The sequence below is a fragment of the Calliphora vicina genome, chromosome 1 (assembly GCF_958450345.1).
Source record: "Calliphora vicina chromosome 1, idCalVici1.1, whole genome shotgun sequence".
Classification (NCBI taxonomy): domain Eukaryota; kingdom Metazoa; phylum Arthropoda; class Insecta; order Diptera; family Calliphoridae; genus Calliphora; species Calliphora vicina.
The window spans coordinates 107269745-107341833 of NC_088780.1; the positions used below are offsets into that span (position 1 = coordinate 107269745).

Sequence of the window (72089 nt, forward strand, 5' to 3'; positions counted from 1 at the left end):
AGAGTTCTTTCTGCCTAAATTGGATGATATGAAGTATTTAGTGATTCTTAATAAAAAGGCCAAAAAAACACATCATTGGAGGTTTCTCTAAATTTAATCGTAACTTTATCATCTTTGAAATAATTGACCACAATTTCCTAATTGTAATTCTTCAAATGAGTAACCATTACGTTCACTATTACTCATAAATCAATATACTTACAGTGGTGGCCACCAATTTAAGACAAATACTTGAATTTTTTTCATCAACTGAATTTTAAGTGCGATAGAGCCAAAATAAAAGGACCTCTAAGGGTATGAAATTTATTATTAATGTGTCTAGTTTCTGAAAAATGTTTGGAAAAATCGGTAAAACATATATGGACAAAAATATGTGGAAATACGTTGACCCACCTCAGCGAACATCCGCTGTTAATAACATGATATGACCGAAACTAATGGAACTAAAAATACGAAATTTGGTCCGAATATTTTATAATAATAAAATTATAATGATTAAATGTGAGAAAATATGATTATTTAAAAAAAAAAATTTTTGGTCAAGTTGTAGAAAAATTTTATGTGTTCATGGTGAATATGTATGAATTGATACAGTCGAATAAAACACACTTATGTGTTAAAATAGTCCTCATGAATACATATTTGTGGAAATATTTGAAAAAATAATTGACAATTACATGGAATTTAGCAAACAATTTTTGTCTTAAATTCCTGACCACCACTGTATATCACGGCACAGTCAATATGGGTTGGTATTTCACAGCATCATCTTGATATGAAACAACCAACTGCTCCTAAAGTTTTCTCAAAGCTTCCTGCACTTTGGATGCACCCCCACCAATCTGTTAAGTTGAATCTGATTCATTCATGCAGCATAAGGTAGTTTTGTTAATTTGTTATGCTCATCTCTGCTCGATTGCCAGAGCTGATGGTTACCTTAAATCAAGCGACTATCCCCATCAAATAAGGTCCTGATGTCGGAAAAGTAACCTGTTAAACAACTTGTTACTGATGGAATGTAGATATTATAGAGATATAATCCGGATTAACCAATCTGTTCGCAATACCATGAATATCAAAATATTGGTCTATAATGCAATTTTTTGTGGATGACTATGCTTCCACCATTGCTACTTATGCAATTGTTTGTCATGGAATAACTTTCATGGAATAAATTTTATATTTTCGATACTTTCATAACAAAGATCAAAGTGAATATCAAAATGATGGATAGGTACTCCAAGATTGATACAAATTGTTATTGTTGTCGGATTAATAGGTAAAATATATTGTCATTGATAAAAAGCTAAGGCGTCAAACTAATACAAAATTCCGAACATACCACAGCATCTGTGTAGCTCATTTGAAGAAATACACTTTTAGTTTTTTTGTGACACTGTGGAGGATTTAAAAATAAAATCCTGATTTTATTTAAAGCTGTTTGTTAAAGGATACAGACCAACTTTGCAAACAGTGAAACTTTTCTGAATTTAGTTTTCCAATATTCATTGTGGTAGTGATTGTAAAAACCTCCTAAATGTGTACATTAGGGTATGGACGATCCAAAAGTAAAAAATCGTATTGCAGAAACGCAATCTAAGGAAAATTCTAAGAAAGTTCCCTCAAGAAACCATAGGTCTAAAATCAAATCCTATCTTGCGCATTTCGTATTTTAACCAATAGAAAAACAATTAAAAAAAATAAATACTGAAATATCATTGAATAAAAGACCAAATGCGCAAGATAGGATTCGATTTTAGAGCTATGGTTTCTTGGGAAAAAATTCTTAGAATTTTCCGTAGGATGCGTTTCTGCTGTACGATTTTTCGTGAAAAAATCGACCCGTCCTAATGTACATACATATGTATAATTTTATATGTAGATGTTTTAAATTTAAAAATAAACATAAAATAACAAATGTTTAACCATTTGTTTTTGTGGTAGAAAATAAATCCTCTTTTCTCTCTCCCTCTGTATATCATTCACTGTCGTACTTTTCCCAATGCATTGTGGATTTATTTTATTATAATTTAAAGATAATACAACATTTAAAACTTCCTTATTTGTTTAACATCCTGTTTTCTTGGATTTTTTCATTCATATTTTTGTACATATATTTAAATCTTTGGCAATAGAAAGAAAGCAAAAAAAAAAACACCAGTATGACAAAAACATGCTTTATTTTGTTTTCTCTCATTTGTTTTTAGTGTTTTTTACGAGTTTTTAGGAGGGACGTAAATAAGGGGGTTTAGATCTTTTTATTGCACTTTAAATCTAAAAACTTTTTAGACTGTGTGTCAATAGTGTTATGTAAATATTAATAAAAATCCAAACAAGTACCATCAGCATAGAACTTTATAGTCAAAGTCATCGTATCTCCATCTCTACTGCATCAAAACACAAAACACATCGCCTGGTATCGTATCTCTCTATAGAATCTTTGATTGCATTTTATTTATACTTCAGCCATTCATCCATCTGTACACACATTCATACTTTTAGCTTTAGTTTTTTTTATACATTTGAACATTCTTTATATAGTGGTTGGTGGTGCTGACTTTAGTGTTTTGTTTTATTGACATTGCGACCGTCGACGGTAGTTAATGTCATTGGTCTTTTAAGGAAATAAAAATGTATGATGATAGTTTATCGGTTTAGTTTTTCTTTTTTTTTATACAGTAAGAAAGTTACAAGTTCTGTGTAGGTTTTATGTGTTTATGTAGCATTTCTTTGTTCCCATGGAAACTTTTAATTAGTATTTGGCAGATTCGTCTTGGTAGGTTTGTGTTACAGACGTGTAATGACAGGTAAACAAATTTATTAATATGTGTGACTTTTTGTGGAAAATCTTTTTATTTAAATTTAAGTTAAAGTTAAACATTGAAAATGTTTTGCTATCCTAAGCAAAACTGTTTTTTCTGTGTGTCTATCTTACATTTGGTCTTTGTATTTTTTGGTTTTTTTTTGGAAAAACAATTTTGTATTCAAAATTATTAGTTTATTTTCAAACATGTGGAAAAGATTATTGAACTTGCCAAATCTGTGTAAGACTGAAGCTATTAATCCAATTATAAAACATTTAATTGTTTTCCGGTAATATCAAATTATTCAAATGGATCAAAATTGTATCCCAATAATTTTTTTTGGCAAAATATTTCGTAGAATATTTTAATTCTTAAATGTCCATTTTGAAAGGATTTTTGTTTTCGATTTTCCCGAAAAAAGAGTCAAATTGACCCCTAAAGAGATAAGCTACAGGATTAAGATCTTCCACAAAAATGATCGCCATAAAGTTCCACAATATAACTCTGACAATAAGAATTTTCTCAGACATTAACTTAAAGTTTATTTTACAAAAATTATCTGCTCAACATGCCCTTTCAGAATTATAGGGTCGTTACTCTGTTCCTATCAAAAAGTCTCAATTTGTTGGACAGTGTTATTTTAAGGAATAAAACATTTGGTGTGAAAATATCAAACAGTGACAGACATTTGAAAAGTATGGAAGATTTGTTTTCAGTATCAACATTTTATACAAGTATTTTGTATTATTGAAAACCTTAGAATTATTAGATTCAAGCTACAATAATTGTAGAAGGTAGAATCACTAGGGAGAATTTTCAATATTTACTCCTATAACGTCAAACAATTGATTTTGATTTTGTTGTGTAATGATTAGATTAATATTTCAGAGAATGTCATGTATCTGAATTATTTTCTGAGTTCTCCTTTGTTCTCATTCACATACCTGGATAGAACGGGGTCAGAAAGTCAGGCGACCCATTTTTGTCATCAACCAAACTATATTCGAATGACGTTCATTTCCGACAGATCCGTGTGGTGGTGGAATTTTTTAATGCTGGTCAATATCCAGCTGAAAACTTTCGTTATGACCCAAAATACCACCAACAAATTTTTTAGCTTATTCTAAGAAGGGCAACCCCTTCTGTAAATATTTACTTTTGCAATTTAATTTAAAAGATTCGAAATGTGTCGTTCTAATAAAACTTGGTTTTTATTTTAACCAAGTGCTATTGGGGCTAATTTTTGGGCTGTTATTATAAATACTAGACTTCATGTCATATTTTTCTTAAGTTTCATCAAAATCGGTCCAAAAATATATAGCATTTCGCTATATTTCCATGAAAAATTCCAAATATGGAAAAAATTTACCTTTGACCTTCACGATTTGGGATAACGTTTTCCGATTTTAGTAAAACTTTCAGACTATATTTAAAATTATCTGTACTATAATATCCTTAACAGATTTTACTTAAAATTAATAACAGTAAGGAAATTAGGTTCATTCGCCAAAATATGACCAAAAAATTAGTTTTTCTCGAAAATCGCAAAATTCAAATCGCAGGTACGGAAAAACTATGGGAGGTTTTATCATACTTTTTTCATATTTTTATTCCCTATTATGTTCTCAATAAATCCCAATGTGATGATCAAAAAATTCTGAAATTTGTTTAACAAAATTTTTAAAATTTTAAATTGGAGTTTTGAAACTGCCGTTAAAAAAATAAAATTTTATTGGTTATACCTGCGAATAGGTTAACGGTATCCTACGAAGACAAAAACTCATAAACAATTAAATATGGATTTATTCTAAGTAAAAATAAGTTTTCATTTTAAAATTTCTCAAAATATGTTAATTTTTTTCCTACATTTCATTTCTAGTGGCCTAGGACACGTTAATGGATTCAATTCTTTTATATTAAATTGCAAAAGTAATTATTTAATGGCAAAATTTTTATAAAAACTTAAAAAAAATGCATTTTTTCCCCTTGTAAATGTACCTCAAAACTAAATCGCTAAGTCGGCACGGGTTGCCCTTCTTAGAACAAGCTAAACATTTTTTTGGTGGTATTTTAGGTCATTACGAAAGTTTTCAGCGGGTATGCGTCAAAACAAAAACGATATCGAAAAATAAGGGACACCCTAGTGCCCATATCCGTAGGATTCTATAAAAGCATCTAATAATAAGTTACGAACACAGCTGATACATTAAAAAAAAATTATTTAAATTGAATAAATTGTGTTTTAAACAAATAATTTTGTAAATAAATGCAAGAAAACACATACATAAAATAATAAAATTAGGTGAGTAGCAGTGAGATTGAATCATGTGCCACAACATAACATATTTTGACATTGCCAGTCATTTGACAATTACAAAATATTGTCTTTGTTGTATTTTTTGCCGGAACCCTGTCACCTGATTAATACGCCTTGGTCTTTACCAAGGCTTATTAACAAGGTGAGTGCATAAAATCAGCTGTTTCTTAATTCGCTGTGGTTTTATGTACACTATATGTCAAACTTTGTTTATGTTTACATTTGTTATTGTAAATAACATAGTAATATTTTAATTCGCCTTGATTTTGACATTTACCGTACATTTTAACAAATACAAATTGCCTGTTGTTTTTGCATTGTTGTATTTGTTGCCGGGACGCACTCACCTTGTTAATACGCCTTGGTCTTTACTAAAGTAATTTTACAATTTTCAAAATAATTTCTTTGAACATTTGAAATTTTGACATAAAAAACATATGAAAAATAATAAAATTTTAGTGATTTATAGAAACCAAATTTGTCACAAATTCGGCTGTTTACAAATATTTCGTTTAGAAATTCTTAAATTTTATTAAAACAAGCTTTAAATACTTAAATGACAATTTCTAATTAATTATTTTTTTTGTTTATTTTCAGTTACAAGCTTTATCGAAAGTGTCCAGGTACGTATGATTTATATTTTTAATTAAACAATTTAAAATTACACAATACTCATACGCTCTCATTGTGTCAAACATCACGTAAAAAGCAAATCCAAGTAAATTTAATTTAAATTTATGTTGAAAACTTTCAATAAATTTCAACAGTTTTTGCATTATCTAGAATACTTAACATTCTTAAATGCAAAATACAAAATACAAACAAATAGATAAATTAAGATTACTTCTCTGTAATTTATTAACAAGCTACGCACAAAAGAATCACAGGCTGACTCGCACGCAAGCAGGCATTCATCTCTTACACTCACTCACTCACTTATAGTAATATTTTTTATCTATTAAGTTGAAATATCTTTTTGTTGTATTTGTTTGATATTTAACAAACGACATACAAACAATATACGCAGTAAAAGATTGAAATGAAAAAAAAGGAATACCAACCAACATTCCATGATGACATTCGCATTCTCCAATTGTACTTGAGATATAAATCGTTGAATCAAAGACGATGAATGAAAGAAAAATGAAATCACATACAATAGTCTCCAAGAGCACATTTCAAAGGCAAATAAAGCAATTTTAAATTGGATTCTATTTCTTTTTTTTTTCTGTCTTTGCTCCAAAACGAGCACAAAGGCTCGAGTATTGCTGCCATAATGGAAGCAAATGTAGATTTTATATTTTATTTAAAATACAGACGCAAAATATTGTGCTGTGTTGGAGGTTGTTGATTTTGTTGCTTAAAGACTGCAAAAGTTGGGAACTTTTTATAATTCCAGCTCGTCATCCATGAAATTGATCAAACTATTAATTATAAGTGTCGCTTGAAATGTTGTAACCAAATGGTGAAAAGAAATGGACAATTTTCCATTTCATTTCAAATCAATATATCTTGTGATCTATCTAGAATATGTCTAGACAACAATTTTAAACAAGTCTGTTTGCGCCAGAGATTTATAGGAGTGTTTTGTTAATTGGAATTTGAATGCGGACTTGTTTTTAGGGTAAATTTATTTTTAAAATATTCATCATGGTTATGAAGATTATATATGAATTTAGTGATTTCCATTTATATATTTATTGGTTGAAATTAAATTCCAACATCCCCACCTAACTTGCATAAGTTTGCCTGTAATGCCCTTACATATTACCGACTATTTTTAAATGCGTTCTTAAAGTAGCTATGATTTTGAAAATAATCTTTTTTTATGCAAAATACAAAAAGCATTTTTCAATCACTCAACAAAAATATTCAAAATTCGTTTTTGAACTTTGGAATAAATCTTTTTTGAACTTTGGAATAAATTTTTGTGAAAAATTGTCATTGTGGAGAACAGTTTCTTGATGTGAAAAGCTTTATTTTTAAGAAAAAATTCTCACAAAAAAAAAATTATTTTATACCCACTGTTCACTTCCAGGAACCTTTGTATGGAAGTGAAATATCAAAAATGATACTCAATTTCGTCGAAATTGTTTTTTCTTAAATTCCTCCTGATTATAGCCGTCGGCTTTTGATGGTAGAAAAAAAAGGATCAGTCAGGAACTTTTCGAATTATACAAGTTTTTTATTCATAGCACGTCGTGCTGCCTCTTCAGATTTTTTACAAAAAAAAAAGTTAACTTGAAAAACGGAAATTCAAAAACCATATTTTGTAGGGATTGAACTTCAAGGGTAATATTTTTCCCTACAAAATCTAATGTAATTCTATTACAATGTAATACAGTAAAAGTAGCTTAAACTAAGAGTTAAATATATATATAAACAAAAAAATTAATTTTGTATAAAAAAAATATTCATTATTTAGATTATGAACGCTGGTTAAGGATTACGTCTTAACATGGCCCCGGCCTTGCCACGTTGCAATTTAGAGAGCTTTGTGAAACATTTCCAATGCGCGAACGGCAGCTTTCAGTTGCATGAGAGTGTCTTTAGTTGATTTAGATTGAGCTCGTCTCCCTTTAGATTTTAGCTGGCTATGATGGGGGCTCTTTCGGAACTTGTTTTCTAGCTTGCGTTTATGAGTTCCATGGCAGTTTCTTCTCTCTGTCTCTATACGAGGATGTTTATGTAAGTGTATGAGAGTATGATGATTTCCTTTGCAACGTTTGCAGGAGCTGTTGGAGTCACAAAATGCCGCATTATGGGAGAGCGCCAAGCAATTGTAGCAGTAACCGTTTTCTTTAACTACCTCTCTTCTTTTCCTTACTGACATATTAAGAAAGCGATCACAAAACCGGATAGAATGATGTTTTCTACATAATCGACATGTATGGAGATTAGGGCGACTGAAATTTAAATGTTAAACCATATTATTATTTTTTTTTTTTTTTTTAACATCGATGAAAATAGAAGAGAATTATTAAGTTTTAGTTGTGTGGATATGAAGCAGTTTGTAAGTATTGAATGTGTGTGCATATGTACATGTGTGGGTTTGGAATATGTATATACAAAATTTTTTTTTGGTTATAATTGTGGATTTATTCTTTGGGCAGTAGTACAATTTTTGAAATAGGTCTCGTAATAGATCCACATTGGGTTTTTAAAGTCACAACTCTTACGTGGTTATCACTTCCCATGTGGACTTGAGTCACTCGGCCAAGTCGCCATTCTGCTGGAGGTAGAGTCTCATCTACAATTACTACTAAATCATTTAATTGTATCTCTCTTTGAGGATATTTCCATTTTACTCGTTTCTGCAACTCTCTTAAGTATTCTGCTTTCCATTTCCTGCTAAACCGATGATGTAGGATTTTTACATTTTCCCATCTATTAAGCAAAGGCAGATCCAGTTTGTCAGGCTCCGGGATTTCCATTATTGGCATTCCTCGTAAGAAGTGGCCTGGTGTAAGAGGCAGAATTTGAGATGGATCATCACTTATTGGTGATATTGGGCGTGAATTTAATACGGCTTCTATTCGACATAAAAGCGTTGTAAATTCTTCGAAAGTAAAAATCGTATTTTGCGCTGTTTTTTTAAAATGCCGTTTAAAACTTTTTACGGCTGCCTCCCATATACCTCCAAAGTTGGGACCACTTGGGGGTATAAAGTGCCATTCCATACCATGACTTTGATACATTTTAATAACACTCTTTGAGGTCATTTCCATGAATTGTTTGTAGTCTTTAAGGAGTTGTTTGTTTGCACCTACAAAATTTCTACCATTGTCAGAATACACGCCTTTTGGGAATCCTCTTCGGCTAACAAATCGTGTAAAGGCTGCCATAAAACTTTCGGTAGAAAGGTCTGAACAGGTTTCTAAATGTATCGCTCTAGTAGCAAAACATACGAAAACGCATACATAGCCCTTATATGTGCGACATTTTCTAAGAGGGGCACTTTTTAAATGAAAAGGACCAGCAAAATCGATCCCAGTGTGTGTAAAGGGTGGGGCAAATGTAACTCGTTCTGAAGGAAGGTCTCCCATTAACTGATTTTGAACCCTTTTCTTATAGACTGTACAAATTTTACATCTAGATATACAGGATTTAATCTTATTTTTTACTTTGGGTATAAAATATAATCTTCGCAAATTAAAAAGCATCAGTTGATTTTCGCCATGTAAAAGTAAAATGTGGATGAATTGTACCGATAAGTCACATAATTTGGACTTGGGAGAAATTATTTTTGGGTGCCGTTCATCGTAAGTAAGGTCCTCTGAATTCTTAAGTCTACCTTTTACGCGCATTATTTTCGATGCATCTAAAAAGGGGGTTACTGACAGAAGTGGGCTTTTTTTTGTTAATTTCATGGAGGATTTTAAACTAGCATATTCTGTGGGATAATACTGAATTTGAGAGATTTTTATAAGACGATCTTTTATCCATTTTAACTCCATAGTAGTTATCTCCCCTTGTGTCACTTCAATTGTATTCCGATATTTTGATAGTCCACGATGAATGAAACGAAAGGCATATGCAATAACTCGTAGAGCTCGGGGAAGTGAAGAGAAATCTTTTAATATATCGTCTTGTATGTTTGTACACAAGCATTTAAGATTATTATTTATGGGGGATAAACTTGTTATCACTTGATTGAAAGGGCATTGTGTGTATTCATGTGATAGGTAACACTCAGTTGTTCTTGCCTCGGGAGCAATTGCTTTTGATATTTGAATAACAGGCCATTTACATTCTTCCTGGATTAACCATCTAGGACCTTCCCACCACAAGGAATTGTTTTTGAGCTCTTTGGGGGTACAACCTCGTGTACCTAAATCAGCAGGGTTTTCAGCTGATGGGACATGGCGCCATGTAGCATTGTTTACGTTTTGTCGAATTTCTGAGACTCTATTGGCCACATAAGTTTTCCAAACGTGAGGTGGTTTGTCTAACCAGGAAAGAACTATTAAGGAGTCTGACCACAATATTATCTCATCAGACTTTAAATTCATGTTATTGAGAACATTTTTTACAAGTTTGGAGAGTAAAACTGCTCCGCTAAGTTCCAGTCTTGGTAGACTAGTTTTTTGTAGGGGGGCCACTTTCGTTTTTGCTACTAAAAGTTTCGAAGATACTTGGTTATTTGATTCAATATTACGCAGAAAAATTGCAGCGCAGTAAGCCTTTTCAGAAGCGTCGCAGAATCCGTGAAGCTGGGTTTTATTCATAGGGGAATAATTGAGCCATCTTGGTATTTGAATCTCCTTCAAGTCGGGCAAATTTTCATTGAATTGAATCCATTTTTGTAGCGATAAAGGTTTAACCTTAGAGTCCCAATTATCTCCTTCGAGCCATAAATGCTGCAGTAACATTTTGGCTTGAATTATAATCGGAGCTAACCATCCAGCCGGATCAAATAAGGTGGCAACTTTCGATAAGATTTGGCGTTTAGTAGCACTAGTGGGTGTCTGAGTGGGAGTAATTGCGTAACTAAACGAGTCACTTATTGCGTTCCACTTAATGCCTAGCGTTTTGGTTGAACTTGCATCATAAAATTTTAAAAAATTAGTATCTACTCTGTCTTTCTCAGGAATGTCTTTCAGTAAATTGGAATGGTTTGCAGTCCATTTTCGTAATGATATACCTGCTGATTGAAGAACATTTATAAGCTGAGACTGTGCCTCCTTTGCTTCAGCCATATTATGACCACCTGAGAGCACATCATCAACATAGGTTTCCTTTTCCAAAATTGCAGAAGCTAAAGGATACGAAAGGGTACAATTTTTTGCTAATGTGTGAATAGTTTTAATTGCAAGGAAAGGAGCACAATTTAGTCCGAACGTAATAGTTTTCAGGGCAAAGTCTTCAATTATTTCTTGATCGGAAATTCGGAAAAGAATTTTTTGAAACTTACGGTCATCGGGGTGTATCCAAATTTGTCGGTACATTTTCTCCATATCGCTGTTAAATACGAACCGATATAAACGCCAATTAAGTATGACCATTGTCAAGTCCGATTGCAATGTTGGACCAGTATATAAGACATCATTAAGTGAGAGCCCAGAGTTGGTTTTCTTAGATGCGTTGAAAACAACTCTTACTTTGGTGGACTTGGCTTCGGGTTTAACTACTGCATGATGGGGCAAATAAAATGAGTAGTAGCACCCATTCCGTGGGATTTCTAAGTTTGAAGCTTTTTCCATATGATCTAAGTTCAAGTATTCGGTTAATACTGCAGTATATTGAGTTTTTAAGTCTTCGTTTTTCTGTAATGATTTCTCCATTCGTATGTATTGTGCTTTCGAAATGAATCGAGATGGACCAAGAGTAAGTTTGGAAGGAAAATCTTTTCTAAAGGGTAATCTGACCATGAATCTTCCCGTTGGCAGTCTTCTAGTGGTTCGTTCAAAAAAATCGTTACAATATTTATCATCATCGGAAAGTGGTTTATCTTCCCTTACTTCCTCGACTTCCCAAAATTTTCTTATTAATTCATTTGTGCTTTCTTCATTTTCATAAGAAATCCATGTAGAATAAGCGTTAACGGAATTTACTGGACCACTTAATATCCACCCAAATACAGTATTGAATGCTGTAAGAGAGCCAATATTTTTGATTATACTTCCAGCAATAATTAGTTTATTGATAATCTCGCCGCCTAGTACTACATCAATTTGGGAAGGGATGAAACAATTGGGGTCTGCCAAATTTAAATCGTTGAGACCATCGAGGTATTCATGTTCAATAGGATACGAAGGTAACAACTTAGTAAGCCTTTTTAGAACAGCGGCTTCTATATCTATTTCAATTTTGTGAGACTTTTCTACAACCTTGAAAACACATAACTTATCTGAACTACTTGTTACATTACCGCCCATTCCCGAAATGTTAGTACGGAAATTTGTACAGGTCAAATTCAATTTACCTTGTAACCTTTCAGTAATAAAAGAACCTGAGGAACAAAAATCTAACATAGCTCTAACTATAAATTCTTGTCCTTCATGTTCGATTGTGATTAATGCTGTGGGAAATATTGTATGTGGCTTATTGGCTGTAAAATAAGTTTGTACTTGAGCACTTTCATCATCCGAATTATGTGATATTGCTTCATTGTCATTATATTGAGTCTGTGTTAAATGTACTTGTGATCTTCTATTTGTCGCGGAGGAGGTGGGGTTATCATTTTGATATTGACCATCGGAATGGAGAAGAGTGTTGTGATTGCGTCTACAAACTAAGCACAAATAAGTACTTGTACATTGGGATGTTTTGTGAAGTGGTGATAAACAATTTTCACAGATTTGATTTTTTGTCACAAAATCTATTCTTTCTTGGACCCTCAACTCTTTAAACTGTGGACAAGATCGTAAAATATGAGACTTCTTACATATTTTGCATTGTTTTGTTTCTGTATGAACACTTTTCTCGGTAAAGTAAGTTTGTGATCGAAGTTGATGTGAATTGTTATGAAATTTGTTTTTATTTTGTGATTGGGTGTTGAACTTTATTTGATTATCTTGCGAATGTGTACGAATTTTCGGATTCCTAATACTGTCCATTCTTTCCAAAACTTCGTATCTTGAAGTGAGGAAACTATTCATTGTATCCCATTTAGGAAAGGGGTTTTTGGCGATCTCTCGCTGCCAAAGAGCTTGCGTATCCTCTGGAAGTTTCCAGGTACAAACATGAATCAGAATTGTGTCCCAGTTATCTATGCTTATTCCCTGCGAAGTAAGTATCGTAAGACAATCATTAACTGTAGTCTGAATTCGTTGAATTTCCTCACCTGAGTCTGTGTTTGCTATTTTGATACCAAGAAGAAGTTGTAGTTGTTTGTCTACTAATAACCACTTGTTTTCATACCTTAACTTGAGTGCATCCCAAGCTAAATTAAAATTTTCATCGGTAAGCATATATCTTTTAACAATTGTACCAGCTTGACCACGAGTTTTATTGCGTAAGTGATAAAGTTTTTGAACATTAGTCAATTTTGGATGGTTTATGTATACCGCTGTAAACATATCTTTGAAAACGGGCCAGTCTTCATAACTACCGTAAAATTCTTCTGTATCACATGGTGGTACTTTAATGCATGATACATTTGGAGGTGGTTGCCTATGCTCTATATTAGACGTAGGTTGCTGGATGGGTTCAATTTTTCTTTTTTCCAACTCTATTTGGTCTAGTATTTTTGATTTCCATTTATAATAACACTCAGCACAACTTTCAAATTTTCCTTTGGCCGACTCTTGAAATTCCTTAGTTACGGCCACATCATCTGAAACCATTACTTCATGATATGCTGACACTAAATCCTCCCACCTCTGAGTGAGGTCTAGAAGCTTCACTTCTAATAAATTAAGCGTTTGATCATCAGAGCATTTTTCAAAAATAGTGCAAAATGACACTAAATGATCAGAAGCGAAAATGAATTTAACCGTCATACTCATGATGAAAAATAAGAATAAAAAGAAAGTTCTATCTTTTAAAAGTTAAGTTAGAATGTTATGAATTTCAAGAAAATTGTCTAGCTTTCCTATAAACGACAATATAAGCAACTAATTACCAATATTTTATGAAATGATGCGACTAATTATTTACAACTCAGCCTTTTAATTATTTGAAATTATATTATATTGTAGATACAGACCAAAATACGGAATTTGAAATACTTTGTAATGACAATGTTTAATGTATTACATCTATTCATATATCGTTACTCCAAATTATTATTAATCTTTCAAATTTAACTTGTTATTGGATATATATAATAAATAATGACCAGAATATTTAAAAAAATGTGATGGTGCATGAGGAGTTGAAAATGTGAATGGGTATAAATTGACAATCAGATATATGAATGTGTTTTATAAATTTATAGGATGTATTTTCTTTACCTTTGATAATTTTGCTGCAACTTAACTAAGTCTGCTGGAATTTTTTGTTCAAATAGACTTTAACGAATGTAATGATGTTTCATAAACAAATCCAAATTTCCACAATATTCTTGGGTTAAAGGGGTTGATTGCGTCATTAAAATTCACTATCTTCGATGTTTCTTCTTCCCCCAAAGCTTCGTAACTTTTAATTTAAATTTAAAATTATTGGGCCATTAACTTTTCCAAAAATTTATTTTTTCTTTAGTATTATTTTCATATAAAAATCAGCACGTTTATTATTTGTTATTTTATGTCACTTTGTTTTTTCGTTTTATATCTCTCTTTTACTTCTTTCGTTACATGCCCAACTAAAGATGACACGATCTGACGATAACTTTATTTAGTACTAAAGAGCTTAAGAAATGTGCAAAAAATTAAATATTCAAAGAGCATAAAAAAACGCATTCATGAGAGAACGACACGAAGTTTTAATTTTGTGTATACCCAAATTTCTTCCGTTAAACTGGAAAAATAAATATTCTTATGTTGGAATTTACAAGCATTTAACCAATTATAAATCTGAACTTGGATTTTATGTAATATTTTCCACTTATTTTTTTCAATGCACAATTTTCTCCACTAAACTTTGAGGTGATATTTTTTAATGCACATACACACACACTGCTTATGTCAACCTTTTATTATACTTTTGTTTGTACTTACTTTCTTCTTCCACTCATCTCTATAAAGGGCTGTTTTAAATAATATTGCAGAGATGCAAATTTGCGTACAAAACGGGGATAATACTTAGCTTTCAATAATTAAATTATTTAATTAATTCTGAAAAATTATTTTAAGATGTGACCAGTATAAACTCCAAAGCGCTGGTTTAGAGGGTATCGAAGGACCAATGTTCACTTCCAGGAACCTTTGTATGGAAGTGAAATATCAAAAATGATACTCAATTTCGTCGAAATTGTTTTTTCTTAAATTCCTCCTGATTATAGCCGTCGGCTTTTGATGGTAGAAAAAAAAGGATCAGTCAGGAACTTTTCGAATTATACAAGTTTTTTATTCATAGCACGTCGTGCTGCCTCTTCAGATTTTTTACAAAAAAAAAAGTTAACTTGAAAAACGGAAATTCAAAAACCATATTTTGTAGGGATTGAACTTCAAGGGTAATATTTTTCCCTACAAAATCTAATGTAATTCTATTACAATGTAATACAGTAAAAGTAGCTTAAACTAAGAGTTAAATATATATATAAACAAAAAAATTAATTTTGTATAAAAAAAATATTCATTATTTAGATTATGAACGCTGGTTAAGGATTACGTCTTAACACCCACCAACAAAAAGATGGGAGGTACGTTAAAACGCGATTTTTTTAGTTTCCAGGCTCTTAACTGAAAGGGCAATATTGCACCTGTCAACAGGCGTGTGTCAATTGACTCCTGTCAAAATTTGAACAAGCTGCGTCATTTAGTTTGTGTTTGACAGCCATTGATAGCATAACAAAAATGTGAATTTCGTGTGCTCATTAAGCATGGAAAAGCACGAATTTTGTTGTAGCCGTACAAGCACCAGATATGGTGTTGGCCGATCGGATATTGAAAATGCGAGAGATTTTGGATATCATAGGCATCTTGCATGGCTCAATGGTTTCAATTTTGAATGATCACTTGGGTATGAGAAAGTTTTCCACAAGATGGCTGCCGCGTTTGCTCACAATCGAGTGCTCGAAAAGATTTAATCATGTGCAGTTTCTGCCCTATTCTCCGCATTTATCACCGAGTGACTATTTCTTGTTTCGAAACCTGAATAAATGTCTTGGCGGAAATAGATTTGACTCTAACGATGAAATCATCTCACAAAAAATATCTATTTTTGGAAGGGATAAAATATTGGAGAAAGGTTGGACAAAAACTTTGTTCGGACCACTATAAATATTTGGATCCCGATAACATTTAAATGCATAACTAAATTAAAGTGAAATTTACCGCTGACATTCACTACAAATAGGAAATATAAAACTTACGAAATCGAGAAAAACATTAAATTTTTGTACGTATGGTGCCCTTGTTATACTGGTGGGTATATAAGATTCTGCACAGTCGAAAATAAAAATCTTGTTATTTAAGATATTTTTATGAAACAAATCTACTATTTCTCTGATACTGCTGTTCGTATCTCTAATTGAATTTTAATGGTTGTTTAAACCTTTTATGTATGAATGTATTTTTTGTGTGCGGTTCAAGTGATGCTTTTCATATTTTTTTTGTTAAACATTTTAAGTGACAGTGATTTTTTGGGTACATATTGGGATACATAGTCGCTGTTGCTGTTGCAATTTCACCATAAAGTTTGCAAATACCATTGACCATTGAAATGCCACATGAAACAACAATAACAGCAACACCACCACCAACAGCAGCAACATCATCAGCAACAACTCATCAACTATTACAGCAGTCAAAACAAATGTGCTGAAATTTCAAGTGCCACATAGCACAAGAACCGCCAGCAAAAAAGAACCATTTTCAAAGGCAACAATAATAATTGTTGAGACACAAACAACTACAATAATACAAAGGGAAATGGAAAAAGAAAAAAAAAAAACAACAAAAAAATATTTGCAATGCCATCCATGACTAATGTTGCAAACATTTGTTTTGCTGAATGGTTTATTTGAGGTTGAACAACAACCATTTGAATGGAGGAAAAAAGAAAACGAAATAGCAGCGCCAAAAAGCAAGAGCCACTTGAAAATTAAAAACAAATCAAAAACACACTTCATAAATCAATTGATTTTGTAAAAGGGCAAGAGAAAAAAAAACAGACAATTTATAAACATTAAAGAAACTGAAGAAAAACATTTAACTTCATTATAATATAGGATGAGAAAAAAATTATTTCTTTTGATTGCAATCGTAATCCTATTTATTTATTAGAAAACCAATCGTTGCAAAACTATGAAAGTTTTTTTTACAAAAAATTATTTTAATCATTTAATAGTAGTTGCTTTTGTCATCGAAAGTTTTAAAATATTTGTCTTCGATTATCTGAAAAAAATCGAATCTATAAACAGTTATGATGTCAAATAAAAACATCGAAACTTCCATTAGTCTTATCTTTCTTTTTCGAGTGTAAATACAAATTAAGAAAAAATACCAATAATTACCCACTTTGTAATCACTTTCAATCAAAGTCAAAAATGCTCTATTTCATGTTTCCAGATACATCAAACAGTACTTCACTAAGATGCACATGAATTTACTTAGGTATCGATAAGTTTCATAATTTCAAATATTAAGTATTAGAGTCCCATTAGAAGAGAAAGTGCCATACTTGTGATATATGTAGATGATTCAAATCTTCATCCACATTTTAAAAAGTACCAAACTGTTTACCTGGATTTATCCTAATCTACACCTTCAAACTCCAGTTCCAAATAACAACATTTTATTTAATTTATATATGACTGCAGGAAACAATGTTTACAATTTAAAAAAAAAATTGGCTTGTTAGAGTCGAATAAAAGCTATGTTCAATAACTAAAAGTTGTTACTAGTTAGTAACAATTGTTACTGGAAAATCGGTCATTAACTCAAAAACTTGCAAGTAGAGAAAAAATCAAGAGCGTATAAATTTTAGAGAGTGTTCTCTCGTTGCAAACTATTACAAGTTCTATTTTGAACTCCTAATAGTTAGCAGCTTATATTTTATATGTTTTGTGTTATTGTTTATTTATTTAAAATTTTATTTTTCTGGTGAAAAAATGTCAAAACAAAAGAATTTTCAATAAAATTGAAGAAAATGTGAGTATTTATTAGGGTATTCGAATTATTCGATTTTTTTCTCTTGTTCGAATAAAACGAATAATTCGAATAAGAGATTTTAACTTGTTCGAATAATTCGATCACACATTTAAAGATAATCGAATTATTCGAATAATTTTAATTTTTTTTTAAAAAAAGTAAAGAATGAAGTTTTAATGTCGATTTTTTAATATTTTATTGTTAAAGATAAACAAAAAATAACTTTAAAGTTAACAATTCAAGTATTGATAATGTTAAAAAAACATTCGAAAACATAGTCCATCATTCAATTTTCATCAAAAATATTCTGATTATATTAACTCCTGAACATTCTACAAAACAATTGACTATCAAACCATATAGTTTCCGTTTTGGAGCTATGATCCTGAATTCAAATACAATATAAACGTATTAAGAACTTTTTATGTCGTTCATTAATTCGGGTTTTAAATTGAGTAACTAATTCTTTAGTAAATTAAATATTCACTATTTCTAAATTATTTATAAAAAATTGTATTATACATCAAGTTCTACCAACGTTGCCGAATCTTTGCTTAATAAAGTGGTCTTGGGGAATTACACAATAAAGGGAATCTGTCCAAAGTTTGATATCATTGTCAGTGAACGTGGCTAATTTGAAGTCAGGCAGTGCATGATTGACGCATTTACAAATACGCAAAAAGTTTATTACCATGTTAGACAAAGATGTTCAACGATATTCAAAATCATGTATAAGACGAACTCCATGCTTTTCTTGCAACGAAACGTTAGTATGCAATATTTGTGTTTATCATTCGATTTATTAAATATTTTGCAACACTTACGTACGCGGTTAATAACATCATTTATATACATACATATATTTTAAGATCATGGCCTTCATCTATTTCAATGTAATCATTATAACTGTCATCCTCAATATCACTTTTGACGACCGTTTCAAAATCACCTTCTCCATCACATTCAACTCCACTTTAATATAAGTTAAAATTTTGATTATTAATTGCGATTCTTTTAATATTTCGCCAGCTAAATAACAAATATTTTATTCCGTAACTTTTATTTTCATTAGTTCAAGTCCTAAGTTAAAAATTTTGAAAGATTTGTTTTTAGAATTGTAACTTTTTCAGTAATATTTATATATTTACAGAAGGAGCTATCGGATCACTCATCTACAGTGATCGAAAGTCCCTTTGTCTTTTGTTATTTGTCGAATTTCAGAAACAATACAATTTTTGTGAGTCATTATTACTTATTTAAATTTGAAATTATGATAAATTTTAAGCAATGTAATATATATATCAACATTTATTCGTTTTATTCGATTATTCTACATAAAATTGTTCGAATTATTCGTTATTCGAAAATGGCCATTTTTAAATTGTTCGAATAATTATTCGTAAGAAATTATTCGATTAATCGAACGATCATTAGTCGAATGAATACCCTAGTATTTATACATTTTAAAAGGAATAAAATAAGGAAATTGTGTGTATAAAACAATTATTACTGGAAAAGAGTTCATTTACTTTTGATTTTATTCTCTCGTTGCAAGTATTTACTGGGAAAGTAAATGAACAGATCTAAAATGTGTTTTCCCAATTTTTCCCTTTTTGATACTTTTTCTTCATAACAAAATATTTATATGTCTATCTTGAATTGTTTGAATTTGCAAAAAAGTACCAAACTTATATTTGTTATTTTTTAATGAGTAAATAATTTGATTTGAATTTTATTTCCTTGTTTATTGGTTTAAAAAATACATGTAGCAAAAAAGTACCAAAATTCAGTTTTTAAAAAGTACCAAACACCTGCCTTCTAATTATTTAAGTAGATAATTATGCATTTTAAATATTATGTGTTACCGAATTTACCCGGTTTTACCTTCAAATATCCAAACATCCCTTCTTGTTGGATCGACATAGGGATCGACATAGGGTCTCTACCTTTTGGCGTTTGGGCTGAGCGACGCCGAAAAAGTCAGTTTTGGGAATAAATTTAATATGTTCGCTGCTTTTTCACGAACACTAATGGCATAGTCAAGACGTTGCTGATAGTCTGTCGTCTTCAATTCTTGCACTTTATATGGGAACAAGTATACTGTCCTCAAAATTCTCTGCAGCGACCGCCGTGATAGCCCAAGTTGTGTCGAACATCTCCTTGTTGATGTTTTGTGACTATGCTGTACGCTCTCACGACTTCCGGCACCAGAAAGGGTTCGTACACACCCATGTTGATGAAAATTTCCAATTAAAAAATACAATTCAATGGTTTTTGTTTGTTGTTCGATTTGTATTGTTATTCATAAATAATTCCCCAAGTCTTCATCACAAAATGCTGAAAAAAAAACATTAAAAAAAGTTATGTAGAATTCAAACCGTATAGCTCATTATGCGCCAGCCTGCATATTCTCTCCACTAAGATTTTCACAACTGAGTTTGGTCTTTACTCCAAATCATTACACATACAGGTGATGTTTTTGACAACTGTGGTAGGCCTTTGACAGGAGAGATTCTGATTTATGTGTTTTTGATTTTAAAAATCATTCTATGATTTTTTTTTTTTTTTGAATATTGTTAAAAAACAGACTTTGTGTTAATGGGGGTTAGCAGCAGTTAGGTTAGGTTTTTTGTTAGGATTTTACGTCATTTTGACGATTTTTTTGAGTAAATTTAGTGATTTGACGTTTGACGATTTCTTTTGTAAATTCGCTAACATGCCGACAATTTTTCCACTTAAATTTTATTTTAGAAATTAAAATAAATATATAAAAAAGAGAGGAAGTTTTTCTTGAAATTTATGTAAAACTAAAGATTTCTCAATGTACAATTGAAATTTAAAATCAATTTGTTGTAGATACAAATAAGAATAAACTATTTTTCTGGTAGGTGTTGTCGAGTACAATAAAAAAATGTTTTTGCTTGAGGAATACATTAAGATTTCTCAAGGTAACTTAAATAGCATATATACCATTCGATAGGCCTCAGATTCTTCTTTCTAAATCCGCTGAGAATTCTTCTTTCTAAATCCGCTGATATTCAACTAAGCTACTGGCTTAAGCGATGCTTCGAATTAATTTAGTGTGAGCTTTAGCTTCTTTCAAAGGCTTTTATTTAAATAGAATTCTTAAATCGTTAAATTAATTCATAATGTAATCAACTTGTAAAAAAAATCATAAAATTTGTGTTAATTCAAATCTAATCAAAATCTAATTGAAGACAAATGTAATCATTCAAAACATATTTAAAGCTATTTTGTAATGGATTTGAATTAAGGAATATTTTAATGATTCTCATAGGAATGAATTCAATAAATTTGAACAAATGAATTAAGTCATAAATTAATTCATAATGAATTCATTACCGGAATGGTTAAGAGATACAGTTTAATTTGAAAAACAGTGTACTGAATAATATTAATGTACTTAAACAAATACTGTTAATTTATATTTGTTAAATTCGATGCTTTAGTGTTTTATTGATGCTTTTTATTGAAAGAAATAAAATTTTTATAAAAATTTAATTGAATGAATACAACATGATTTTAAGTCTTGAAGATTTTATGACGATTTTTTCATAATTTTGACGATTTTTCCCAAAAAAAGGCCTAACAGCACTGGTTAGCAGTAAAATAAAAATAAATAATATTTATTTACATGAAACTCATATCAGTTACGGATAACTGATTTAAACTTTTTCCAAAAACCTATAATGTGCTTTTGTTAAAGAAAAATCAAATTATAATCTTTACATTAATTAATCGAAAAGTAACTATCTTCAAAAAACTCCATTTGAATGTTAAAATTGTTCACCTTTAATCATCACACACTTCACCTTAAACGTTTTTCCCACATTACAGATTGAAACAAATTGCATTTTCTTTTGACTGTCTATCAGTCTATCTATTTTTTTCCATCGTTGTCAACAACGTCGTCTCAAAATACTGTTGACATTGCACATTTAGTCACCGTGTTGTATTTTTGGGATTTTAAAGAAGTTTATTCCATTCATGAGTGTCATTATTAACACGTCACATGTGTAATCAATTTGTGGCATTTCGTCTTGTTTGTTTGTTTGCAACAGTTACTTTTTAGTTCAAAAGATGTTTTCAGCATGTTGAAGTGACGCTCCTCGTATTTAAGCATTTGGTATATGTGTGTAAAAATGTATGTATGTTTGTATACAAGCATGTACATGAATTTAACGACATGTTTCCTTTTAAAATGTTTTGACATCATTTTAAAATTGCTCACGTTGTCAAAATTCAAATGTTTCCCTCATTGTGCTACTATTTTCAGTTTTTGTTCTGTGTTTTTTTCGCTCAGCATTTCTAAGTTTTGTTACACAAAGGAAAGGAAGCTTAAAGGAGTGAACTTTTTTAAGTAATTCAAATTTCAATTCAAAATTGTATTTCCAACTTTGTACAAAAATGTTCTAAGATCTTCTTCTGCCCTATTTTAAGGCACGGACACATTAAATTCCTTTAATGCTCTGACTCATCACCATTTAACAGTTTTTATGTGTCATTGTTGGCAAGTCTTTTTTCAAAAATCACCAATTTAACAGTCATCTCCCCTCCATCCACACTTGCAAAACAATGTCAGACAATACTCCCATTACATATCATAGAGTCACTAAATTCTATTTTCGAAAAATTTTCATACATCATTGTGAACAGACAACGAAATCTGAATCACTCACATACATACAGACAAACATATGCATGAATGTTTATGACAAAACGGTATAATTTTGCCCTTTTAGGGTCTCACTTTTGCTTGACCAAAATTTGTAAAGAACTACAGATCATTTGTGTATAAATTTGCACAAAGAAAAATCACTGCTTTTGTTAAACACGGAACAATATGGCAGAGAAAATAGCCGTTTTATAATTTTAAAATCCATGATTTTCTTTCCAAAAAGGAAACAAATTTAATCAAGAAAACGTGATATTTATTAAAGTTTTTGAATTATAAAGGGATATAAATTAAATTCAAAGGCATGCTTTTGGTCATGTGTAATTTTAATTTGAGTTTATATAGGAAAATATTAGAATATTTATGTATATAGGAAATAATTATAATTTTTTAATATTATGTGCAAAAACATAAAAAAATATTTGTTTGCTGAAACTTTCACAAACATTTTGAGTTTTAACTAATTTTAGCAATTACTTTCTACGAATTCTGGCACTATTTAGATTTATTTACGTTGAATTTCGTATAATATTTATGTAGAATATTGTTAGGGAGGCTCTATGTAACGCAACTAGTGTTCCTAATTTCCCGGACTTTTATCTTTCCCGGGAGGAAATTAAAAAATCGTTCCATTCCCGGGAATTTTTTAACACTAAATTAAACCAGAAAAATTTTTTCGAATAAATTTTACCAGGGTTTTAAAAGAAGTATAAAATAACTGTATTTGGTTGTTGGTCCAGCCATTATAAGGGTTTCTGATTTAATAGTGGCATTTGATCGGTATTGTCACAGTCGTAGTTTTAATCAGTATGAAATGAATAATAATTATTGTTTAATTAAAAAACTTAAGAATTTCGACCATGTTAAATCTACAAAACATGCGTAGTTAGAGAAATTGTTCAAGTCTGATTGTAAATAAACAAATTTGAACCACTATTATTGTTATTATTTTCTCTAAATATGAATAATGATCATTGAATATCCCTAAAAGATATAATGTTAGGCATCTTAATAATTCTATTAAGAGCATAAACTTGGAATTTGATTCATTCTTAATAACAAAATTTTTCTGCTGTGGCTTGAGTTGAGTTAAAAAAAACTCGGTTATTTCAATAGTAATACTTCTTTGCCAACTGACTATCTGTTAGAACCGAAAAAATCTATGGATATAATAGAATAATTCAGTTAGCAACAAATTTGGCCTTCGAAACGTATCTGAATATAGTAACTGAATATAGTAAAAACTTATGAAGGAATTCCCGAAAATACCCGACAAATATTTCCCGAAAATTAACAAAAAAATATTCCCGGGAATTCCCGCGTACGAACCCTAAACGCGACCCATAGCATATTTTATGCTGTCTTTCACTTCATCACAATAGATCCAGGATTCTTATGAAGCCAATTATCAAATTTATTGAGAAATCGAAAACATTGACAATTGCCATTTGACATTAAAGCGCTTTGCTCTACACGACCCCAATATCTGCACTGATTCCACATTACCCAAAATCTAAGTATCAATGTCCAAGACCACAATGTCTAATAAAACCGCTTCATCGAGCGTTAGCACCTTCTGCGATTTACCCCTAAACGGAGTAATAAATAATTCACAATGGAATAAAGCTCAACAAAAATTAACTAATTTAAAACCTTAAAAAGTAATATAACTCCCAATAATTGGCAGTATTATAATAATTAAAAGATTTGTCCTGCCCGGATAAATCTCCCCATTATTGACCGTCGGACATACTCTCGATTCCAGTTGAGTTTTTTTGGTTCAAAAAACATAACTTTTAAACCAAATGATATAATTTAAAAATGATAGATAACTGATCAGTCTATGTAATGAGTGTTTGAAAAGGGTTCTATGCCTTTTAGGTGAATTGACCTAATATGAGAGATTCTGATAAGTGGTAAGTTACTTTTGGTCTCTTCTAAGAACTATAAGACAAATTTGACAAAATAAAACTATTTGGCCCTGCAAACATTTTAAAATTACGTTTTATAAATATTTAGTTCCGGCTCATAATTGATATTTTGCACTCAAAGTGTTTCTGTTGTTCGGTTTGATGCCTTAAGGGGAATCAAAACTTTTAAACCAAATAGATAATTAAAAAAGGTATAAACGACATATGATAGATAATTGATCAGTCTATGAAATGAGTGTTTAAAAAGGGTTCTATGCCTTTTAGGTGGCTACTTATGGATTAGCAAAGTTGAAATTTGTGGAAAAATCAATTTTGTGGGAAGTAAAATAAAATATTTTTTAAAATTTTTGATTTTTTATGTTTGTTTTAAAATTATTCCAAAAAATATTTTAAAAAAAAAATTAATTTATTTTTAAATAAAAAATGTTATATCTAAAAGACTAATCATTTCTGAACTATAACTATTTTCTAACTCTTTTCGTAACTTTACATGCCACAGTGATGAAATAAGTGGGTCGGAAGATGCTGCTAAAATGTTGAAGAGGTCCTCATGTTGTCTCACCCTTGATGATTTGAAAGTGTACAGTAATCTATATTTTTTATAAAATTTGTTAAGGGACTCCTGTTCTTCTCCAGAAAGCTCTTCAATGTTCAAAGTCTGATATTCAATTATATCTTTGCCATGCTACAATATTTTATGAACTGTCGGGGTAAATTTTTCTGTGAATATAATTCTGCTAAAGTGATGCAGTTTTCAGTTTTTTTTTCCTTGCTGTTTAAAACATTCAAGATCGTTCCAAATCTCTAAATGATTTAATTGTTTATTCCAGTGATTCGTGTTACAGCCTCATCATTTTCAAAAAATCTCCTCGAAGTGATTCCATCGTTTGAGTTTCCGTATACGTACTTGGGTCAGTCTACTTTTAGTCCAATTTTTTTAAGAAACGCATTCTGTATTCGATTCTTTCTGCTCCTTTCCTTATCTTTGTTTGATGTATTTTCATCAAAGTGTATGTTCCCTCTCTTGAACTTCATACACCTTATTCTTGGGTGCAATGGTGTGATTCCATGGCATAAATTGCTCAAAAATGCATGAAGCACATTTTTGGAACCATGCCCTTTTTATTATTTTTACCTCTAGCATAAAATGGGACAAGGACGGGCATCTGTAAATTTTTACATTATGTAAAGGAATAATAAAAGAACTTATTTTGAAAATATGGCAAAAATATAGAAATTAAGAGTTTTTTAATTTCCATCAAAGTTGTGAAATATTGAAAAAATATCGATTTACCTGGACAAACACAAAGCAAATACTGCAATCTTTTCTTAATAAATGATCTATCTATAGAATGAAAAATAATGAAAATCCGTTACCTAGTTTTCGAGATACTGTATCTGAAAGCAGACCAAATTAATGGTCTGTTTTTTTGAACACTGAAAATCTTACAATTTTGAAGGGCTATATCTTCTAAACCAATCAAATCTGTTTGTAATAAGAGTAGCATATTTAAAATCGTTGGACAATTTTCTGTAAAATATATTTATTTTTTAAGTAAAAAGTCAACAATTTTTTTTTTAAATTTTTTTTTCGAAAGATTGAAGAAATAGATAACTAAACTATTTGTGACAAATGAGATGAGAAAAAACACCTGTTTGGCTAAAATGTCAAACTCCGATCCGGCCGATCTTGTTGAAAAATTGTGTCTAAATTACTATCCAATAGAAATAAACTTGATGCAAATTTCATACCGGTCGAAAGACATCCCCCATTTACTTTATGTATAAATTGAAAACGAAACGACAAATTTATGTGATTTACTTTTTATGACAAAATATAAATCACATTTTGGATGTTTTGATTATATGGCCAGTTGTTTGGAATTAAAGGGTAAATTTTTAACTAAACATCTTCAAACTAAGGACATATTTGTCTACAGTTTCATCAAAATCCGTTGAAAAATGCAAAATGTTTTTCTATATTTCCAGTGAAACCCCAATCTTAATAAAAATTATATAGGCCAAACTTTGCTTAAGAAATTTTTCATCCAATTTTGAGTTAGTCTATTGAAAATGCTCTTCCATAAATTCTGTTTTTAAATTTCCCTTCATATTAATATTAAGGTTCTTGTAAATAAAACGTATATACCTAAGTTTTCAAAATTTTAATAGTATGATTTATTGATTTCATTCTTGTGTGAAAGAAACTTTTACTTAATACCTACTTATTAGTAGAAAAGCTTTTATTTAATTTTTCCTAAATTAAGAAACGCAAAGAACTAAAATATCCTTTGTTTCTGATATCATTTCTGTATTTTCTATTAAAGAAAGTAAAAAAGTTTTCTATTTTCATTTCGTTGAATGAAACATCCTTTCACAATATTTTATCTTCTTTAACATTTTTACTTACATACATGCATATGGTATGTAAAATGTATGTATGAAAGTATATCACAACCCAGCAGTTCTAGGAGGCAGTACCGAACTAGTGATTTTACCCATCATTTAGGGTGGGAGCTAGTTACTTCAATAGCCACGTGACTAGTCATTTTAACACGGGCATGTCCTAGGCAGGTGGTCAATTGTCTCCTAATAGCTGGTCCAAAGTAGGCAACGCATTGGATTCACATACTGGTTACATAGCGTCAGTTACCTTGCTAGCTTAAAAAAAATTTTGAAGTGACTTCACCATAGGTTACTAAGAGACACTAAAGTGACTATTGACTTCATGCTATGTTACAGGGATATTTAATCAAAAATAAAAATAAACTGTATGAGAATTATATTAACACAATTTGTAAAAAAACAGTTTGTACGAATTACACACAAAACGTTTAAAGTGACTACACTCTAGATTACTTAGAGACACTTAAGTGACAATTGCTTTATATATAAAATGGAGTCAGCCAAGTGATAAGACATTTGTGACAATTACTGTCTTTAAGGGATACATTGACTACTTGCTTAACTGCTGGGAACATAAATAAGTGATGCACATGGTCCGTTCTGCATTTTATATTTCTACTTCTCTTGTTCTTTTGCCTCATCTTCCATCTAACGACAATAGTCTATTTATTTAATGCACTTTCAACAGACAGATTCTTCTTGCATGAAAAATAAGACAAATACGAGTACAATAGTGTATACGGTTAATGATTTTTGGTAACTGAATAGTCAAATGGAGTGAAATGATAGTTGGGAAAAAGTCGACAATATATTGAGCTAAACTTCATACTTTCTTCAAAACCTATAATTTTTTGAATATTTGACCTCATTTTTTTATATTTAAATACTAGCTGACCCGACAGACGTTGTCCTGTCCAAGTTATTCATATAGGGCATAGAATAAAATATACATAGAAGTGCTACTGAGAGACAAAGAACCTAAGTCTTGCAACAACAGAATACATATATTATTGGCCAAGTTATTAGCGAATTTAGATATTTTGAGTTTTTATATAAAAAATCGAATTTTGGTCAGAAATATGTGTGATCACAGATCGATACCCTGTTCTTGATTCAATGCTTATTGGCCGAGTTATTAGCGAATTTAGATATTTTGAGTTTTTATATAAAAAATCGATTTTTGGTCAGAAAAATGAGTTCTCACAGATCGAGTTGCTTTTCTTGATCAAGCGCTTATTGGCCAAGATATTAGCGAATTTAGATATTTTGAGTTTTTATATAAAAAAAATCGGGTTTGGTTATGAAATATGAGTGATCACAGATCGAGCTGCTTTTCTTGATTAAACGCTTATTGGCCAAGTTGTTAGCGAATTTAGATATTTTGAGTTTCTATATAAAAAATCGAATTTTGGTCAGAAATATGTGTGATCACAGATCGAGGTCCTTTTCTTGATTAGACGCTTATTGGCCAAGTTATTAGCGATTTAAGCTATTGTTAGTTTTTTTTATATAAGTAATCGAAATTTGGTCTGAAATATGAATGATCACAGACCTATGTATTTTGCACATGTATTTAATAAGTTGGCGCATTAGTGGACGTGGACAATTTTTATTTATGTAAAAACTTTTGCGGACTATGTATTGCGGACATTAAAAAAAAAATTAGTAAAATCGGTCCAGGCGTCCTGAGGTTTTATCATGGTCAATTTTTCTTTCAATAAAAACATAAATAGGATTACTATGATCAGTTAAACAAAAAATTAGCCAAATCGATGTAGCCGTTTTCCAATTTTAGATAAATCGAAAAAAGTGGGCGTGGTCAATTTTTCATTCCGTAAAAGCCTAAGCTGGGCTATGACATTTTAAAAAAAAAAATTGTCTAAATCGGTCCGGCCGTTCTCTACTGATGCAATTACCAACGAACGACATTTGATTTTTATTTATATAGATGTAATTATTTTGATTTGAGTTTCTAAATCAGTTTATAAATGTAATCTTAAGTTTTTACAAAAATCATGTTACAATATGAGAGATTCTGATAAGTGGTCAAGTTAGTTTTGGTCTCTGCTAAGAACTATAAGACAAATTTGACTAAAATTTGAATTACGTTTTATAAATATTTGGTTCCGGCTCATAATTGATATTTTGCACTCAAAGTGTTTCTGTTATTCGGTTTGATGGCTTATGGGGAAGAGAACTAACACAAAATTTGTCACGTGACTATGACACTGGTTCTAGTTATAATACTTTATATGAAAGGGGTCTGCAACTTGAATATAGCGATGTCGTATATGGGTACAAAGTGTCGCCCTGTAATATATCACGAAAATAACTCAGAAGCATCTGATCAATTGAGCTACTTTTGTTCCACGAAAGTGTCTTGGTGAGGTTTCTTAGTGATTCTAAGCATATGTTGGTTAGCTCTAACATTGTCATCATATAACCTTAAAAAATACAAATTGTTCAATGCATCAACTGCATCGAAGTCTAAGGAATTGTGCTACATCAACTGAATGGATCCATAATTCAATTGCGATTTTTCTCGAAAATCGCAAAATTTACATCGCAGGTACGGAAAAACTATAGGAGGTTTTGACATACTTTTTTCACATTTTTATTCCCTATTATATTGTATAATGATTTTCATTGAGAGGCTAAAAACCATTGTCTGGTATTTAGGCAATAGCTTTTGAAAGCGACTTTGATAGCTTAATTTGGTATGCAAAGTCGTAGTATGTCCAAGAATGCAACCATGTAATTTGCGAGTAAATGCAGATTGATAAGTGCTTTCTCTCTCAAGATGTTCAATTAAGAACCTACCAAAAGCGAGTGCACACCGTTCAGATATGGTGCGCACAGAGGCAGATTTGGTTGAGTCTGCAAGTCTAAAAAAAATCCTGTAATTCTTCATCGTCAATTTTGGAATAAACCGAAGTGTAGACCTCAGCTTACCAACTCATATATTAAAATAACAGTTCTTCAATTGTTTAAACCATTTATTCCCAATATCTTCATATACCAATATGCTAATATTAGGATATTTCGGTTGTCATCACGATCACATGCCAGCTTCAGCTGCATAAGATGATCGTACTACATATAATCTAATCAGAGGTTTCTTTCCGAAGTATATGGCAGATATAAATGAGCGAACAATGCTCTGGTCCATACATTAGGTTCATATAAATCTTTATTGTGTCCAATTTCATCACGATATTAATTATTATAAGACAAGTATTAATGTTCAAATCATTTTCTGGGCACTAACGACAAATGTTGACCGATTTTCAGCATACATTACAGTATAATTTCGGAGAACTTAGAACTAATTTGTACAACATTTTATCAGGATTTTCGCATAATCAACATATTTATGACTGCTCAAACAGTATTCCGGGGGGACATTTGTATAGAGGGTAGTTGAAATAATGGATCGCTATTACCCATTTGCAATTCCAAACAAACTATGTATAACAACAGAGTGTATTTATGGAGAAGTTCAGCCAGCAAGCTCCTTTCATTTGGGCACCATCATGACAGACGGACGGGTGGACATAGCTAGATCGTCTTAAAATCTTATCAGGACATATATTTTGATGTGTTACAAACGGAATAACAAAATCAGTACAACCCCATCTTTTTGATGGTGGTTATAACAATAATATTGCAAAAGTACCATACTTAAGCTACTGTAAACTTGTCTGTTGTCTTCAAATTTTTTTTGGGTTTATTTTTGGTACTTTTTGCTCCTTCTTAACTCATGCTCCAAAGAACGTTTCTTCCTTGTTCTGGTACTCTTCTGTTATTTTTTTTAGTAACTCTATTATTGTTTGCTGATGTTTCTGTTGTTGTTGTATTTATTGTTGTTAAAGTTGATGCTGGTGATGCTGCAGCCGCTGAATATATCTGTGCACATTGTTGTTAGTGTCTGTTGAATGCAACACTAGGTATTAAAAATTTAAAACATGTTGTTAAGTAGCATGTAGGACATGATGGCGCTTGTGAATGTCGTGATTTAAGATATTAAAACTGTTTTTTTTTGTTCTTGTTCTGGTTGCTGCTGCAGGTTTTGTTATTGTTTCTGTTGTTGTCTTGTCTTGAATAAATTCTGCAACAAAATAAAAAATTGTCTAAGAATAGTATAAAAAAAGTCGTGACTTTATTCTAAGTTTAAAGTTTTTTATTTTATAAATTGTAGTTTGTATATAATGCTGCTGTTTGAAGTTTTTTTGTTGCTGCTTAAATGATTGCTGTATTGAACTGCGGATTGCAAGTTCTAGGGGTGGGTGAACCGAAGCGAGCAGCATAAAATATATTAATTGATTTTTTCAATTAAAATAAGAATAAAAAATAGTTAAACTGGAACTAAATTTTAAACAGCTACAAAAAACCAGCAGTCTTAAGATTATTGAACTTTAACCATGTTCGTAAGATCAAAAATAGAAAGCAAAAAATTTGGTAACTTCCTTTAAAATGAGCTTCTTCAAACAAGTGCCTTCTTTCTGGTTGTATATAAATTACTATGGGACTGAAGTGGTTTTATACATAGATGTGATTAAAGTTTTAAGTAAAGTAATTTTCAATATACATGTCTAGTTTTTTTTTTCATTACCCCTCTTGGGAGCACAAAGCATCTTCAAGCATTGTTTTGCAGTTGTTTTTCGTATATTTCTCATGTAAGATTGGAGTATCGTGCGTCTTCATCTACGATGTTGCCATTAGAACCAGACTGTTGTTATTTTTGTATCAGTTTCGTTAAACGGTTGTTGTTCCTGCTAAGTAGGTGATTGGTCTGCTGTAGGTCCAAGGATACATGTAGGATGTTGCCATAAGATCCAGCCTATTGTTATTTTTGCCTTGTGTCAGTTTCGTTAATCGGTTGTTGTTCCAACTAAGTAGATGATTGGTCTGATTGGTTTTTCGTATATTTCTCATGTAAGATTGGAGTATCGTGCGTCTTCATCTACGATGTTGCCATTAGAACCAGACTGTTGTTATTTTTGTATCAGTTTCGTTAAACGGTTGTTGTTCCTGCTAAGTAGGTGATTGGTCTGCTGTAGGTCCAAGGATACATGTAGGATGTTGCCATAAGATCCAGCCTATTGTTATTTTTGCCTTGTGTCAGTTTCGTTAATCGGTTGTTGTTCCAACTAAGTAGATGATTGGTCTGATGTAGCTGGTCTAGGATAATGGTGCATCTGTCGTTGCCTAGAAACAACGCCCTCTGTGTCTTGTATTTTACCTCGTCAGAATTCTTAATATTGGGTGTGTGACTTTAAAATGTGGGATTTACAAAATATGGCGTATCTTTTGAACACGGTTTTTGTTAGTCAAACTCAACAAGAGCTTCTAAAATAATTGGGACCTCCTCAAGAAACAATTTAAGAACATTTGCGAACATCAGGATTTATTCAAAAGCAACGAAATTGAGTAACATACGAACTGAAGCCGAGAAACCTTGAAAGACAATTTTGCATATCTTAAATTCCTAAAAAGAAAATTATTTTTGCACCGAATCATTACTGCGATTATACTAATATTTTGGTTTCCCCTATACAACACAAAGGGAAACAATTATCGTTTACTTAAGGTATTCATAAAATTTTGTATTACTCCCACATTCTTGGCCATAGTGCAGTTTTACTAAAAACTGAAACAACTTATTCTTCTCCTTTCTTGCCAATTAAAGAAAAAGGTTAATATGCTTAACTTAAAAAAGCAACTTACCACAAGTATAACAAAAAATGTTTACAAATGCCTTTAGGATATAATTTTTTGTTCTGTTATCTCTGCAATTTGAGTATATTGAAATAATTTAGAATGTATTGTATTCAAGTACATATGTATAGGGAAATATACAACATTATAAATATACAGACATATATTAAGTTCACATTTATATATAATTTTGTTTGGTTCTTAATCTTACCGTCTTATTTACCATATAGTTATTGCACGAACTCAATAAAACACACAACTTAATTTTTTATTTTTTTTTTTTGGTTTTCATAAGTATAGATCTCAAACTGCTAACCAAATTTCTTGAACTTGATGCAATTTCACAATAAACATATCAGTTTTGGGTAATTGTAGGCTTCCTTTTCGTTTATTATAGTCAGGACATGATAATTGATTCTAACGAAAGAAACTACACCAACTCTCCCAAAAAGTATCTAAGTACAATCTAAACATAAATGAAAATTTTGCATTTTTTTAGCATTTTGGAGAAGTTTATTTTAAAGGCAAAATAGGATATAGTGACTTGTCGCTTGTGTGTATTAGACTGCTGTAAAATGTAGGAAAATAAAAAAAAACACACTATGGAACGTAACTCTCCCAAGAATGGTTGGTCTTATTATAAAAAATTATCTGTTTTGGATATTGTGCGAATATGGAATTTGCAACTGGTTTTACAAGGAATAAATTAGTTTCTTTCCAGCATTTAAACATGTGTCATTGCATTTGGGACAATGTTTGAAGGCATTTTGGATTCTACATGGTGTAAACCCACTGTTATAAATAAAGGCGCCGACATGGATCGATGTATGGATGTATCGGACGTCATTGGCGTTATTTAACTGTACTGGATATACTGGATCTGTATTACCCTCCACCACAATAGAACTAATATTTCTGCAACATCAATAAATTATGGGTTAAAAAACCATTTTGGTCTTCCTCTTCCATACTCGCAAGTATCTAAAAAAATCATTTAAATTCTCTCTACATATTTCGATATGTTACAAACGGAAACCCAAGAATAATGAAAGTGTAGCGGCCACAGTTCGAGCCAAATCTAAACTAAACTATGATGGACTTGTTAATCATCAAAATTGCCTCATTTGGGATTCATATCCCGCATGTGATTATCCAAAAACCTGGTCAAGCAATGACTGTTAATGGTGTTCGATGTTGCTACAATAATAGGTATATGGGGAATTTCATGCCAAGAGAACAAACTTTTAAAATCTACACAATTTTTCAACAAGATCGGTCAAGAACTCTCTGAATTAGAGGGGGTCAAAATTTGACATTTTGGCAAAACATGTGGTTTTTCTCATCCATGTAACTTATTACATATTGTTCTTAGAAAAATGTGTACCAAATAGTTTATTTCTTCCATCTTTCGAAAAAATAAATATTTAAAAAAAGACGTCGATTTTAAAAGTTGGTTCAATTGACATGAAATCCCTCATATATATAGAGTAATAACAGATTTCACAAAGTATATTAATCTGTGGGGATGTGGTATTCTCCACACGGCTGACTGCTTCACAGTTATTCTTGAACTATAGAATTTGGATTATATTTCGCTAACATATGAGAGTAATATTGTTTGCATTGTCTCAGATATTATTAGTTCTCCACTGACATTCGTCACTACCCTCATCCGTTTGTTTCTCCGACCGCTATCATATCTTAGTAACCGAATTTTACAATTGTGGCTACAATATTTCAGAAGGGGTAACAAAAGTTTGGTTGCTTCAACCGAAATTCTTCTTTATCAACTGACTTTCTGTTGATAGAACCGACAAATTCTATATGTGCAACCTAATCATTCGATTTTCAACAAATTACGAATCTTTTTTCTCTGTGTGGTTATACTGATTTAAGTGTGTAACAACTTACAATTGTCATAATTAATTCACTCTTTTGTGGAATTGTTTACACATCCTACAAGGTTTTGTGCCGCATCTGTAGATAAGATCTTCATTTCGGACTAGCTGCGTACTGTACTGTGTTGTCAGGTTGTATACATGATATTAGTTAATACGTGAAGGTATTATAATATTCCGATTAAATCTACGTTTAGGGATCCGAATTTGCTATCAACAATGATCGTTTGCTAAATTACCAATCAAACCATTTCCTCCTAATTGCCATGTGTTCTATCTGATTTTCGGTTCTATTATCCGGGTATTTCCATATCACCTTATTCACGGATAAGGTGAGTGCAAAAGTTTTTTTAATGAGATGTTAACATTTTCGTTGACTCTAATCCCTTACGAACCTCGTATCGCAGTTTCAGTGTGAGAATACTTTCAGAAATTTTACAATGAGAGTCATCTTTCACTTTTGGGGGAGATGAACCGAGTTGTGTGGTGTTTTTTAGTTATGCTGAACAGGGCACACTTAGAAAGGTGACTGTGATGAAACAGCTGATTATTTTTTTTATTCAGTTTGAATTGTCAATTCACTTGTGGTTGTTGTGGCAAAAAAGGCAACAAACCCAAAAGCAAAAACAACAACAGGCAACTTTGACAGTTCACCTACTTTTTTTTAAAAAAACAAATTACCTGTTGTTTTTGTATTGTTGTAGTGATGTAGTCACCTTTCTAAGTGTGCCCTGATGCTGAAAACAGAATAGTGGTAGTGTCAACTTGTCTTCATTGTTAATTCTCCAGAATCTGTATGTTTCACTTGTTGTGGTTTCAAAAATAGTTTAAATTTAAACTTAATGTCTGTCTTCCTTACTACCAGTTATGCGATTTTAATTCATTTATGAAGTAGAGTTATTACGTCATAGTCGCTCATCAGTACCTCCTTAGCGTATCAAGTGACACCAAGTTCTTGATAAACAGAGGGTGTGGTTGATACTTGGAAAATATTGGATATGATTACAAACGTTTAGTTTCGTATAAACTTCATTTTCCAGTTCAACCACCAACATTTAAATAAGTGTGGTAAAAATAAATTCCAATCATGATATTGCAGCTTAGCATAGAATTTATCATAAGTGAACAATTAAAATTCGTCACACAAATATTTTATAAATATTTATTACTTGTGTAATTATAAATGCTGATATTTAAAATAACAAAACTCTGCATAAATTTACTTGTGTGCGTACCAAAGATGGAAAAGTTGATACGATAAAATGGTACCAAAGTCAGCTTTTACACACAGCAACTTTACTTGAAGCAAATCTCTTCGATTACCTTTTAAACTTGCACGACTATTTACACACAGCAAGTCTGTGTTCAATTTTGTATGTCAAAACCTAATAGACGCCACACAGTGGTATGAGAATAAAAAAAGAGGGAAATAAATCTGTAACTTCTAAACCCTTACGCCAATTTGAATGAAATTTCACATGCGCAAAGAGGAAGTGTAGTCGAGTTTAAGTTTTGAATTTGAACTTCATGACCCCACCAGGAGCGGGACCAGGGGTTCCCAAATAGGACACCTCGGGTATGTTCAATTTTTAAAATGATCCTATTTCTTCGTTTGTGTTACGATTTAAAAAATCTCTTATAGATTAGGAGATATTCGCATTTGAAAATTTAATTTTAAAAATTTTTACTCAGTTTTTTGGTGACAGCATTTCCAAATATTCTCCGATTTTATCCATTTTTCTTTTATAGGATTAACAATAGATCTGTATATCAAATTTTTCTTTTATAGGATTAACAATAGATCTGTATATCAAATAAAGAAAGAAGTGTTTAAAAATCATGACTGAGTCCAAAGTTACATGCATTTGAATATAAAAAAATTAAAATGGCGATTTTTCGCAATTTTTTTGGGAAAAAAGTACTTTTATTCTTTTTAAATTATCTAAAAAATTTCTAAGAGGATGTATAATGAGTTTGTACTTTTTGAAAAGCTAACTTTACGCCAAATATTTTAAATGAAAAAAACATTTATAATTTTTGATACCGACGGGATCAGATCCATTCAAAAAATGCCTATTTTTTATGTAAAATTCAAATTTAGGGCAAAAATTCTCAAATCGCATACTCGATATCAAAATATAGTAACCTATTTTAGATGGCCCAATAAGTTCTTAATTATCTTGTAAAGGGTTCCGATAACCCCGCCCCTGTTATGGATATTATAGCCAAAAAACGAAAAAATCCCATTTTTGGGATTTTTCAAGAATTTTTTGGGAATGGTGGGATACTTGATAACAAATTTCAAAATTTGTTTTTATTTTTCCATTTTTTGAAAAGTAGGCAAAATCCTCTATCCATTGATATATAACATGTCTACCTTATGTTTTTTACGTGTCAAATAAATTAGGGAAAACTAAACAACTCTCTGAGAATTTACCTAACATAGAAATTCATAAATTATTATGCCTACAAATAACATTTTTAATTCTCTTTTGATTTTTTGAGTTTGTTGATAAGAGGGGTGGAGTAAAAGCAACTTCAAAAGCGAATTAAGAAAAAACGACGTCTTAAAAGTCATGGTGTAAATCGGCACTTACAGTGATTAACTAAAGTATTTTCTTGTGTATAACAGTATTTTCTATAGGAAATTTTGTGTCTAACACTATTTTCTTTAGAAAATCTTACATATAACTTTATTTTCTATAGACAACTTTGTATTTTCTAGTGATTCTATCAAAATGTATTAACAAGGTGGCAGCGTAACTACAAGAATTACAACAATACAAGAACAATAGCCATTTTTGTTTGTGTAAAACCGTGTAAACTGCCACAAAAAAAATTCACAAAAACGCAATTTTATAAATGAAATAGTTTTTTTAACACTTTTTATTTTATGCACATAAAGCGGTGACAAATACTCATTTTTTTAAATATAAAATAATCTTTTTAATCTTATAACAAATTTAAAAATGTTTGTAAACAAGCTTTTGACATTTCACAAGGCAAAACACGAGTAGAGCAAAAAATAGTCAGCTTACGCTGCAGCGCGCTGCCACCTGGTTAAATATGCCTTGGATTCTATGCAACAGGAAAAATTTAACATTTCTATAGTCTCACAGTGATTAGTTAAAGTATTGTCTTTAGTAACAGTATTTTCTGTAAAGAATTTTGTGTATAACTGTATTCTCTATAGAAAATCTTCGGTATAGCAGTTTTTCCCATAAATACTTAAGTCAAAAATTACGCTAATAAGAAAATAATTCAATTTTAGTACTCTGATGTTGAAAAAAGTTCACAATCTTCTGAAAATGGTCTTTCATCATTCCATAAATTTGCAATACAAATGCACAAGATTTGTGAATACCGCTTATATATTTCAATTTTCTTGTACTGCAGTAGTTTTGACTTACCTGCCTTTCACTTAAGAGAATTTTGCATATAAGTGAACAAAATTAGTGTTTTCATGTCAAGTGAACAAATTTTTGAAATCGATGTCTTCCGATCGGAATGAACCTTGGTTAGTTCTATTGGATAGTAATTTTCAACAAGATCGGTGGAGAACTCTCTGAGTTAGAGGTCTAAAATTGATATTTTGGTCAAGCAGGTGTTTTCTTCATCCATGTAACTTATTACCTATTGTTCTTAGCAAAATGTGTCCCAAATAGTTTATAAAGCTATTTCTTGAATCTTTAAAAAAAAAATAAAATACAAAAAATAAAAAATTTTGTCATTTTTTTCCGAAATCAAAAACTTTTTTAATTTTTTTTTTCAAAAGGGCCCCTTTTTCTCAAAAGAAAGCTTAGATATTTTCCTTGAAGACCTGTTTAGTCTGATGTCTTCCGATCGGAATGAACCTTGGTTAGTTCTATTGGATAGTAATTTCCAACAAGATCGGTGGAGAACTCTCTGAGTTAGAGGGGGTCTAAATTTGACATTTTGGCCAAGCAGGTGTTTCTCATCCATGTAACTTATTACCTATTGCTCTTAGCAAAATGTGTCCCAAATAGTTTATATAGCTTATCTTGAATCTTTTAAAAAAAAATTAAAAAAAAATAAAAAATGTTGTAATTTTTTTCCGACATCAAAAATTTTTTTAATTTTTTTTTAAATATGCCGTTTTTTATCAAAAGAAAGCTTAGATATTTTCCTTGAAGACCTGTTTAGTCGCTTAGTGAGATGCGAGTTGAATATCTATCAAAATAAATATTTTGTAACTCAAGTCATACAATTGTAGACGTTTTTTTCCAAAATGGACCCTTTTTTTATAATTTTTGTTTGTTCCAAAGAAAGCTTAGTTGTTTTCCTTTAAGACCTATTTGGTCGATTTCAAAAGTTATTTTACCGAACTCCATATAAATTCGTTAATTTAAGTGTATTGTGCATACCTGTACATTAGAGTGTCCCAAAAATTTTTTTTTTTGGAATTTCGGAACGCATACCCTCTAATTTTTTTATATATATAAAACTATAGTTAAATATGAAATTTTGTCTTTCTATTATGATTTTAACCCGTGCCGACTTGCGATTTAGTTTTGTGGTGCATTTACAAGGGGAAAAAATGCAATTTTTTTAGTTTTTGTAAAAATTTTGCCATTAAATAATTACTTTTGCAATTTAATTTAAAAGAATCGATATGTGTACGTATGTATGTGTTGTCGTTCTAATAAGATATAAAACACAAAAATTGGTTAAAAAATGTTAAAGTTATTAAAAAATCAGGCCATTAACGTGTCTCAGGCCACTAGAACAAGAAACGTAGGAACAAAATTAACATATTTTGAGAAATATTAAAATAAGAGCTTATTTCTACTTAAAATATATACATATTTACTTGTATATGAGTTTTTGTCTTCGTAGGATACCGTTAACCTATTCCCAGGTATGACCAAAAAAAATATTTTTTTTAACGGCAGTTTCAAAACTCCAATTTCAAATTTTTAAAAATTTTGTTAAACAAATTTCAGAATTTTTTGATCATCACTTGGGGATTTATTGTCAACATAATCTTATATATAAATAGGCCACACGTTTTTTTGTGGTACACTTTTAAGTATGTTATTGTCCACCAATATTGATGAAACCTATATGGTTTAAAAGATTATTTTCTCTAGATGTGCACAATATAATTTTTTTTTAAAAAATTCTTTCCATAAACGTGTTAAAAATCGTTTTAAATTTGCTTGAAAAACAACAACAACACATCTAAATACGCGTGTATTTGTACACAAACGTGAAACATATTCTTGCGTATACTCAAAGTAACTGTATAATTTTGTTATTAGTGGTCGAATTTTGACCACCAGGTGATCCTAGTAGGGAATAAAACTGTGAAAAAATTATGTCAATACCTAATATAGTTTTTCCGTACCTGCGATTTAAATTTTGCGATTTTCGAGAAAAACTAATTTTTTGGCCATATTTTGGCGAATGAGCCGAATTTCCTTACTGTTATGATTTTTAAGTAAAAGATATTCAGAATATTATAGTCCATGTAATTTTAAATATAGTCTGAAAGGTTTACTAAAATCGGAAAACGTCAACCCTTAAATCGAGAAGGTCAAAGGTCAAATTTTTCAATATTTGGATTTTCTCATGGAAAAATAGCGAAATGTTATATCTTTTTGGTCCGATTTTGATGAAACTCAAGAAAAGTTATAAAAGTTAGCACTTGGGGTTAAAAAGACACTCAACTTTTAAAATCACGAAAAACACATTAGATATGAATGGTGCTAACTTTAATGTTTTTCAGAGTTAAGTAAACTCAATCATTCAAATTATTTTTTAAATTTAATAAATCAAAAGTACACTAAAGGGTTAAAATCAATTTTATTATTCAAAAATCCTCAATAAAACATTAATTACGTTATTAAAGCAAAAATCAGGTATAAATACAATATTTTGCCGTTTGAAAAATGTGTTGTCAAAATTTTTTTTACTATTTTCTAATACACAACACAATATTTTAAAGTTTGTTTCCTATAAAAATAAAATTTTCATCAGCACTATTGAAATTGACTATTTTTTAATGGTTTTAGAAGTTTGGGGTAATTTTAACCCCAAGTGCTGTTAAGGGTTAATTTTAATTTTTGTGTTGTTATTATAAATACTAGACTTCATAAATACTAGACTTCATGCACTTACCAGCATCAATGAGCAGGTAAGTGCATTAAAGTTAAGTTTATATTTAACTTGCCTGTAAAAGTTGGTTGTGCAGGTAAGTCAAAATTACTGTATTACCGAATTTAATTTTCCATCTATGGTGCGTACATATTTGTGTAAAATGTTGTGAAAATTTGTTAATTTGTGGTTGAGATTTATGGATATGATGAATGATGAATATTTGTTATTGCGGTTTACAATTTCATTTCATTGATGGTTTGTAATAAAATAATAAAGAAAACCAAACAACAAATGCACACACAACATAGTTGAGGTAAATGAATTTGTTGTATTGCTGTTGTCGGTATTGATATTAGCAGTAGGTAGGATATTGTTGTCGCACAAAACCATTGATGTGGTTTTCATTGTTCGTACAATTTTTATGATTGTTGCTGTTAGTATTTTACACTATGGTCACACGACGAGTGACAAAATATATAACCGCATTTAGTTAATTTTTAAACATTTGACAAACACACATACTGTCTTTACATACACCTGATCAAGCGTTCACTTATTCACCATCCTCTCATGTTTACATTTGACAGTAAATGAGTGAACGAATAAAACGCCATGCCGTGACATTTAATATTACAATGTGTATATTAAATTACTTCCACAAATCCAATATACATATTGAATACAGATACCAGAATTTCTTGGTGACTGTCCCGAACTAGTGATTTTACTATCATAAATAATAACTTGTTATATATGTAGTTATGTTAGTAGTTATTTGAATTGAACCTTTTAGATTACAATGAGACTGTCTAAAAGCAGGTCCAAAATATAACAACACAATTTCTATAAATTCAGTTTGTACGAATTACTTACTTACAAAAAAATGAAGCATAACATAAACGTTTAAAGTGACTACACTCTAGATTACTTAGAGACACTTAAGTGACAATTGTCTTCAGGCTAGATTACCTGGAATGTATAAAATGACCAAAAGTACTTAAAATAGAGTCAGCCAAGTGGTCACACATTAGTGGCAATTACTGTCTATGAGGGATACATTGACTACTTGCTTAACTACAGGGATATTTACTACATACAGCAACATTAAATATTACAATACCAGCTCAATTACACAATAACGGAAGTAAATTAAGTGAAAATGAAACAACAGCGAAAACAAAAACAACATTATCAATTATCGCACCGGTTCCTCTAAAGAGACTCAACTCAAAATTTTTCAATTTTCACTTTTTGCAAGAAATCGACGTACAGTGGTCATATCTACCCACTGTAAAAATCTTATATAATTTTCTCTACTCTTTCGGCAAAAAATATAGTTGTATCCTTCTTCTACATTCATTGTAATGTATTAAAAAAAAAACAGTTTTTTGCCTCAACTGAAATTTTTTAAATTTTGAGTTGACTCTCTTTAGAGGAACCAGTACGATATGTAAACTATTGTACAACATAATAAATAATAAACACAATTTAGTTTTGTTGCTTTTGCTTTAGTTTGTTCTAATTTGTTTCTTATTAGCAGACATTGTTTTGCGTCAATGAATTCTTAACACTTTTTATTTTATTTCTTTTTTACTTTATGCGAAAGTTGTAAAGAAAATTTCACTTAGTAATATCTTAAAAGGATACGTCCTTAATAGTGTTGGACAATTTGTTAGCAGGAGTGTAATCAATGTATGGTAAGTAGGACATTGGCGTACAAATTCGGTTAAAATCTAAAGCATATTCCGCCAAAAAAGCGGTGTACAGTTAACTCAGAAGCAAACAAATGAAATGATTCCTTGTTCTATATTTAGATGATGCCTGGCAATTGTACAAAAATTCCTAGTGATCCATATTATTTCAAATTACCGAATTTATTACCACATCCGTCCCCATCAAATATGTTGGCATTAGGTGATTCAGTTATTCTCTGTGAATTCTATAGTACTCCCAGTCCTTTCATAATCTTCAAAACATTCCTCACACAGAGAAATAATTACGGGTATTTGATACTGTTGTACTGGTTCAAAACGATTGGTGAGAAGTCGGTGTCCTACACTACCTCGAAAGTAAATATCAGAATAAAATTTGCTTTTATTTAAATTATTCTCAAAATATGTTAATTTTGTTTCTATATTTCGTGTTTTAGTGGCCTGATAAACGTTACGTACACATTTCGATTCTTTTATATTAAATTGCAAAAGTAATTATTTAATGGCAACATTTTTACAAAAACTGAAAAATTTATTTTTTTCCCCTTGTAAATGTTCTCAAGAACTTTAACCCTCATGCGCCATGCCAATTTTTAACCGATCGAGCTCAAACTTTTGTCAATTTTTTTTATCCTAAACTCACACAAAACTGCTCTTCGTTTTTGAAAAATAAGGTCCACCTTAATATATAAAATTTAAAAAAATACTAAAAATTCAGATATGGTCAACAAGCTTTTCAAAAGCTACCCGTTTGATGTCAAAAATACTTACATATTATGTAGCTCCTTTAGAAAAGTCACATTCATGACTTTTAATCCAACTCATCATCAGCTAACGCTAGAAAACATTTGCCTGAAATGTGCAAAACTAGCAGTGTATACTAACAAAATACTATTACCTATTTACCTTACCACAACTGCTGCAAAAATGCCATTACACTAACAAAGACAGTAATGAGACATTTTACACCGTAGAACTAAACATCAGGGAAAAAAGCTAACAAGAGACATCAGAAAAGAAACAGTAAAAGTCACAAAGTATTACAAAACATAAACATCCGCATTTAATCACCATTAAAAACTGTAACATTAATTTTTGTTTCTCTTGTGTTGTCTTGTCTGACTTCCAGTCATTTCTTTATTTATTTTTATTTTTTGTTGTATTCTTTTCATCATTCCATCAACTTTATTTCTGTGATTTTAGTATGGCGAGTATTAAACAAGATATGACATGCACACCCTTCCAAGTTAATAATGGCGTTACAATAAAAACACATACAGTTACAGTTATTATTGTAGGTATAAAAACAAAAGTTTGTAGTGAGAGCAAAGTTTTTATAGTTGATTCTCAGACTCGAGTCATTTATTTATGATGTTTGTTTGTATTGACAGTTAGACATGATTGATTTAGTCATTCCGTATGTAACATACCGAAATATTGGTCGTAGACCCTCAAAGTATATACATACATATGTACGTATATTCTTGATCCTTATAAAATTCTAAGATTATTTAGTTATGTCCTTCCATCTGCCTGTTAGAGACATGAATATTTCCAAAATATCCTATGGTGATCACAAAATATTTGTTATTGAAAATGGGTAAAACTGGTCCAGCAGATATAGAGTTATGGACCAAAATGTGAGATAACCTGCAAAAAAGTTTAAATTTTTATTTATTTTTGCTATTTTCTTTTAATATTATGCAGATAATAACATGAAATTTGGGAACACATTATTATGTTATTATGATGTAAGGTCAAACTTTATTAAAAATGGTATATGATTTCTCACAGACCCCTTAAAATTGTTTCCCGCAATATGGTTCTATGGTACATAAATGCAAATATACTTTCGGACGATGATATACCGCACCAAACAGTATACTTAAGTGGGTGCAATTGTCGCTGACGAACTGCTCTTGTACTGAAAGAGATAACTTACATATGTGTGAATGTTTTTTGTAGATCCTCTTAAGGACTATTTACATTTTAAATTTCAGCTCAGTCGGATCATACTTGGATTTTTGGTGATTTTTTAAAAATGTGAGGCCCAATGTGGCGTGTATTTTTGCTAATTAAGCGAGAAGAGCTTTATTTACAACTTTGGTATCTCTGGAGACCCCCACTGAAATTTTCCGGCAAACGTTTTCGAAAAATATTTTAATCCTTAAATTTCTCTTTTGAAAGGACTTTTTTTGATTTTCTCGAAAAAAAGGAAAGAACTAACTATAGGCTTAAGAACTTCCACAAAAATGATCCCCATAAAATTTTACAATATAACTCTATCAATAAGAATTCTCTCAGACATTAACTTACAGCATTTTTTTCAGTTAGTATATGCTCCCTTCGATCAAATAATTAAAACTTTGACCCACTGTAAAAAAATTCAGACTAGATGGACTATAATTTTATTGTACAAAAATGATCTACTCAACATGCCCTTTCAGAATTATAAGGTCGCTATTCTGTTCCAATCAAAATGTCTCAATTCGCTGGACAGTTTAATTAAAAAAGTAATAAAGAATTCAAACCTGTATACAAAATTCTGATGATCAGTTAAAACTTTTGTAAATATGTACCGTCATTGAAAGATAAATTTAACACAAACAAGTATGAGAGCTATACTCGGCTGTGCCGAATCTTATATACCCTTCACCAAATTATAATTCAAAATACAAATTTTAAATATTTTTAGGTAAACAAAATTTATTTTTTTTCCAAAGTTGTTTTTTTGAATTTTTTGTAAAAAAATTTTTTTCGAATTGTTATTTTAAAATTTATTAAATTTGAATTTTTTTTTAAATTTAAAATTTTTTTCTCACGAAGGTGAATGGTACCCAAAGTGGCGATTAATTCATAGAAGCCGCAGTTTTAATAATTATATTTTTTTATTGATGAGTTATTATAAGCACATAAAAACACAGCATTTAAAAAAAAAGGAAAAAAAACTTTTTTAACCCTTTAATTATTGTTTTTTGGAAAAAAGACCTTAGCTCACAATTTATTCTGTAACTTTGGAATGGAAAGCGATAAATTATTGAATAAAATTGGAAATTAAAGCATACTTAATGTGCTATTAAAAAATTCAAAAAACAAATTTATTGTATGTATTTATATTAGTGTAAATTTAATTTAAAATCCAATTTTTGTTTTACACAAAATTTTATAAATGTACAAATTTTTTTAAAAAGGTCACAAAAGAGAATATTATAATTTTTTCGTAATGAATAATCATAAATACATAAAAACACAGCATTTAAAAAAAATATTAAAAAAAAAAAATTTTAACCCGTTAAGCGCATTATTGTTTTTTTTTTGGAAAAAAAAAGAAATTAGTTCACAATTTATACTGTAACTTTACAATTGAAAGCGATAAATTAATGAATTAAATTGGAAATAAAAGCATTCGTAATATGCTATTAAAAAATGCAAAACATAAATTTATTATATGTATTTACATTAGCATAAATTTAATTTAAAATCTAATTTTTGTTTTTCACAAAATTTTATAAATGTAAAATTTTTTTAAAAAAAAAAAGCCACAAAAGACAATATTATAAATTTTTGTAATGAACAATCATAAATACATAAAAACACAACTTTAAAAAGAATGTAAGAAAACAATTTTTTAACCTGTTTTGTATCAGAATATGTTTTTTAGCAAGAGGAGTTCTTTCACTATAACTTAAATAAGTAAAAAACCTCAATAAACCCGCACGATTTTTTCCTGTATATATAAGCTGAAAGTTCATATTTTAAGAGCATTTAATGGAATTTACCCGATCCAGGGCGAGATCGGGTAAATTTTTTAAACTCAATCTATATATCGAAAAAACCACAATAATGGAGAACTTTAAAAAAAATCTTAAAAAATATTTTCAAAACATTTATCTTAACAACAGTTATTTATTTATGTTCTCAAATACCTGAAGTTGATGGTTCCATTTTAATATTTCTACTTTTAACAGATTTAACAAAAAATATAAGCTTTCGAAATATCACAATTTTCAATTTTAACCACAGCACGCAAAATTTGTAAAAATTATTTAACTTTGACCGCTCACTGCCAATAAAGTAAGTTACTCACAACTGTAATTTTAGCAGTTTGTGATGTATTATTTAATGCACTTTAACCGAATACCAAACATGACTGAAACAGATAAAGTTCAGCTTTTGAATTATTTCAACCCTCTGTGCGGTGGTGGTGTGAATATATAGATTTGTCACAGCCGTATATAACACTCTTACTTGCTTTTCTTTATGTCATACATATTCTTATTTCAATTTTCATATTCGTCTAATTTTTTTTTTGTTTTTGGAAAGCTTTGTTAAAGATATTGTCTCTCTCGCCATTTGCGACGTTATTATTTGTATCATCATCATAAACTGCACGAATGATAACGATAATACGAATAACAGTGATAACGGTGAATATACATATACTGTATGTCACTACGGATTGTTGTTATATTATATTGTTTATGTTCGTGTTTCTTTTAGTTTTGTTTTGTAATTTTCTGTTATTGTAGTAATGTGTTGAATACATCACCGTTACAGCAACGACAATGAAAAGCGTAGTGTCATTAAAATCAGCAACATTTTTTGTTTGTTTACATTTTAACATTTTTTTTTTCGCTGCCAAGTAAATGCAGCAATACATCATCATAAACTTAAGTTTAACGGCAGCAACATGAAACTGTAAGCATCTTTGTTGCGGTACTCGTCCATAACAATATAGTGGAAAAAGGAAAGAAAATAGAGGTGACAACAAAAAGTATACACAGAGTGAACCGTTGAAAAAGAAACACATTTCATGATAAAATACCCAGCAGTTCTGGGTAAATCACAGTCCCGAACTAGTGATTTTACCAATCATTTAGGGTGAGAGCTAGTTACTTTAATAGCTCGTGACTAGTTATTTTAACACGTGAATGTCCTATGTGGGAGTCAATTGACCCTTTTTGATCATAATGAGACTGTCTAATAGCTGATTCAAAGTAGTCAGCTCATTGAATTCACATACTGGTTGCATACTTAAGCAAAAATAAAAATAAACTGTATGCGAATTATATCGAACAAATTTTTATAAAACCAGTTTGTACGAATTACCCACAAAATTATAAAAGTGACTACACTCCAGATTACTTAGAGACACTTAAGTGGCAATTGTCTTCACACTAGATTACTTGTGATGTATATAACCAATTGTCTTCTCTCTGCACTACGAAGAGCACATACATACGTGTCAAATGAACAAAATATATAAATTGGAGTCAGCCAAATGAAAAGACATTTGTGACAATTACTGTCTTTAAAGGATACATTGACTACTTGCATAACTGCTGGGTACCATCAAAACATTATTAGCAGTTGATTGTTTATGTGAGTGCGAATTTTAACATTTTCACATCATCAACAACAAAAGATGGATTAGACAGACAGACGAAAAGAAAAAAGGCAAACAAACAACTACATCATCAACAACAATAAGAAAAAAATTAGACAAATGAAAGTAAAAGTATGTACGAGAGTTATGAAAATTACACACATCATCATAACTGCATGACTGTATGATGATTGTTTAATTTTTTACATCATTCATGATTATTAGAAGATTAGTGTGTTGAATCACAGACATAAACAAGATGTGAAAGAGATTTTTTTCAGAAATTCGTGAACTTTAAAAATTACAGGTTTAAAAGTTATTAAATTTCTAAATGACAAACTCTTATGGTGAAGTCGTACGGTTGGATGAATCAACTATTGGAAGGAAGTGATAAGGAGTGAGATCGAAAAATTCTTAACACACGTTTTTCATTACATTTTTTAACCCAAGTATTATTTGAATTTTTTTTTGATCAAGTTACCTTTGAAAAACATGTCAGTTATTATGTGTAATGTCAATTATATTAATTTTTTTGTTAATCTGATTAAAATGAGTGACCAGAAAAAAGTGCGTACTGAAATTATTAAATATTTTCAACAAAACCCAACTTGGTCTTACAAAAAGTTGGCCAAGCATACAAAGGTCTGCCGTCAAACTGTTTCCAATGTTATTAAACAGTACCGGGAGAACTTGTCAGTTGATAGAAAACCTGGTTCAGGTAGAAGGAATGGTCCACATGATGTTTCTAAAGCCAAAAAAATAGAACGCATTTTCAAAAGAGCTCCCAGCACATCCGGTAGGAAAGCAGCCCGGTTAGCTCAGTGCTCGGACTATTTGGTACGAAAAGTTAAAGCTAATGCAGGTTTAAAAACATACAAGGCTCAAAAAGTTCCTGACAGGAACGCTACTAAAAATTTAGAGGCCAAAAACAGAGCACGGAAATTGAAGTCAAGTTTTATAAAAAAATATTCTTGCTGCATAATGGATGACGAAACGTATGTTCTGGCAGATTTTTCGCAACTTCCAGGTCAAAAATTTTATGTTGCTGATGCTCGAGGGAATGTTGAAGAAAAGTTTAGGACCCAAAAGCAGACAAAATTTCCCAGAAAGTTCTTGGTATGGCAAGCAATATGCAGTTGCGGCAAAAGAAGCCACTCATTTGTTACAACGGGCTCTATAAATACCGAAATTTACATCAAGGAATGTTTACAAAAAAGGCTGCTTCCATTCATAAGACTTCATAATGTGTCCACTTATTTTTGGCCTGACTTGGCATCCTGTCACTATGGCAAACAAGCCCTTGAGTGGTACAAGAACAATAATGTGGTATTTGTACCAAGAGAGGCAAATCCTCCAAACTGCCCGGAGCTAAGGCCAGTGGAGAGATATTGGGCTCTTGTTAAAAGAGAATTGAAGAGTACAAAAAAGGTGTCCAAAAGTGTGGTAGATTTTAAACGGAGATGGACTACATGTTCGAGCAAAGTGACAGAAAGCACTATAAAAACGTTAATGGAAGGGTTTCCGAAAAAGGTTCAAAATTTCATCACTAGTGATTAAAACTATAAAAATAATTTTTTTTGTAAATTGTAATAATAATTTCAATCAAATAAAAAAAAAATTAAAGCTGTAAGTTTAGTGGTTTCTTTTTTATAAACATATATGTATGTTAAGAATTTTTCGATCTCACTCCTTATTTAGAAAATTTTCTAATTACAAAATGACAAAATACAATTTAGATCCGGTTTTTTAGATTAAGATAAAATTCAAAATAAAACAATTTTTAATTTTTGTTGTGGAATTTGAAGCTATTTGTTGATACAAAGATTTATATTTTTATTACTTTTTTAAATAATTTTCCCCATTAACACTACTCCTGGTTATATGTTTCCCAAAATTACACTTTTTGGGAAATTCAGATTTTAATGTCTTAAAATGAGTTTAAATTTTAAACATATTTCACTAATAATTTCATATGAACTTATGTTATTACGCATGCTCATTAAACGTAACATAATTTTAAATAATGTTGAAGATTTCTGGTGCCATTAAACTCATTTTTGGACATTAAACCCGAAAATCGATGTCAGTTACCTTGTTTTTTCGCAAAATGGAGTTATGTATATAGTTTTTCCAAAAAAAAACTTTTTCTAAATTTATTTTTTATTATTTTAAGGCAACTTTTGTAATCATTTGTGGTTAAACATTGACTATTTGACTCAGCATGTTAATTTATCCATTTTTGTTACGAAAAAATAGAGTTACCCAGGTTTTTCCAAAAATATATTTTACTTTTATTTTATATACATACATATCAAAAGTAAGCCGAGTTTTTTTTATTTTTTTTAGGTTCAAAATTTGGACCCAAAGAGCTTGTGATCCAAATTTGTTCGCTCTTTCTTTCTTAGTTTTCGAAACAATGTCGTTTTAAACTTCTAATTTATCTGTTTTTTAGGATACTATTGAGTTATCTTTTTTTTTTTTAAAAAAAGTTTATCACCAATTTTCAAATTGTTTTCAAAAAAAATAAATTCTTCTTGGAAATTTTTTAGATAACTTAAAAAGAAAAAAGTACTTTTTTCCAAAAAAAAAACTAGAGAAAATCGTCCTTTTAAAATTTTTTAAATTCATTATTATTATATATGAAAAATTTAACATACCCACTTTTGTTTCCCACATTTTTATACCCTTCGTGATAATAAGTTTGTCATTCCGTTTGTAATTTCCACAATATAATTTTCCGACCCTATTCTGGATCCTTATAGATAGCGGAGTCGATTAAGTCATGTCCGTCTGTATGTCTGTCTGTTGAATTCTACCGGCTCGGTTGCTATTTAAAATCGAGAAAATCGGCTGAGATATAAGACAATAACCTAGGACAACCTAGATTTTTGACCTATATCTGGATTACTAAATCATTAATATAGACAATATGGATATCTAATGATTGATATTGCAAAGACCTTTTCAATGACGTATAAGACCATAGTAAGTTGAACCTACAATGTGTCAAATTCGGAAAAAATATTTTTTAACCCGAATTTTTTTTCGCTAAATATTAAAAAAATTAAAAATTTTTAAAAGAACAATTAAAAAAAAATTTCCAAAAAATGAAAAAAACAACTTTTGAAAAAAAATTTGTTTACCTAAAAATATTTACAATTTTTATTTTGAACTATAATTTGGTGAAGGGTATATAAGATTCGGTACAGCCGTATATAGCTCTCATACTTGTTTTTGTCTATACCACTGTAGATTTGTCGTTCGAATAAAAAATATTCTAATTATGGGGGAAAAATTATATTTTATATTCGAATAAATAACATTTTTCAATTTAGAATTAAAATTAATTAAAAAAAAATAGTTTATATGTACAAGCAATAAATTTAAAGTCCATTTAAAATGTCATCTGACTCGATCAGGAAAAACTTATTACATGAATATTTCACGTGTATGGAAAAAATATTAAACTTGTTACAGGATGTAATCGAATAAAGTCGAACAAATGTTAATATTTACGAATTTATATAACAATATAAAGGTAATGCCTACACATGACTATGTAATGTATGAGGTAATGAATTGGCAATAAGAATAAAATTATTTATAATATCCTATCATATTTAAATTCCCCTTAAAATTAAATTAAAAAAAAGTTCATCATACATCCTTTTTTCCTTTACTTTTCCTTTTCCTACAATATATTTCTAAAAACACAAATCTTTGTTGTAACTTTACAGAAAATATTTAACACAGTTGAGATGGCAATAAAAATTTTCATCTAACACAATTTTAATTAATTTTTGTTGTCGCCTCAAGTCATAAAAAAATCATAAATATACAGAAAAATATGCGTGACTTGACTCTTAAATGAAAGCACTTTTCAAATTCATAAACAAAAGGGAAAATGAAATGTAAAATTATTATTATGAAAATTACAGCAACAACAAATAATTGTTCTATGCGTTGTTGTAATTTATTTGAAAGAAATAGAAAATAAAAATTATTTTCAAATTACGTGAGTCCAACCAGCAGCATCATGATCTTAAGAAAGACAATTTTAATAAATTATGCTTTCGAATCAGTTTAGCTTACATATATATTTATTTATTTAACTTTTTTGTCCGTTTGTCCTTTGAACTAGGGATTTATTTGTATAAAAGTTGTATTTTTGTATGTAGATTTTAATGAGAGTACAACGAATGAGTATCATAAAATTAAAATCATTTTGAATTTTAAAATAAATAAATTTATTTTATTTGCTAAGTAATGGGAATTGTAAAATGCAGGCATATGTATGTTTAAATCTCATGTGGCCTTTATAGGAATATAAATTATATTTATATACACTCAAGAAAATAATTTAGTGCAAGCAGTTGTTTGGGTCGTTTATGAGAACAGATTGGGGTTTCTAATTCCCAGTACTTTTTTTCATTACCGGGAAACAACAAAAAACAATTTTCTCATTCCCGGGAATTTATATAAACTTTTAGGTACATAGATATACACAAAAGTTTTGTGCGGAGCAATCCAACATAAGGTCTACTTTCGAAAATATTTTAACGTGCATAAATCTTTTAAAAATGCCGGTATCCAAATCAAATTCAACACAAATAAGTTTTGTATCCATGAAAATCAAGCGGCTTAAATTAATGACAATCGGTCCTTGATTACCCATAGCTCCCATATCATTCATACTTCCGAAATTATTGAAATTTTCAATGAAAAATGTTTTTGCTCATATCGAGATATAACCGCAAAAATATCTTAAGTGCATAACAACAAACTTTACAGAAAAATATTTGTTTGTGATTTTTTACATATTTTAATTCAATACTAACGTAAGGTAGATGTGCATTTAAACTTTATATGCAGTTTTAACAGATTATGTAAAAAACGATCCTGAATTATAAATTAGGATTAAAAAAATCAAAATCTAATATTTTGTTGGTTAAGTTACGAGGGTGAGTCAAAAAGTCACTGAATTTTTGAATGAAATACAGGTTATTGGTAAAAAATTATTTTATTTTTGAGCTATTTGCACTTTGCCCAACGTTTCTGCAATTTTTTGTATCCCTTCCAAAAAATTAGATTTGTCGAGGTCATTAAAATTGTTATTTTTTGTGTGATGATTTCATCGTTGGAGTCAAATATCATTCTGCCGAGACATTGCTTTAGGTTTGGTAACAAGAAATAGTCACTCAGTGCTAAATCCATATAATAGGGCTGGAAGAGGGCGCATTTCGTAGCCTAATTCATGGATTACAACGAATCTATTTGATCTATGAAGAAATGTCACTGTGACTTTAAGAAGAAAACTTATAAAGAAATTCATGATATTCATGAGAAAAAATATAGTTGTGCATTTTTAACATAATCAGTTCAACATTTTTACGAGTTGTTTTAACAATGTTATGACCACTGTTGTTACTTATATGATTGCGTTAAACATAATATGTTTAAGTATCTATTTACCGTTTAATATCATAAACGTGGTTGCCACAAACATATGCTTAATTACTTATAATCGCATACATGATTGCTACAAACAAGTCAATGATAATATATATATTATGGTTACCGCAATAATATTGTTAAAAAAAAATTAAAAGTTTAAATGGTTATGGTAACCATGTACAACTATATATTTCTATTTACTATATATTTCTGAGTGTAGTGTGTAAGAAACAATAAACAAAGAAGTACTATTTCTTACTGGGTAAAATTACCTAGTAGAACCTGCATAAAATGTTTTCAATGTACCAAATTATAGACCAAAAAAAAGATTTTGACTAGAGTGGGTTGACTAGTGTGGTTCATAAAATGTTATGAATTTTTAAAAGCCCTACACGTTAAAATAATTTATTGTAGATAAAAAGGGCCCTGTAAGTTCAATATTTTAAGAAAATGTCGACATTTTATTTAAATTTTTTCTAAATTTTATTGCAAAACCAAATATACAAATTCAGAAAAGGAATTTTAGAAGCTATTCTGATTTTAGTTTAGCTACTTTTTCGGGTACCTTTTTAAGGTATTTAAAACAAATTTATAAGTGTATTCGATACACCAAACAATGTACCAGAAAAAGTATCAAAGAATTTAAAACTAAAATTAGTGAAATCTTAAATAGCTTTTTTGAATGTTTAAATTTCCATGATGAGATTATAATTATTTCTTCCCTAATTCAAAGTGACTTTGTACACCACAAAAGTAACACCAAAAAAAGGTACCAGAAAAAGTACCAACGAATTTAAAAGTGATACCTGAATGAAACATCTTTAATAGTTTTATTTTAAATGCGTAAACTTCCTAGTTTATTGCTCCGACTGTTTCTGAAATGATAACAGAAGCACTTTTAATTGAAAGTGACCCAGTTTTTTTATAGTTTTGTTTTTCCTCCGCAATGAAAAATAAAGAACACGATAAATAAAATTTTTAAAATAAATTTCTTTTATATTCAAATCTACTATACATACTAGTACAATAATATATTTTTTTATAAATACATTTCCATTTTGTTGCTTTCTTTTTGCTATTGTGCATAATCATCAACACTTGGTGGTGTCTCTTAAGCTCCAAAGCAATTGACTCCAGTTACAATTGCGCCACCAACCCAAATCAACAAACAAACCATTCAACCCAAAAACATGCATTCTATGATTTCATACGTTATTCCAACTTTCATATGAATGCATGCATTCTACGTAGTACATTTAACTGATACTTAGTTATAGAAAAAGCAACGTATGTAAGTATTTGCCAGCGGATAAAAATGATTCTCATGCAACTCTAAGCATTCAATTTCCATACAACTCTTTTTACAAAGAAACGAAACACAACTGCAACAATGCCAACATAGAAAATATATGTATATGCAAGCAACCAACAAAAAAAAAACTACAATATAATAATAAAAACTGCATTGACTGCAATTTCAATTGAAAACCACAAAGAACTAGAAAATGTGTCATTTGTTTATTCAACACTTGTGGAAATGTGTCAACTAGTTTTATGATTTAATTTACTTTTAAAGCTGCAAAGTTGCAACAAATACAAAACAATTTAATTCACATACATATGTATAAGTTTAAGTATAATGCAAATGGGGAGAAAAGAATTAAAAATTTCTTGAAAAATCTTCATCACATGATTTTAATATATAATGTTATAATAAAAACTGTTGCTTTAAGAAATTTTACTTATAGTAATTATGGATTAAATTACTTAGAATTTATGCAACACGTTGACGTTGTCGGAACTAGCAAGGAAACACGTGACAGCAGAGAAAAAACAATAATAAACTGGGTGGGCAATATGCTAAAGAGCAGGGCCATTACTTCTAGTTTGGGTAGGAAACGGAAAGTTGTGACAAAATGCACCACACAACATAATGTTATTTTTCCACTTTTATCGTAAATAAAATCCTATTCAGTGTCAGATCTCATGGAATCAGATCTTGGCATTCGATTAGCATCGGCTACGAATAACGATCTGGCGGTCAGTCCAACGAAGACCAAATTGTTTCTCTTTACTATAGAAGATATAAAACAAGTGAAAACAATCATTAGGTGAAAAAATTATAATGTAGAAATTGAAAACAGAATGGCAAAGTAATATGTAGTAACACAATTACGGAATTTAGACTACAACGATTGGAGCGTCCAATACCATCTACAACTTATATTATATACTGGATGTACATTAAGGTGGTATAATAGGGCTATCAAGAAGTTATTTCATAGGATAGCATGACTGGGAGGGTTTTGATTATAGGGAAGTAAAGTCATCGTATTCCCATACTAGATTTCAAATTTATCTATTTCATTCTTATCTATATTTTTAATTATTTAACATGCTGACTAGAGTGTCCCTTAGAATTAAATTTTTTGAAATGTTGACTCGGTACCTTCTGAAAACTTGCGTAATGACCTAAAATACCCCCAAAAAAATGTTTAGCTTGTCCTAAAAAGTCGGCACTTAGCGATTTAGTTTTGAGGTGCATTTACAAGGGGAAAAAATGTATTTTATTCAGTTTTTGTAAAAATTTTCCCATTAAATAATTACTTTTGCAATTTAATTTAAAAGACTCGGAATTTGTACGTAATTGTCGTTCTAATAAGATATAAAAGACAAAAATTGGTTAAAAAATGTTAAAGTTATTAAAAAATCGCCAGGCCATTAACGTGTCTCAGGCCACTAGAACATGAAATGTAGGAACAAAATTAACATATTTTGAGAAATATTAAAATAAAAGCTTTTTTTACTTAGAATATATCCATATTTACTTGTATATGAGTTTTTGTCTTCGTAAGATACCGTTAACCTATTCTCAGGTATAACCAAAATAATTTAATTTTTTTTAACGGCAGTTTCAAAACTCCAATTTCAAATTTTTAAAAATTTTGTTAAACTAATTTCAGAATTTTTTGATCATCACATTGGGATTTATTGAGAGCATAATAGGGAATAAAAATATGAAAAAAGTATGACAATACCTCTTATAGTTTTTCCGTACCTGCGATTTAAATTTTGTGATTTTCGATAAAAACTAATATTTTGGCGAATGAGCCGAATTTCCTTACTGTTATGATTTTTAAGTAAAACCAATTCAGAATAATATAGTCCAGGTAATTTAAAATATAGTCTGAAAGTTTTACTAAAATCGGAAAACTTTAACCCTTAAATCGTGAAGGTCAAAGGTAAAATTTTTCAATATTTCAAATATCTCATGGAAAGATAGCGAAATGTTATATATTTTTGGGCCGATTTTGATGAAACTTAAGAATAATATAACATAGAGTCTAGTATTTACAAAAACAGCAGAAAAATTAAAATGAACCCATAATAGCACTTGGTGCTAATATGACCCCAAATTCTAAAACCATAAAAAACCTTGTTAGTTTCAATAGTACTGATCAAAATTTGATTTTTAACGGAAACTAAGCCATAAGGGGTACCTGCTAATTTTTTTCTATTGGACTTGAGTATAACTAATGTAAAATTTTACGCCCTTACGACCTCGTCTTCACTATGCGACGGGGCCTTAAAGAGTGAAAAATGCTTTTTTTCGTTAGTCCGATTTGAATGAAATTTTACATGCGCAAAGAGGAAGTGTTGTTGAATTTGGACCCCAAATTAGGATAGCTCGGCTATGTTAAATTTTTAAAACGCTTCTATTTCTTATTTTGTGTTCCGATTTAAAAAGATATTGCACATATAGAACTTCCTTGTAAATTATCAATAATCAATCAATCTCTTAAAGCTTAGGAGATATTTTTTTACCCACCCTACTCCAGTTTCTTTTATAACATTGGGTCGAAATATTTCCCGTTATATATCGATGGATAGTGTATTTTATCTATTTTTTTTAAATATATATAACTTTTGATAATTAACAAATTCATGAAATACTTTTTTGAAAAATATGACAACAACTCATGTTTATTGAGTTTTTGCAAAGAAAAACATTTTTCAAATTGAAATAAAATGTTGCTATTGAAATTGCGAAAATAAAAACAAATTTTGAAATTTGTTATCAGGAATCCCGAAATTCCCAAAATAGTTTTGAAAAATCCCAAAATTTATTTCCCTCTTTTTTTTTTTTTTTTTTTTTTTGACCTCGATGCGCGTCCCGAAATCATTGTCCGATTTGACTCAAATTGTCTGCACATAACTTTTAGACTTAGTGTCACAATATTCCGGCCGGCACCCTTCAAAATACGAACACAATTTTTTTCAATACAACTGATTTTCTCTCTAATAGTAATGATTTACCCTAATTATATACTGATAGGTTTCATACAAAAAATATTTTAACCGAAATATTTAAACAAAATATTTTGTATGCTCGTTAATGTGATTTTCGGTAATTAAGTTCCGTGATTTCCTTTTATATGAAACTAAGTTTTGTTGCAGATCTATGGTTATTTAAGTGATTTTCGCAATTTGACGTGTGATTTATGCCTGTATACAATTTATTTGTGTTAAATTATATTTAAGTGAAATAATGAATCGATTTCAATCAGTTTCAATATGCTGCATCTTCAAAATTGTACTTTTCGTACAAATTAACATGGACAGCCAGCCAGCGGAAGGACATTGTTAAGGAAAGTGATTCTGAGTCAATCACTTTAAGGTGGATGTTAGACAAATATTTTTTAGCGTTACAAAAATCAGCACAAACTCATAATACCCCGTATACTATGGTGGTGTAGGGTATAAAAATATGTTAAATTTAAAAAATTTAAAAAATATGAACCTGTTTAGTTTCTGGTTAGTTTCAAAAAAAGTGTGCTGTAGCTAACAACCATACTTTTATGTAGCAATCAATTTGAATTAATGTTTTTAACTATTTAATAACAAATAAGTGCATATAAACATATGAAAATGTATTTATGTATTATTTTTAATTAAATTAATATTAATTAAATAAACTCCAACAGACATAACAATCAATTTCATAGAACATCACACAATATGCCACAACAGCGCAAATGCATGCAACTCCGTTAATACGTGCATAATATTTATTATGCGAATAAAATTAAATTAAAATCATTTGTTTATTTTCATTCCAATTTTTTGTTTGTGTTATTATTGTTTTTATTCCATTTAACTCTCGCATAAAAGAAATACATAAAACTAATTAAACATTAAGCCTGGAATCACACACAATCGCCTACAAATTCTCAGTTTTTTTTAGTTTATAAACTGAATTAAATAGCATTGAATTGAATTTTAAAACAAATATTTGTTTAACAATTTATGACAAACAAAAAAATAAAATTGTATCTGTTTTACCTTAAAAAATTTAGAATTCTTGTACATATTTTTTATAGCTTTTAGTGAAATTAATGCAAGCGTGAATATAAATTGAGGCATTAATGCGTGGCAGGCAGTTGTGTGGTTGCCAACAAACGTTGCTTGCAAGCAACACAGAATTAAAGCATTTCCATTTCATTTTATTACTTAACAGTACAACATATTCGCCAGTACAATAAATACTAAATACCCCAACAATATTGCCATTGCTATTAAATACTGTTTGTTGCTGCTGCTGCTGCTGCCGCCACGTTGTTGCAGCTGTATGATTATTGTTGATTTTCTCACGAATATTAAAATACATTGTATCAGATATCAAAACGATATAACAACTACATACTTTGCAAAAAAAATAAATAAAAAAAATATATGTATATATTGTAAATAAAAAAGAATTATATTACAATTTATAACCATAAACCATTTAGTTCTTTTTTTTTTGCTTATTGTACGTGCTAATTGTGAACTACAGAGAGAAGAGTGAAACAAAAAAACAAAATAAATTTAAACAAAATGATTTAAACACCTCGTTTGTCAATATTAAATTTTAATAATATAAATTTCAAATTGTCTGTCTGCATCTCAGAGACTAGAGGTGTGGTTTCACATTGTATCTCGTGTTAATAATAGAAACAACTTATTTTCAAAATACACAAAAAACATTAATCAATTGTAGTAATCAAATTTGTATTCAAAATAAAATTGTTTGTAGGTTAAAGTTCAAGTTTATGCAATTATTTTTGTATTCAAATATCAAATACAACAAGATAGAATTAAGTGTTTACAATGCCATTTTTTGGTCTTAGCCAATTTGAAATTTGATACTGTGGATATACTGAGCTATTCAAGAGTTGATTGATTGTGGAGGATTTTTTGTTGAATTCTTAATTAATTTGAATTTTTGAGAGGCATTTATTTGTTAGTGAACAATATTTTTATCCCAGTCAAACTGGAAGATATTTAAGCCCCAAATTTACTCAAGTTTTGAATTAAATAGTTTTTCCTTTAGGTTGTTATTTGTACCTTACATTACCATAGAATCACATTATATGGAAAATAAGCTTAATCTGTGATCACTCATATTTTATACCAGAAATCGAGTTTTTGTATAAAAAACCCAAATATTTTAAATCGTTATTAACCTCGTAAATAGTGAGATTTAAGGGCCAAAAGAACTGCTCATCTTTTGAGGCCAAGAATGTATCAAACCAATTTCGAATACTCTGTTTCAAATTTAAGTGTATCTGCATCGATCGAAACAAATAGTAGTCGAATAGGGCTAGGTCTGGACTAAGGGTGGTTGAGGCAAATCTTCCCAACCACTTCATTCTAAATTGTTTTTAACAGGTATTGCAAAAATTGGCCTAGCGTTGTCATGATGGTATATTACTGTTTCATGTCTGGTCGAATTAGTTGCGTTCGGTACAGGTTGCCTGGGATGGTCTAGCCAGATTTCAGCAGCTCATAGTAGTGCCTTTTGGTGCCACCAAATATAGAGCATTACCTTAGCGCCATGGATTTTTGTCGATTAGGCTGGTTGGCTGGGCTTCATATACGATTTCTTACGCGTCGGTTTATCGTAATGGATCCATTTATGATCGCAAGTAATGATTGGGTGAAAAAATGATTTTCTTTTATAGCGTTCAAGCAGCATTTCAGACTTACAAAGTCGTTTCTCAAAGTCGCTCAGCCTCAATTCGTATTGTACCCAATTTCCCTGCTTTTGGATAAATCTAGCTGCTTGAAAACATTTTGATGATGATTTTGCAAGCTAGTGTTGAGTAATGCCTCCAGTTCTTGATCTTCAAACCTTTTTCGCTGGCGTGGGCGATCTTTGTCTACCGTGTAAAAATCAACACTTCTTAACCGAACAAATCACCTCACACACGTTGAAACCGATAAAACACATTCAGCATAAGCTTCGGTGTGCGACAGCGCCATATTTTTTTTTAAATTAAAGATGAAAAGAAAAACTTCCCGCATATGAGGCTTTGTTGGTATAAAATTCGTAATTTTCGAATCAAAAAATCTTTGTTGTTTACACTATAATGTTCAATTACGAAGTGAGAACAAACCCTTCAAAATGACATATTCATAAGTTATTAAAAACAAAAACCGCATTCAAAAGATACTCCATCAAAATCAATTCCAGTATTTTTAAGTCGTACATCCAATAAATAAATATTTTATCGCATAATAAAAAAATCTTCATTTCAACAAAAAATAAACTGAAATTAGTTTTGCAAAAAGTTGTTAATTACTAAAATTAGTTAACATTTATTAATTCTAATACTAAATATGAAAGCCTATACAATTTCAAGAAATTAGCTGCTAAATTTATGAACTGGGTTTTTTGTTTACTTTAGAAAATTATAAATGAAATGAGAAACATACACAATGTATTACACATATTTTATTTTATTATTTATACATGAAACTTATTTTTGCTGGATTTTGTATGGATACTACTATTTATGGTCCGATTCTCATTAATTTCAACAGTTTGTTCTTCTATATTAAGAATTGCGTGGGCAAAATTCCATGCCATTATATGGAATATATTTAAACATATAAAAATATGTGCAAAATATAAATTTTTGGAGATTGTCTCACACTTTGGTCCATAGCTCAACTGGAATGATTTTGGTGATTCAGATCAGTACCAGACTATTAGGTAAACTGATAAACATTTTTGTGTAAATCCTTGTTATTTTGTTTAGGAATTTTGGACGAAAAGTGTTTTATACAGAGACACTAACATAGCTTTATCGACTCAAAGTTTTAAAATATAACCCTTAAATGCGCGATTTTTTCTATTTCGACAATTTTTTTTTTATATGATAGCTAAATGTATGTACATTATAAAAAAAATATTAAAAAAAATTATATTTATAAAAAATTTTAGTTTTATTAAAAAAAGGATTTGTTGTTGCCAAATGGCTACTTTGAATTACTTCTAATTGATATGAAAATTCTTAAAACAATTATTGTTTTTATTAAGACACAAAGCTACGCCACATTTGTCACACATAATTCTTGTAAAACATTTGCAATTTGGAAATTTACATTTCATTTTAGACTCCAAAGTGACGTGCCAGTAGTCATACTTATCTTGTGGTACTTCTTGAGGTGGAAGTGTTTGAGCTGGTCGTTTTTTCTTGTTAACCTTAATTTGCTGTTCCACAGTGCTTGGTCTTCCACGTTTAGGACACTTTTTTCTATTTTACACAGGCACTCCGCCACCTCTGCTCGCAAATCTGCTTGTTTCAGAATATAGCTATCTTACTTGTTTAGACATCATCTAGAAAAATTTAATAATACGTAAAAAACACAAAACATATAACGGAAAATTGTACAACACTTTGTCACTAAACACGCGGTGTAGCCAATTGGCAACATACAATAATTGTATTTTTTTACACATTTAACTATTCTTTTTAATTTTTTTTATTATTGAAATTAATAATACTTACATTAGTTTAATCGAAAATTAATTTTAGTTGTAGGACTATCACTTAGAAAGTTTTAAAAATACAAAACGAAAATCGGACTTTTTGGAAAAACAGCTGTTCAACTTTACCAATGATATCTATTAATTTTTTTCAATTTCAGATAACCAGATGTTATAAAACAGTGTTAAACCAATAGGCCCTAAGGTACAACATTGCGTTTTTGTACCTAAAAAGTATTTTTTTGATTAAAAAATCGGTTTGTTGCCAAATGGCAACAGTACGCATTTAAGGGATAACTTATGATGTCCTGGATGAAGATTTTCCTATGTTATACATGAAATGATAAACTAAAATACCTTTCAATAGTTAGTTATTTATTTAATTATATGTATATGTGGCCGGTGGGCGTGGCCTTTTGGCCAATGTTGTCAAAAATTTGCTTATATCCATATTTAGTAACACTATATGTTTGTTAAAAATGTCATTTGTCTACAAAAACTCCTGTGTAGCTAATTTACAGAAAATGCTTTTGTTTTTTTAATTATTTAAAATGCACCTTTACACAAATAAAATTGGGATAAACTTGTATATGTATATATTAATTCCTCTTATAATTTTCTATCCTTAGAGTTCTCCCTTGCACCTTATTAACAATTTTATTGCTAATTTTTACAAATTGTGTTTGTTTTTATATTCCATGAATAAATTTTGTTACCGTTTCATGTTCTGTTATTACTTAGAGCAAAGAAAAACATAAATTCAATTCTCTAAAGGGTTGCAAAATATCAATTTTACGATAGTGTTTTATTACTGTTCATTTGTATAGGTGTACATTAGACTTCTACACAATTATATGGAGAAAAAAACCTCTGCCAACATGCCGCAAGAAAACTTAAAAATTAATGAAATATCATTGTAATATAAATTCCGCAAATACTGTCTGTGTAAAATTTTGGAATAGGGGGCCAAGCTTTAATGGATTAAGTAATCTCAGTTCAATAATAGTTTATTAGTAATTTAATTTGTTAAGATTCCGTTGTATTTTTTTACAGCATATTCTTCAATCTGAATCTACAAATTAATTTTATGGATCAGTCTAATGTTTGTACTACTATATACACAACTTTTCATACCAAACACACACTTTGTCTACGTCTATATCTGTTAACATGCATTTGTATTGATATTTTTTCGAATTTGTATTTCAAATTTTATGTCTTGAACAAAACGTTAACATGTCTGTTTTAAAGCCGTTTATACATCCATAAATGCTACATTGTACTTACTTACGATTGTATTGGGTTTTTATTTCATAAAGAATTTCCTTAAATACACGAACAACACAAAATGACAAAATAACTTTATGTGGTCATATAATTCGTATATAATTCTGAATTGTGTTGTCTGATTGTTTGTAGGACCACGATTGCTGCAAACAAAGGAAATCCATAATGCGAATAAATATACGAATATTCTCGAGGAATTTGTATTATTTTGTATTTTCATTGTTGTGGCACGAGAAGATTAACATTTTATGACACAATTTAATGCTACCAAAACAAAAAAACAACATACAGAACGGGCCAAAAGTATGGCAATATAAAATAGTTATAAAAATACAAAACAATAATATATGACCTGATAAGCTTTTATGTTGCAATGACCTTTTTTGTTTATTATTGTTGTTGTTGGTAATCAAAGCTTAAATATCTCATAATAATAATAAAGAAAAATACATATGTACATAAATAAACTGAAACGATCTTAGTTTATTGATGGCAGAAATCGTGTTAAATTTAAACAGTTATTAATTATGAGAATTTCAGCCAGAAAATTATGATCATTAAACTGCAAATCAACAGGAATTGAGTAAAATCCATAGATACTCAAAATTGAGATATCATTATTTTTAGTAATATTGATCAGACCAAAAGCTGGTCGAAAAATTCCCTTTACAAAAAAAATTTAGAACTGAGAGAAAATTTTACTTAAATATCAAAAATAGGTCAAGTTAGGAGGACTATGGTCCGCGCTGTAACAATCATTTTTAAATTATTTTTAATATTTTCTATAAAATATGTTTTAATAAATTTCTCGTACAACTAATAAAGAATGTTAGGACCCCCTCAACACATAAAATACTCAGAGTTGTAACTCTGAGTATTTTATATGTTGTTACTCATCCAATGCTTAAATGTGTTATTAATATATCAGGCAAATTATTTTGTAATTTTGGTATTGACTTAGATTTAGGCCAAATATCACGACTGCTATTATTCGATTGTTTTACCTAATTTCATATACATATATTTTAGATACAACATGTTTATAAGTTATTTAAAGGACTTTCCAGTTTCCAGTAGTAGTGTACAACTTAGAAATCTGTGGTCGTATGGAAAAACTATTTAACTCCATTTTTTGAAAACACGAGAAAATCACACTTACTCCCATTAACACGAAGCCTGGTTATGCGTTAACTAATAGTTATACTGTCGGTTAAAATAATTTTTGTATGAAAACTGTCAGTATAACTATTAGTTAACACATAACCAAACTTTGTGTTACTGGGGGTTAACGTTTTAAACATATTTCACTAATTATTTAATATGAATTTATGTTATTATGCATGCTTATTAAACAAAACATAAATCTAAATAATGTTAAAGATTTCTGGTTCCATTGAACTCATTTCTGGACATTAAAACCGAAAATCGATGTCAATTACGTTGTTTTTTTTTCGAAAAATTGAGTTCCTAGTTTTTTCAAAAAAAACTTTTTTGTTTCAATTTATTTTTATATTTTACGGAACTTTAGGAATCATTTGTGAAAAAACATTAACTATTTGACTAAGCAAGTTAATTTATCCGTTTTTTACGAAAAAATGGAGTTACCCAGTTTTTTCAAAAAATATTTTTTACTTTTATTATTTTTTTATGTTCAAAATTTGAACCCAAAGAGATTGTGACCCGAATTTGTTCTAATTCGTTCTTTCTCTCTTACCCCCAGTAACACGAAGCCTGGTTAGGTGTTAACTAATAGTTATACGGTCGGTTAAAATTATTTTGATATGAAAACTGTCAGTTTAACTATTAGTTAACATATAACCAGACTTCGTGTTACTGGGGGTTAGTTATCTTTTTTTCAAAAAATGCATGGAGTTAGCTAGTTTTTAAATGAAAAACTTTATGAAAATTTCGATCTGACAGTAAATGAAACGCAATTTTTATTTTTGGTGTTATCTCAATTTTAACAAGTTTTTCCATACGACCACAGAAATGTTGATTGGTAATGGCCCATTTTAATATTTAAGCAGGGAATATAAGATTCGCCTTGGCCAAATATTGTTTGACCAGCCACAATTTTTAATTATTATTTTTTCAGTTTATGCTTGATTAAATGGCCAATTTAAGCCAACTACTTAGAACATAAAAATGTATATTTTTAAACAATATTTTTATGTTGCCGTTTTGTTTATGCATATTTATGATTTATTTCATATTTCTTGGCAGCATTTTGTCACAGGCAGGACTAGAAAAAATTTTTTGCAATTTTACTTTAAAATACATGTATATGGGCAAAAACGATTATATAATAGCCCTATTAAGATTTATTTCTTGAAAACAAGTTTTTTTAGTGTAAAATTACTTCTTTAAACGAATGTCTAAGACTTGTAAACAATAATTAAATATTTTAAAATAGGGCCCCCATTTCGATTAACTTCTACATTATAATAATATATACATTCCTAGTTTTAGAACAATTTGAAGTCACTGTAAGTCTGATCACTTTCCAAATTCTTTCCGTTCGAAGCCGGATATCTCTCCTATTTCTATATAATTCATTAACTGATGTTACAAAATACCCTCTAAAATTATAATGCCTTAAAAATTATACTTCATTGTTTTTTTATTGAAATAAAGAGTAAAATGTATGCCAAGTGTTTTGTTACGGTAGCTGCAGTTTTGTATCTCTAGTGTGTCTTTTTCGTACTTTTTGTTTTTGGTCTGTCTATGTTTGCCAATAAAATAAATCATTTTCCGTAAGCTGTTTTGCTAGACATGGAGATAAAAACCTACAAGACAAAAAACTAAAAAAAAGTTTTATTAGATACTCATATGTATGCAGTGGAATTTATTTAATTTATGCTCAAATAAACTGTGTGATTTTTGTTAATTAATGTTAAACTAATAAGTAAATAAATTTTTGAAAAGCCTTAAGAAATATTTAATTTACAAATTGTTTGAAGTGTATCTTATGTTCAATTTTGATGTAATAATTTTAAAATAATATTTCGGTCTGTTCACCATCAACATGTGACAATAAAATATTTTTTCCAAATTCATCACGATATTAATTATTATAAGACAATTTTGAATGTTCAAGTCATTTTCTGAGTACTTAGAACCAATTTCTGCAAAATTTTATCACAATTGCCGCATAGTCAACATATTGTTATGAATTTGTATTAGCGATTTGAATTAACGGTCTGTAACGGCTGCTTGCAACATTCATCATGTTTATAAACATGTCCATCAGCAGAAGCTGCTACTTATCAACAATGTTGATAGCACGCAGTTATTAGCATTGTTTGTATGTATGACAACACTGAATGTTTAAGTGGCTAACATTAACATCGAAAGCTCTAGAATATGCTAGTTTTGTCCGTTAAGATTATTGTAGAAATAGAGCTTTCAAGAAGCATCTAGATGGTAATGCAGCGTATATAAATTGGCCCTGAGAACTTCAACCAGTCAGTCAATTTGAAGCATCGCGATGCATCGTTAAGTAAAGACAAATTACCTGTCTTAAAGTGTGCTACATAAGTTGTGAGTTAGTTTATTATAGGCGCTGTTAGAGTTACATCAACTGCATTCTTCTACTTTATAAAGTGTAATTTAAGTGTGTGTATTAAAAACACATATGCCCAATTCTCAATCGGTATCGTAGCGTTGTCTGTTGTTTGTCATAAATATTTTTCAGACTAAATTTTCTGAAACAAAAACAAAATATTAAAAAAAAAAATTACGACAAACAACGATACAACACTACGACACCGATTTTGAAATGGGCAATAGTAACTATTTAAACTGTTGTTTTTGTACATTTGAATATATACAGGCCTGTCACACATTTTATTCGGAATGGTTTCAATTCCGATCGATTTCGTTTTAGATTCTTCAGATTCCGTGTAACTTATTAATTCAAAAAAAAATTAATAATTCTGTATTTCTGATTTGATTAAACGTTTAATATTAAAACAAATGTGAAGTTTTTGGTACAGAAATTGATTAAAATTTTTAGAAAAACAAATAATTACAAATAAATATCAATTCCACTTTGAAAACTGAAAGTGGTTTCATTCTGAAAGAAAATTTCGTTTTACGCAAAATGCGGAATTAATTGCAATTTCGATCGGAATTGAATTGTGTGACAGGCCTGATAAAGAGTTGTTACAATTTTAAACTACTAAACTGCTATTATTTGCAAACAAAAGTATCCGGTTTATTTAAATGAAATAAACCACCGTTTTTAAAAGGTAAGAACGTAACTATTCAATGGGACATATATTTTTGAGACAGGCTAGTTATGATAGTTGATTACTTATATGTACGTCACAATTTAAGCAAAATATATTTAATTTTTCATTTACTTTTAGAATTTTAAAATGATTGTAATGTTTGTAGCAAATCATAGAGCAAAATTTTTAAGAGCTAATTATAGTATAATTTTTATAATTTTATTTTAAAATCTGCTCCCCTGCCAAATAAATTCGAATAAATAAGTTTATTATAAGAAATATCAAAAACTACATCTGACTTTGTTTATATTTAATAAAAAACATATGGTCGACTCACAAGGTCTCCTACCATGTGACAATGATATTTTGTTGTTGCAAGTTAGGTTTTTGTAGCTCAGTAACCCTTGCAATTAAGGCAATTTTTATCAAAATGTTGAGGTTTTTGATTATTTTTTCAGGACTAGGCTCATAGACATATTGCAAAAAAACGTTTTACGTGTTGGTTTGCAGTTTATTAGAAATAAGAGAGTAGTTTTAGACAAATGTTTGTATCCCACCTTGTTTTAAAACAGGATTTTCCTTTACGATTGGTTCGTATATCATTTTGCAATTAGAGCATTAGTTTAGAAGATAACGATGTGTAACGTCACATATTTAGCATATAGAAGTTTTATGTAAAGGACAGTTGAGTTTGCTTGCTTGCCCTAATTACAGTGCTTATTGTAACCTGATATCTAAGTCCTTATTTGAATTAAATTTTACAATATAAATTGGAAGTCTGATTCCATTTCCCTATACATCTAATATGTTTTTCTGTATCAGCAAGGACATGTTCCTCCTACCTTTCAGAGTATATTTTGTAGGGATAGCCAATCCCTAGCCATATCAATCATTTCTGTTGATATTTCTATGAAGTGTAAGAGGATGAGCCTGTCAATACCAACATATTCTTCTCAGAAATTCATACATATTATTTTGATATGTTCTACGCCTTTCAAAATTACTTCAATTTATATAACTTAATTGATTTAAATATGCATTCAAATTTACAATTTTGTTACAAATCTCTTTAAGGCAATTTATACCAAGTTTATAGAGTTTAAACTAATAATAAGAATGCATAATAACAAATAAATCTATATATTATTAACATTTTGTATGTATGTCCTTTTGAACATTTTTATTAACAATGATTTTTGTTTGTTTAAACCTCAAAACACCTGCTGCATGTTGAGTTTATTATTTAATCATTAGTTTTATGTTGCATGAAATATACATGAACTTGTATGCTTGCGTCTGTATGTGCAATTATTTGTGTGCTTATGTTAGTAGGCTGCTGCATACTTTGTGTTTATATTATGAGCTTTCATTTAATATACAAACATATCAGTATATAAAGGGTATTTCATTAATTGCTTCCCATCTTTAAATTTAAATAAAACAAAGTGTGCGTGAGATATCATCGGAATTTGTTATTCATTTGAAAGGCCTATCGATGCCATTATGTATGGAATATAACATCGTGCAAATATCCGCCGCGGTTTAGCAGACTGCATCCGAAATGCTCAATTTTCTATGACTCTACATTACCTCCACGTGAGATGACAATGCCCTCAAATCGCTTGTGCAAAATGTGGCATGAGTCGTGTGGCACGTAGCGCCGACCTTTTCAAACCACATGTCGTTGTTGTCCATATCATCCATTCGATGGTTATCATCAACATATAGCGCTCTCTGTTGACGGTGATGTCCTGGACAACGTCGTTCTCAAAGAAATATGGACACAAAATCCACACCAGTGACTTTTTGGGATGTGGATTGGTATCGTCCCAAATTCGGCAATTTTGTTTGTCGACGTACCCACCGTAAAATGGGAAAAGCGCGAGGTACGTTGCCCTCACAGGACACCCATTTCGATAACATCATTTTATCATTTGCACGAGTTGTTGAACACCATAGGCGTCCATTATGATTTGGCAAAACAAACTGAATAAATGTCAGACAATCCGTCAGATGTAACTTCAATAATATGGCCGCTATCAACTGTCAAATTTCAGAAGTCCCTATTGTAAGACCCTTTATTAGTGTAAATGTAGGTGTATGCATATGAATTGCAAAATAAATTATGTTTCTTTATGCATATGCATGAATAAAATACACTTACAAACTGTAGAGTATCATTACATGAATATGAATTGTTATTTATAAATAATTAAATTAACACATTATTGTATTCAATAGCATTCATTACTAACCATATACGAGTACAAATACACTCTGTTCAAAGTATTTACAGATACAGGGTTAATGACATTATTATATTATAATAAAATTTGTTAATTTTATTTAAATTTGTTTTTATTATTTTACATATATTTCTATATAAAAGTGCATTAGTATATTGTATGAGTCATATTATATTAAAAACTGCACTTGTGTTTTTATTGTATTTTTTATAAATTATTTAATACGTTAAACACATTATTCGTTTGTATTTAAAATACGAGTAGTACTTACATATGGGCAATTCCATGTCATCGTACGTGACATTTGTACGCTTATAGGGTGGAATAGATTTTGAAAAAATAAGAGTATCTGAAAAATAATTTGGTCTTTACGTTCCAAAAAACCGAAAAATATCAAACCTCGGTTTTGAAATATTGTTTTTTTTCGGTTTTGTGATAATTATTAAATACTAAGTGTTATATAAACAAAATCAGTTGATAACATAGGAAATGCTACACAAATTTAAAATTCAAACTTGACGGGTGTTCAAGAGGATAAAGGAAAATTGGTACTTTTTTAATATATTAAATCAGATAGCTTATATATGTAATATATTAAGGGTCAATTTCCACTTTTTCACTGTTATTGTAAATCTAAGCCCTTAAGGTATATTTTTGGCAACTTTCATTAAAATCGACACACAAATATATAATATTTCGCTATGTTTCATTTAGAACTTCCAAATATTGCAAAATTTTACGATTTAAAACCTTTGACCTTCACGATTTAAGGATTGAAGTTGTTCGGTTTTAGTAAAACGTTCAGAGTATATTTAGAATTATCTGGCCTATAATATGCTGTATAGGTTTTACTTAAAATTCATAACAGTAAGGAAATTGGTATCATTCTCCAAAATATGGCCAAATTTAAGTTTTTCTCGAAAATTCCAAAATTTAAATCGCAGGTACGGAAAAACTGTAGGAGGTATTGACATCTTTTTATCATATTTTTATTTCCTATTATATTCTCAATAAATCTCTGTGTGATGATCAAAAAATTCTGAAATTTGTTTAACAAAATTTTAAAATGGAATTTTTAAACTGCCGTTAAAAAAACTCAATTTGTTTGGTCATACCTGCTAATAGGTTAACGTTATCCTACGAAGACAAAAACTAGTATACAAGTAACTATGGATACATTTTAAGTAAAATTAGCTTTTATTTTTATATTTCTCAAAATATGTTAATTTTGTTTCTACATTTCTTGTTCTAGTGGCCTGAGACAAGTTAATGGACTAGGAAATTTTTAATAACTTTAACATTTTTTTTATATCAATTTTTATATTTCGATTCTTTTATATTAAATTGCAAAAGTAATTATTTAATGGCAAAATTTTTACAAAAACTGAAAAAATAGCAGCTTTTCCTCTTGTAAATGTTCTCACGGACTTTAACACTCGCTTTTGTAAATTTAATTTTATTCTAACCTCACACAAAACTGCCCTTCGTTTTTGAAAAATCGAGAATAAAAATAAGGTCCACCTGCATCTCAGTAAAGAAATAATCAAGAATAAGGGGCTCAATGGTATTATGATGCCAAAAAAGGAGAACTAAACCAAACTAAGGGGTAATTTTTTGTTCTTCAAAATGGTACTTTTTGAATTTTATATAATACTGAACACAGAATAAGGAAATTACTTTGACTTCAAACTTCACGGCGCAAACTTTTCAAACTTTTGCGTATTAATTGAAAAAACAAATTTCAAGTATCGTGAAAACTGAAAGTGCCAGCTTAAAGAGCACAAAATTCTACATCAGCAGGCAAAAAATTAATGTGAAATATTAAAAGGTATTTTTATAGTCACGTGTTGAAATTACATATTGTGAGAAAAAAACCTAAAAAATTGATAAAAAAAATAAAAAATTGCGCAAATAAATACTATTTGTGATAGGTAATTTAAAAAAATTAACAAATCTAATTAATGCAACCATCAAGTTCAGGTATTTATTGATATGTTTTGGTTAAATTTAAATTTGAATTATTTGTGGATGTGGCTTTGATATTAGTTTTTATATTGGAAGTGCAAAAAAAAATGGATTTTGTCAGTTCAAATGGACATAAAGTTATTAGCTGGGCTCAGCTGGGCAGAGAATTTAATATAATTTAAAAGCCAGTTAGGCATAGTTTCAGAAAAAATTAGGTTGCGCATCGCTGCGCCTCATAAGTTATATGTAAATTAGTAAAAGCTTCACCCTTCAAGTCTACCATCAAAAAGCACTTTGCGATTCTGATAAACGTTTTATTGCTGTCGTTGTTATTGTCATTGTTTTTTTTTTGTCTTATAAGAGATGTGCAAGTGTTGTGATTAATAATATGAGAGTCCCGTGTG

The 72089-nt window shown here is 29.8% G+C and overlaps 1 protein-coding gene across 1 annotated transcript; it reads right to left on the reverse strand.

Annotated features, from left to right (window-relative positions):
- Positions 1-8219: 8219 nt before the first annotated feature.
- Positions 8220-13409, reverse strand: LOC135952017 (uncharacterized). Its single transcript, XM_065501792.1, has 2 exons — positions 9872-13409; positions 8220-8863 (listed from the first exon to the last, which is right to left on the reverse strand). The coding sequence occupies exons 1-2, from the start codon at positions 13407-13409 to the stop codon at positions 8220-8222; spliced, it is 4182 nt and encodes a 1393-aa protein (XP_065357864.1).
- Between the last annotated feature and the right edge of the window lie 58680 nt (positions 13410-72089).

Bases quoted from the DNA above. Each gene is read 5' to 3' on its own strand.
- LOC135952017 (XM_065501792.1), bottom strand. From the start codon at position 13,409: ATGGTTTCAGATGATGTGGCCGTAACTAAGGAATTTCAAGAGTCGGCC. The intron at 8,864-9,871 runs GTAAATGGCCTG...AACTCCTTAAAG, and splicing joins ATGGTTAATCCAGGAAGAAT to ACTACAAACAATTCATGGAA.